The sequence below is a fragment of the Adiantum capillus-veneris genome, chromosome 11, assembly GCF_014529385.1.
Source record: "Adiantum capillus-veneris isolate H3 chromosome 11, ASM1452938v2, whole genome shotgun sequence".
Classification (NCBI taxonomy): Eukaryota; Viridiplantae; Streptophyta; class Polypodiopsida; order Polypodiales; family Pteridaceae; genus Adiantum; species Adiantum capillus-veneris.
Window position 1 is genome coordinate 56,730,904 of NC_140941.1, and position 72,089 is coordinate 56,802,992.

General features: G+C 44.9%; 2 protein-coding genes across 4 annotated transcripts; one reads left to right on the top strand and one right to left on the bottom strand.

Annotated features, from left to right (window-relative positions):
• Positions 1 to 9,975: 9,975 nt before the first annotated feature.
• Positions 9,976 to 57,962, bottom strand: LOC147447279 (putative chloride channel-like protein CLC-g). 3 transcript variants are annotated; one of them, XM_086523129.1, is made up of 8 exons: positions 57,791 to 57,960; positions 57,273 to 57,623; positions 56,734 to 56,934; positions 56,481 to 56,658; positions 56,114 to 56,376; positions 30,413 to 30,685; positions 29,188 to 30,286; positions 9,976 to 10,306 (listed from the first exon to the last, which is right to left on the bottom strand). In XM_086523129.1, the coding sequence occupies exons 2-8, from the start codon at positions 57,521 to 57,523 to the stop codon at positions 10,187 to 10,189; spliced, it is 2,385 nt and encodes a 794-aa protein (XP_086379255.1). In that variant the 5' UTR covers positions 57,524 to 57,623; positions 57,791 to 57,960; the 3' UTR covers positions 9,976 to 10,186. The 3 variants fall into 3 exon arrangements, with proteins under 3 accessions (XP_086379255.1, XP_086379253.1, XP_086379254.1); XM_086523127.1 differs by having other exon boundaries at positions 56,481 to 56,934; positions 57,791 to 57,962; XM_086523128.1 differs by lacking the exon at positions 57,791 to 57,960 and having other exon boundaries at positions 56,481 to 56,934; positions 57,273 to 57,784.
• Positions 37,011 to 37,751, top strand: LOC147447280 (uncharacterized). The gene has a single exon (XM_086524435.1). The coding sequence runs from the start codon at positions 37,011 to 37,013 to the stop codon at positions 37,749 to 37,751; it is 741 nt and encodes a 246-aa protein (XP_086380561.1).
• Positions 57,963 to 72,089: the final 14,127 nt, after the last annotated feature.

Consider the following 72,089-nt stretch of genomic DNA (forward strand, 5'->3'; position numbering starts at 1 on the left):
GTGAAAATAAATGTAAATAAATGTGAAAAACTAAATACAAAGTATTAAATAAACTTCTTAGGAGCATTCTGGGTGTTTGGTTAGAATGCTTCCAATCCTTTGTTGTAGTCTCCTCCGATGAAGTGTGCTTCTGAATCTCGGTCATGGTCGTCTCGATTTCCTAAGCTCAATCGCCTTGTCAATGCGGGTGCCTTTGGTATGAATGTGGGTACTCCTTCGTGCTGGCTGCTGGCCTCTTGCTTCTCCTTCCACTCCTGCTTCTCTCGATCCGAAGAAATCTGTGATCTACCTCTGAGGCTCGAGTGCTCTTTGTCTTCTCATTAGATTATCCCTGTGCCGATGTAGTTCCAGTAGGTACAAGCCTGCATCTTTGATCTTGGTATTGCATGACTCTATCTAGAGGTCCAAAGCCTTTTTTAAATAGGCAATGGAAACGCCCACGTATCTCATAGTATATGGTGCAATGGCATATGTAGTGTAATTCTGTCTCCGGCTCCATTTCGCATAACTTGCAAATTCTGCTCTCAGGTGGGATTCCCCTGAATCTGCCAAATTCAATTTCCAGCTGGTGTGAGGATGTACGAATCTGACCAATAGCACATCTCAAACCATGAGACGGGTGGGTATCCATGTAGCTCGGGCGAATCACAAATCCATCTTCAGATAGTTGTAGGAAGTTTTCTTTGTAGTCGGCAATCTTCGTGCCCAATTCTTGTGTAGGGTCTACCCATGTCCTCTTAGTGTCCAACTATATAAGATCCTGACGGATGATTTTATTAATCTCCGTTCGTGTAATTGCCAGTGATGGAGCCACAAACCATGTATAAAGGACACTGATCTGGTAAGAGCTTCAATTTCTATCGGAGGGGCAGCTAGTTCCGCTCGGGTAATCGCGTGTGGTACGGAGGCCTTGGCTCTAATCATTCGGGAAATCATAGATACTAAAGGTCTCTCCATTGACTTCCAATTATCCTGATCCACATATGGTCCCCAAATCTGGACCCCATAAAGCATAGCTGAAGCCACCACAGTATCAAAGAGCCAAAGTTTTGTTCGTGGTTCCTAAAACTGCATTTGTGAACACATCCTCTCCAACCCTCCCAAGGCCGCAAAGGCTCTAGACAATCTAGCATCCGCCGCTTTCTTAAGAGTAAACTTCAGTCCTGCAAATACCACACCAAGGTATGTGTATGCATCTGTGTACTCTACTATATCCTGGCCATATGCAAATGTAGGTGCCGATCTCCTAAGCCACTGCGGTGTGGTGTTAAACACCATAACTTTGGTTTTACCCAAGTTTACCGACACGACAGTCCACTACCCTCCACGAATTTATGTAATGCATCTAGCTGCCTCTGTATTCCATCATGTGAGCTATCAATACAATATCATCTGCATACATCAACGAAGGGATCCATGACCCTGCAAGTTGAGCACCTTTGTCACCCTCTCTATCAATGTAATCTGATACCTCATCTATGTACATACCAAATAAAGTAGGGGACAGTGGGCATCCCTGCTTTACTCCAACGGTGGAATGAACAATGTCGGAATCCCCTTCTGGAGTACGTACATAACCAGTTACCAGTTACTGACCCGTATAAGGCCATGATCCCCCAAATAATCTCTTTGGGGACCCCTACCTCTTGCATCCTGCGCATCAATCTGGCCCTTGGTACTGTATCAAAAGCTTTCCGAAAATCCACAAAGCAACAATACATCCTTCTCCCGCTTGCTCTTCCTTCCTCAATAATGGCTCTGAGCGTAAGAATATGATCTAAAGTGGAATAACCCCTCCTGAATCCAGCTTGTCTTGTTGCCCGTATGCCCTCATTTGCTGCCCATCTACTCAGTTTTTGTTCAAGAATGGACGCGTACAGTCGGGTTAATGTGTGACCTACAATAATGGTACGGTAGTTCCCGGGTATCATAGGATCTCCTGACTTGAAAATAGGTACGATAGTAAACAGACGAGCAAGGACTTCTGAAAGTCGATCCCTCGCATGGATAGTAGTTCCCGGGTATCATAGGATCTCCTGACTTGAAAATAGGTACGATAGTAAACAGACGAGCAAGGACTTCTGAAAGTAGATCCCTGGCATGGATCAGATGTTCTGCTACTAAACCATCATGATCATATGCTCTTCTTGTCTTCATCTTATCAATGGCTTTTTTCACCATTTCCGTAGTAAAGAAAGTACTAGTAGCAGGGCATGGCTCTAGCGGATCTGGTAATGGAGGCTGTCCAGATACCATATATAATGATGTTACATATTGACCCCAAATCTCAGGAGAAGTAATCGTCGGAGGCGGTGAGTGCTCGTGAAATAAACGCCAAGCCTCATGTGAGTCCTGACTCAAGAAGAGCTGATATAAATCCTTCTCCAGTTTGGCTAAAAATGCCCTTTTCTTGCGACGTACTATACGCCAAAGAGCAATTCGAGACTGCTTATATGTGATGATCCCGAGTGCCAGCTCTTTCTGGACCTGGGTTCTCGTCTCTCTGCATTCCTCGTCATACCAACTGTTTTCAGGCATGTTCCCAGATCCTCTCTTCTGATCAGGTTGAGTATGTGGGTATGGACCTGGGTTCTCGTCTCTCTGCATTCCTCGTCATAGCAACTGTTTTGAGGCATGTTCCCAGATCCTCTCTTCTAATCAGGTTGAGTATGTGGGTATGCCTCTTGTGCTGCTCCATGTAGTATCTCTGTTAACTGAGAAGTAATCTTCTCTACAGTATGTACTAGCTCGGCTGCCCACATCCTATCATAGATCTTTTCCACATAGACTGAATCAGTCTCTGGCGTGAAAGTACATCTTGTGTGTGTCTTCTTCCTTTGTACTTGAGAGGCATGGTATTGGAAGGAGATTGATAAGGTCAAGAGAGCATGATCCCTGCAATCCCAACCGGTCTGGGTCCCACCTTAAAGTCCTCGATACTAGAAATAAAGCTTGGTGAAGTCATGACATAATCCACTGTACTGGCCCCATGCCTGTGCGGGAAGCATGTGAATCCCCCAGATAAAGGGAAATTCTCTAGACCATTAAGTATGGCCAAACCATGTATAGTTGCTATCTCCATGAGATGTCTCCCATATTCAGTGTGTTCTTTATCCTGTGAGGTTCTAGTAAGCCCCCTCTGTGATAAATCCACTTCTCTGAGCATTTCCTCAGAAGTATCATAGAATATTGCTTGAGAGTTGGCCGTTTTGGCATTAAAGTCTCCTAAGAGAACGATGTCTCCATCTCTAGAGAACTCCCATATGTCATTATTCAATATGGAGAAAGAGGACTGTCCTTTAGGTGAGGAGTAGACTGATGTACTTGAGGGAAGTAGCATATAGCAATATATAGAAATCTACCTGTCTCGGCTCTCATTCTCACCCACATATACCTTGCTTGCTCATCTTTCTTGATAATTTGAAGTAGTGGTTTCAGCTCCTCTTTAAATAAGACTGCTACTCCTCCTGAACCCCGGCTACCCCGTAGAGATCTCTTGTCTGGTCAACTAGCTGTTTCCCATAAATAACCCTTCACATGTGGCATAAGCTGTCCCGGTATCTGGTGTGTCTCTGAATAGAAAACTATGTCTCTGTCTCTAAAGCTGTCTTCAAAGGCACCTACATCTAGCCTATATGATCCATTACAATTCCATGCCGCTATCCGGAGCGTCGCCCCATAGGTCTCGCACCGTCATGATGAGCGCTTTTTCAGAACCACTACTTTCCCTCCTCTATAAAAGGCGATTTTTCCCTTTTCTCTTGATGCCCTGATCTCTAGCACCAACTCTTGCATGTGTGCCACTTGTGCCAATGTAAGGTCATCTCCCCAGGAAAATACCCGTTTTCTTAAGAGTTGGCCTCTTCTTTAGAAATTCTTTCTTTATTTCTATATTCGGGAAGCGGAGAATAAGTGCCCTATCCTTTACGTTTCCCTTTTCATCGATTCCTTTCTTGCCCACTCTCCATGCACTTGTGTGAGTAGGCTCTGTGATGCCCATGCGTTGTAGCAGTTCCTTCACTTCTTCGTCTACATTCTCTTTGTCTTTGACTTTGTGACCCGCACATGCAGAGCCCGATTCTTCCTTTTTTGCTCTTCCTCAATGGTCATATTAATAATGGTGGAGGTAGGTGTGGTCTCGGGCATCTGGGCATTCCCTTTCTTCGCATCCTCAATCCATTTCTCTGCTTCATCAACCTTTTCTTGTGTCTTAAAAAGACGTTCCGCCCATGAAGATGCCGTTTTCGATTTCTGTTCATCTCCTTCCCGTAGAGCTTTCATCTGATCCTTCATGTCCTTGAGCTCCTTCAGCACCGAAGGTTGGTCGTCTCCCTTCTCCTTAGTTGCAGATTTGCAAGCCGCAAGTTCTCCTTTTAGCTCCTCCATTATTGCATCTTTTTCCCCCATGTGCTTTTCCATATTTGTTCTCCATGCTTCAAAACTTGCTACTGCCTCATCGAGTTTCTTTTGCATAACGCATTCTGTTACATTTACTTTCGGTTTTGATTAGGTTTCGTAGTTCCGTTTTCAAGATCTGAATTTCCTCATTCTGTATCCCCCGGATCTCTCTCCTTAGTTCTCTCATCATGTCTCCATACATGGAGTTCCTGTAGCTCTCACCGCTCGCGTGCATTTCCTTCCTGATGTCATCCCTCATATAGTTTAGCTCTAATTTGAGCATCACCTGGACCTTCTCCATCATTAGCTCATCATGTATCCTGGAGGTTTTCCCAACTCGTAAGGATCCTGGTGATAGTACAGTATCTCTGTTTCTCAGATTAAATGTAGCTGTTGTTTTTTTTGGGGTGGTGTAGCTATCTTCACCCGGCCCTTCCCCTTCGGTAGGCGGATCCATCGAACTTGAGCCACAAATGTGGGGCAGAGGGTACCAGGGTGAGAGACCGAGAATAGGGCAAACTTAAAAGTTTAACTTAAAACTTAAAAGTCTTTAAACTTTAACGTAGGAGGTATGAGGCTCCTCTACGCGTAGATAAATGCAAAAGAAGGGAGGTGCCGGGGCGCGCGGGCAGGACTTTCTACGCGTAGAGGAACTTGCAGATTTGCTCCTGCTCGCCTTCTGACCTGCACTAACTTCAGACCTGCGTGGTTTTCATCGCTTGCGTGCCACTGAAACCTTCGCGAGCTGGCTGTCCAGAGCATTCTACGCACGCTCTTCGCCATCAGCGCTGTACAGAGAGTTGAGGGTCACTACGCAGGGGCAAAACCACAGCGCTGAGGGCTTTCTGCTGCAAGAAAATCGCGCAAAGCTCATGCAGGTCAAGAAGCTCAATTCGCGCAGGCAGGAGAGGTCGTGCAGGCAGGTCAGGTCACGTAGCTCAGTTCGTGCAGGCAGGAGAGGTCAGTTCGCGCGGCGCATAGGGGAGGTCAGGTCGAGTAGCGCGTATATATATATATATATATATATATATATATATATATATATATATATATATATATATATATATATAGAGAGAGAGAGAGAGAGAGAGAGAGAGAGAGAGAGAGAGAGATGAAATGAAATGTTATATTAACGTTTTCAAAAGGCCAGAGTGACCTATGAGACCAAACTGATACAAAAGTGGTGAATCTGTTACAATGTTTGAAAAGTGTGAAAGTGTGAAAATAAATGCGAAAAACTAAATACAAAGTATTAGATAAACTTCTTAGGAGCATTATGGGTGTCTGGCTAAAATGCTTCTAATCCTTTATTGTAGTCTCCTCCAATGAAGTGTGCTTCTGCATCTCGGTCGTGGTCGTCTCGATTTCCTAAGCTCAATCGCCCTGTCAATGAGGGTGCCTTTAGTATGAATGTGGGTACTCCTTTGTGCTCGCTGCTGGCCTCCTGCTTCTCCTTCCATTCCTGCTTCTCTCGATCCAAAGAAATCTGTGATCTGCCTCTGAGGCTGTAGTCCTCTTTGTCTTCTCATTAGATTATCCCTGTGCCGATGTAGTTCCAATAGGTACAGGCCTAAGCACCTTTGATCTTGGTATTGCATGACTCTATCTAGAGGTCCAAAGCCTTCTTTAAATAGGCAATGGAAACGCCCACGTATCTCATAGTATACGGTGCAATGGCATATGTAGTGTAATTCTGTCTCCGGCTCCATTCCGCATAACTTGCAAATTCTGCTCTCAGGTGGGATTCCCCTAAATCTGTCAAATTCAATTTCCAGCTGGTGTGAGGATGTATGAATCTGACCAATAGCACATCTCAAACCATGAGACAGGTGGGTATCCATGTAGCTCGGGCGAATCACAAAACCATCTTCAGATAGCTGTAGGAAGTTTTCTTTGTAGTCGGCCATCTTCGTGCCCAATTCTTGTGTAGGGTCTACCCATGTCCTCTTAGTGTCCAACTGTATAAGATCCTGGAGGATGATTTTATTAATCTCCGTTCGTGTGATTGCCAGTGATGGAGCCTCAAGAGAGTATGGAAGGGGGGTAATCTTTCCATACTGAACCCGTGTCTCTGAAACCACGAGGACAGTTGCGCATACCAGCATGATGTATCTCCTTTCATTGCTAATTGTCGAGAGGATTCGAGGGCCAGTCTAGTATATCAGCAATTATTTGTATCCCATAAACCATGTATAAAGGACACTGATCTGGTAAGAGCTTCAATTTCTATCAGAGGGGCAGCTAGTTCCGCTCGGGTAATCGCGTGTGGTACGGAGGCCTTGGCTAGACATCTCATGGAAATGGCAACTACACATGGTTTGGCCATACTTAATGGTCTAGAGAATTTCCCTTTATCTGGGGGATTCACATGCTTCCCGCACAGGCATGGGGCCAATACAGTGGATTATGTCATGACTTCACCAAGCTTTATTTCTAGTATAGAGGACTTTAAGGTGGGACCCAGACCTGTTGGGATTGCAGTGGATCATGCTCTCTTGACCTTATCAATCTCCTTCCAATATAATGCCTCTCAAGTACAAAGGAAGAAGACACACACAAGATATACTTTCACGCCAGAGACTGATTCAGTCTATGTGGAAAAGATCTATGATAGGATGTGGGCAGCCGAGCCAGTATATACTGTAGAGGAGATTACTTCTCAGCTAACAGAGATACTACATGGAGCAGCACAAGAGGCATACCCACATACTCAGCCTGATCAAAAGAGAGGATCTGGGAACATGCCTCAAAACAGTTGGTACGACGAGGAATGCAGAGAGATGAGAACCGAGGTCCAGAAAGAGCTTACACTTGGGATCATCACATATAAGCAGTCTCGGATTGCTCTTCAGCGTATAGTACGTCGCTAGAAAAGGGCATTTTTAGCCAAACTGGAGAAGGATTTATATCAGCTCTTCTTGAGTCAAGACTCACATGAGGCCTTGCGTTTTTTTCACGAGCACTCATCGCCTCCGACAATTACTTCTCCTGAGATTTGGGGTCAATATGTAACATCATTATATACGGTATGTGGACAGCCTCCATTACCAGATCCGCTAGAGCCATGCCCTGCTACCAGTACTTTCTTTACTACGGAAATGGTGGAAAAAGCCATTGATAAGATGAAGACAAGAAGAGCATATGATCAGGAGGGTTTAGTAGCAGAAAATCTGATCCATGCAAGGGATCTACTTTCAGAAGTCCTTGCTCGTCTGTTTAATCGGGTCATGTGTGAAGGATTACCTGAATGTTGGAAATTATCTACTATCGTACCTATTTTCAAGTCAGGGGATCCTATGATACCCGGGAACTACCGTACCATTATGGTGGGTCACACATTGACCCGACTGTACGCATCCATTCTGGAACAAAAATTGAGTAGATGGGCAGAGAATGAGGGCATAAGGGCAACAGGGCAAGCTGGATTCAGGAGGGGTTATTCCACTTTAGATCATATTCTTACCCTCAGAGCCATTATTGAGGAAGGAAGAGCAAGCGGGAGAAGGATGTATTGTTTCTTTGTGGATTTTCAGAAAGCTTTTGATACAATACCAAGGGCCAGATTGATGCGCAGAATGCAAGAGTTAGGGGTCTCCAAAGAGATTATCTGGGGGATCATGGCCTTAAATGGGTTAGTAACTGGTTATGTACGTACTCTTGAAGGGGATTCCGACATTGTTCATTCCACCGTTTGAGTAAAGCAGGGATGCCCACTGTCCCCTACTTTATTTGGTATGTATATAGATGAGGTATCAAATTACATTGATAGAGAGGGTGATAGAGGTGCTCAACTTGCAGGGTCATGGATCCCTCTGTTGTTGTATGCAGATGATATTGTATTGATAGCAAAATCACCAGATGGAACGCAGAGGCAGTTAGATGCATTACATAAATTCGTTGAGGACAGCGGACTGTCGGTAAATTTGGGTAAAACCAAAGTTATGGTGTTTAACACCACATGGCAGTGGGTTAGGAGATCGGCACCTACATTTGCATATGGCCAAGATACAATACAGTACACAGATGCATACACATACCCTGGTGTGGTATTTACAGGACCAAAGTTTACTCTTAAGAAAGCAGTGGATGCTAGATTGTCCAGAGCCTCTGCGGCCTTGGGAGGGTTGGAGAGGATGTGTTCACAAGTGCAGTTTCAGGCACCACGAACAAAACTTTGGCTCTTTGATACTGTGGTGGCTTCAGCTATGCATTATAGGGTCCAGATTTGGGGACCATCTGAGGAACGGGATAATTGGAAGTCAATGGAGAGACCTTTGGTATCTATGATTTCTCGAATGATTAGAGCCATATTCAGTGTGTTCTTTATCCTGTGAGTTTCTAGTAAGCCCCTCCTGTGATAAATCCACTTCTTTGAGCATTTCCTCAGAAGTATCATAGAATACTGCTTGAGAGTTGGCCGTTCTGGCATTAAAGTCTCCTCAGAGAACGATGTCTCCATCTCTAGAGAACTCCCATATGTCATTATTCAATATGGAGAAAGGGGACTGCCCTTTAGGTGAGGAGTAGACTGATGTACTTGGAGGGAAGTTGCATATAGCGATATATAGAAATCTACCCGTCTCGGCTCTCATTCTCACCCACATATACCTTGCTTGTTCATCTTTCCTGATAATTTGAAGTAGTGGTTTCAGCTCCTCTTTAAATAAGACTGCTACTCCTCCTGAACCCCGGCTACCTCGCAGAGATCTCTTGTCTGGTCGACCCGCTGTGTCCCATAAATACCCCTTCACATGTGGCATAAGCTGTCCCAGTATCTGGTGTGTCTCTGAGTAGAAAACTATGTCTCTGTCCCTAAAGCTGTCTTCAAAGGCACCTACATCTAGCCTATATGATCCATTACAATTCCATGCCGCTATCCGGAGCGGCGCCCCATAGGTCTCGCACCGTCATGATGAGCGCTTTTCCAGAACCACTACTTTCCCTCCTCTATAAAAGGCGATTTTCCCCTTTTCTCTTGCTGCCCTGATCTCTGGCATCAACTCTTGCATGTGTGCCACTTGTGCCAATGTAAGGTCATCTCCCAGGAAAATACCGGTTTTCTTAAGAGTTGGCCTCTTCTTTAGAAACTCTTTCCTTATTTCGATATTCGGGAAGCGGAGAATAAGTGCCCTATCCTTTACGTTTCCCTTCTCGTCGATTCCTTTCTTGCCCACTCTCCATGCACTTGTGTGAGTAGGCTCTGTGATGCCCATGCGTTGTAGCAGTTCGCTCACTTCTTCATCTACATTCTCTTTGTCTTTGACTCTTGTGACCCGCACATGTAGAGCCCGATTCTTCCTTTTCTGCTCTTCCTCAATGGTCATATTAATAATGGTGGAGGTATGTGTAGTCTCAGGCACCTACGAGAGAGAGTAAAATCTACGAGTTTCAATGGTACAAGGGCGCTTGAAAATCGTACGAAGAGCAACTAGAAGCTGAGATGTCAAAAAGCCCCTTCTCACATCAGAGGAAAACACTGCTAAGAATGACATATGTAGACTCAAATATACATCGCAATACATGGGAATAAAAAGAATTCACACCAAACACAAATAAAGACAATTTACAACAAGCTCATAAAGAGAATCCCTGTCATGCTAATTAACTGTGAATTCACAGTGTTATTCAAAAATTATAGTAGTTGAGATCAGGAACATTAAGAAAATGGTTGCTTTCTCAACAAAGGATATACTCACAAGTGGCTAGTCAATGAATTTTGGTAATGACCAAAAATAGCAAAAAAGGTAAGGAATCAAGGACAGTGATATACACAAAAAAAAGCTGCAAGTTATAGGGAGGACTGTATTTGCAATCGGTTCCACTTGTTAGCCTTCAAATGAGGATACAACCCAAGCACATGCTCGGGCATGAAGTCATGTCTAGTCAATATCCCCAAAATTGGAGCTACCTGCAAAAATGAGCAAGACAAATCTCTCTCTCTCTCTCTCTCTCTCTCTCTCTCTCTCTCTCCAGTACTCTATCTCTATCGCTTCCTTTCCTTTTAACTCAATTTTTAACTCTCTCTCTCTCTCTCTCTCTCTCTCTCTCTCTCTCTCTCTCTCTCTCTCTCTCTCTCTCTCTCTCTCTCTCCAGTACTCTATCTCTATCGCTTCCTTTCCTTTTAACTCAATTTTTAACTCTATCGCATGTTCTCTCTCTCTCTCTCTCTCTCTCTCTCTCTCTCTCTCTCTCTCTCTCTCTCTCTCTCTCTCTCTCTCTCTCTCTCTCTCTCTCTCTCTCTCTCTCTATCTATCGCTTCCTTTCCTTTTAACTCAATTTTTAACTCTATCGCACGTTCTCTCTCTCTCTCTCTCTCTCTCTCTCTCTCTCTCTCTCTCTCTCTCTCTCTCTCTCTCTCTCTCTCTCTCTCTCTCTCTCTCTCGTCCGTAGTCTATCGCTGCCCCTCGCTTGCCATACCTCCTCACGCTCCCATACTCGCCCAGCTACCGCACCCGCTGCTAGTGTGGGTGCACGCGGCCTCTCAATCATGAGAAAGCTGAATAGCAAGGATGACCCGGTGGAGGATGCCATCCAAAAATGCAAAGAAGAACTGAGCGAGTCCATCTGCAAGATCAACCGCCACCTCTTAGGTACTATTAACGGCCTCGACGCACGTGTGGCAGCACAGGAAATCACGATACGTACACTCGAAGATCGCGTGAAGGCCCAAGATGAGGAAATCGCACTACTCAAGAAAGAGCTTGCAGAGGTGCGATCGTAGAATGTCCTCGAAAAGGGAGAACTTCAACCCTCTGTCATTGAAGAGCTTAACACAATCAAGGAACAAGTACGGGCCATCAAAGAAGGTGGGGAGCAACAAAAAGAAATGACGACCTCATGGGTAGATGTCATCACAAAGACCCAACAGAAAGCAGAAAAGGCCGAAAAATGGATCGAGATTGTCAAGAAAGGGAAAGGCAAGGAAATAACTCCCACCCCCACACCAACCATCATCAACCTGACACTCGAAGAGGAGCAAAGGAGACGTGTGCGGGCCTTACACGTAAGGGTATGTGGCCTCAGAGACCAAGATAATGTAGACAAAGAGGTGAAAGAACTCATGACCTTGGTGGGGGTCAACGAGCAGACGCATACAAGGGCTTGGAGAGTGGGCACTAAGAAAAGTGGGAGCAACGGAGAAACCTCGAAGGAAAGGGCACTCATTCTCCGCTTCCCCTCCATGGAAGCGAAGAAAGATTTCTTGAAGAAGAGAGCGACTCTAAAGAAGACGGGCATCTTTCTTGGAGATGACTTCACCCTCTCGCAGATTGCTCATATGCAAGAAGTAATGCCGGAAATAAGAGCCGCAAGGGAAAAGGGGAAGATTGCCTTTTACAGGGATGGAAAGGTGGTGATATTGGAGCGACGCCCTGCATGACGGTGTGAGACCTATGGGACCACACTAAAGATGGCAACCTGGAATTGTAACGGGTCACTCTGCCTTGATGTAGGGCCCTTTGAGTAGCTTTATGGGGAGAGACATCATTTTCTACTCTGAGACGCATCAAGCACCGGGACAATCCATGCCACATGTGAGCAGATATAGATGGGAGACAGCCTACAGGCAAGAGACCAGATCGGAGCATCGAGGACGGGGTTCAGGGGGAGTGGCAGTTCTATTCAGGGAGGAACTGCAACCAATGATATATATAGCACGCAAGGATGAACAGGCTAGGTACATGTGGGTGAGGCTCAGGGCAGAGACGGGCAGATACCTCTACATTGCTATTTGTTACTTTCCTCCTAGTACGTCAGTATATGCATCACCTAGAGAACAATCCCCCTTTGCTATTTTGGATAATGCCATATGGGAGTTTTCCAAGGATGGGGACATTATCATACTAGGGGATTTCAATGCTAGGACTGGCCACCACCAGACAATATTCTATGATACTTTCGAAGAGATGCTCAGGGAGCTGGACGTCACAGAGATGGGTCTATCCAGACTATCACAAGATGAGGAATACACTGAGTACGGTAGATACTTGATAGATATGGGAACCGCACACAGATTGGCCATTGTGAATGGCCTACAAAGATTTTCGACAGCTGGAGGTTTTACTTGCTTTCCACACCGACATGGTGCGAGCACAATGGATTATGTTATGGCCCAGCCAAGTCTCATCCCATTCTTTCAGGATTTCATGGTGGGCACTAGGCCAGTTGGAATAGCAGTTGATCATGCTATCGTGTCTTTCACCCTGACCTTTCAGTTCAGCACAGCTCCATTAGGTGGGGTCCCCATACACACTCGGTATACCTTCATGAGGGAGACGGATTCTGTGTATATGGATGAGATATACAGGCAGCTATGCACCCAGGAGCCAGGATGGCCACTAGATGAACTCACTCAGATTTTGACAGAGACGCTCCATGATGCATCATCAGAGGCATACCCCCACAGCCAGCCCACACGGAGACGATCTGGGAACATGCCCCAGAACAGTTGGTATGATGACGAGTGCAAAGAGACAAAGATCAAACTACAGAGGGAAGTGCTCACGGGTATTACCACACATCGACAGTCACGGATTATCTTTCGCCGCCTAGTGCGACAAAAGAAAAGGGCCTATCTATCTCAGCTAGAGCGGGATCTATATCAGCTATTTATAAGTCAGGACTCAGGCGAAGCATGGAGGCTATTCCACGAGCATTCACCACCACCCGCGGTCACCTCCACTGAGACATGGGGGGAATATGCCACATCTCTCTACACAGCATCAGGGAAACCACCTCTGCCGGACCCACTAGAGACATGCCTAGAGACATGTTCTTTCTTTACTGCGGAGAGGGTAAGGAAAGCCATTGACAGGATGAAGACAAGGAGAGCGCATGATCATGATGGTCTGGTAGCAGAGCACTTCATCCATGCCAGGGATATGCTTGCTGAGCTCCTAGCTATGATGTTTAATCGAGCCATGTATGAAGGCTTCCCGGAGACCTGGAGTATGTCTACGATTGTGCCTATTTTCAAGTCCGTAGATCCCATGATTCCCGCGAATTATCGCACCATCATGGTTGGCCACACATTAGCTAGGTTGTATGCATCCGTCCTTGAGCACGAGCTGAGTAGATGGGCAGAGCGAGAGGGAATAAGAGCACCAGGGCAAGCAGGTTTCAGGAGAGGTTTCTCCACTCTTGACCTGATTCTGACACTCACAGCTATTATTGAGGAGGGTAGACACCATGGCAAGAGAATCTATTGTAGCTTTGTGGATTTCCGCAAAGCTTTTGACACAATGCCGAGAGCCAGACTTCTACACAAACTACAGGACATAAGTGTGCCTGCAGAGCTGATATGGGGTATTCTAGCTCTATACAGGACAGTGATGGGATGGGTACACACCACTGAGGGAATGTCTGACATGGTCCACTCCGCTATCGGATTAAAGCAGGGATGCCCACTATCCCCGACTCTTTTTGGGATGTATGTGGATGAGTTTTCAGACTATGTAGAGCGGCAGGGAGACAGGGGGGCTCAGCTAGCAGGGACATGGATTCCACTGTTACTATATGCTGATGATATTGTGCTGATTTCAGACTCCCAGAGGGGATGCAGCGTCATTTGGATGCTCTGCATACATTTGCTCGTGACAGTGGATTGTCGGTCAATCTGGGAAAAACCAAGGTTATGGTGTTCAACACCACACCACAGTGGGTCAAGAGGTCGGCACCCACATTTATGTATGGCCAGGAGACTGTGGAGTACACAGATGCATATACCTATCTTGGGGTAGTATTCAGTGGACCGGTGTTTTCAATAAGGAGAGCATCAGAGACTAGACTGACGAGAGCATATGCAGCTTTGGGAGGACTGGAGAGGATGTGTTCGCAGGTTCAGTTTCAGGAACCGCGAACAAAGCTATGGCTCTTTGACACTCTAGTGACTCCAGCTATGCTCTATGGAGTTCAGGTATGGGGACCCTCAGTAGACCACCATGGGAGATCTGGTAATACAGATGGATGGAGATGTATGGAGAGGCCTCTGGTCTCTATGATCGCTCGGATGATCCGGGCTAAGGCCTCAGTACCACATGAGATTATCCGAGCCGAGCTAGCTGCCCCCCCCCTCGTGGTGGAGGCACTGACGAGATCGGTGTCCTTTATACACGGTTTATGGGATCTCCCCAGAGACAGATACGCTCGGCTTGCCCTTGAGTCATCTCGACAACTAGCTCTACAAGGCGATACAACATGTTGGTATGGACAAATGGCATCATGGTTCCAGTCGCATGGTCTCAATATGGATAGATTACCTCCGCTTCAATACTCCTTGGATGCACCCTCCTTGTCTCTCACATGGATAGAGATCACCAGGTTCATACGTCAGGATCTGATTCAACTAAATACCAGGAGCACATGGATACAACCGACACAGGAGTTGGGCACGAAGATGGCCTTCTACAGAGAGCATCTTCTCTCCAACTCACGGAGGACGGATTTGTGACTAGGCCACCATACATGGATACACACTTATCTCATGGAATAAGATGCGCTATTGGACAGATACGCACATCCTCACATCAGCTCCAGATCAAGACTGGCCGATTCCGAGGGGTGCCGACAGGAGCCGGGATATGTCACCTATGTAACTTAGAGCCAGAGACAGAACTGCACTACACATGCCACTACCCGGCATACTATGAGATACGCGGACGCTTCCACTGCTTGTTTAGAGAAGGGTTCGGACCTTTTTCTAGAGTCATGAGATACAAGGATCAAAAGTGTCTCGGATTGTTCCTGCTAGAGCTACGCAGACTTAGGGAGAGCTTGCTGAGGACATCAGGGGAAAGACAGTCTCAGAGACGAATCACAGAGTTCTTTACACCAGACAGAGGAGAGCAAACGGAGCAGTCATTACAGCCTACTCATACTAGAGGTACACAGCTTGACAGAGCCACTGACCTTGGCAGATCCAGACGTCCACGACCTCGGGGGATCTCCCACTACACGACAAAGGTTGCAACAGAAGATACAGATCACTCTAGCTCAACATGCAAGACGCCCAACCAGAGTTCTGACCATGGAGGAAGTCGATGAGATCCGACAGCGACCGATGAGAGATTTCATCTGAACCCACAAACCCCTCCTCCGCCCCCCCCCCCCCCCCCCCCTTCTTATTCCCTTTCTCCTTGGTGCCTTAGTGTTTTGTAACCTAGTAATTTCCGTACTCAGACATGGTATCAGATTCACCAATTGTAACTTTTTGGTCTCATAGGTCATTTTGGCCTTTTGAAGACGTTAATATAACATTTCATTTCATCTCTCTCTCTCTCTCTCTCTCTCTCTCTCTCTCTCTCTCTCTCTCTCTCTCTCTCTCTCTCTCTCTCTCTCTCTCAATCAATCAATCAATCAATCAAGGACTGAGCGGGCTGAGGGCGGGCTGAGCGCGCAGCTCTCTCTGAGGGCGTGAAGGACTGCTGAGGGCGTCAAGGACTGCTGAGGGCGGGCTGCTCTTTGCGCGCGTGAAGGACTTCTGCTGCCCCTGCTCTTTGCGCACGTGACGGACACCATGGCGGGCTGCTGATGCCCCTCGCGAGAAGGATACCATGGCGGGCTGTTGATGCCGCCCTGAGGCTCGCGCTGCATGTCTGTTCCCCGCAGTCCTACGTGTAGCACATCAAGCTGTTCTACGCGTAGCAAGGCCAAGAATCGCCCCAGTTGTTCTACGCGTAGGAAGTCAAGAGCCCCTACGTCTAAGTTTATTTCAATTTTTAAGCCCTAAGGTAAATTTTAAGTCTAAAAGAGATTTTAAGCCTTCTCTTTGCGTCCAATTTAAAGCGATTTAAGGCCTTAAGGTAAACTGGTTAAGTTTGCCATACTCTCAATCCCTCACCCTAGTATCCTAGTACCCTATCCCAGATTTGGGGCTCAGGTTCGATGGACCCGCCTACCGAAGGGGAAGGGCCGGGTGTAGATAGATACACCACCCCAAAAAAAAAACAACTGCTACTTTCAAACGGAGAAAAGGAGATACTGTACTATCACCAGGATCTTTACGCGTTGGGAAAACCTCCAGGATACATGATGAGCTATTGATGGAGAAGGTCCAGGTGATGCTCAAATCAGAGCTAAACTATATGAGGGATGACATCAGGAAGGAAATGCACGCAAACGCCGAGAGCTACAGGAACTCCATGTATGGAGACATGATGAGAGAACTAAGAAGAGAGATCCGGGGGATACAGAATGAGGAAATTAAGATCGTGAAAACGGAATTACGAAACCTAATCAAGGCCGAAGTAAATGTAACAGAATGCGTTATGCAAAAGAAACTCGATGAGGCAGTAGCAAGTTTTGAAGCATGGAGAACAAATATGGAAAAGCACATGGAGGAAAAAGATGCAATAATCGAGGAGCTAAAAGGAGAACTTGCGGCTTGCAAATCTGCAACTAAGGAGAAGGGAGACGACCAACCTTCGGTGTTGAAGGAGCTCGAGGACATGAAGGATCAAATGAAAGCTCTACGGGAAGGAGATGAACAGAAATCGAAAACGGCATCTTCATGGGCGGAACGTCTTGTTAAGACACAAGAAAAGGTTGATGAAGCAGAGAAATGGATTGAGGATGCGAAGAAAGGGAAGGCCCAGATGCCTGAGACCACACCTACTTCCACCATTATTAATATGACCATTGAGGAAGAGCAGAAAAGGAAGACTCGGGCTCTGCATGTGCGGGTCACAGGAGTCAAGGACAAAGAGAATGTAGATGAAGAGGTGAGGGAACTGCTACAACGCATGGGCATCACAGAGCCTACTCACACAAGTGCATGGAGAGTGGGCAAGAAAGGAGTCGATGAGAAGGGAAACATAAAGGATAGGGCACTTATTCTCCGATTCCCGAATATAGAAATAAGGAAAGAATTTCTAAAGAAGAGGACAACTCTTAAGAAAACCGGGATTTTCTTGGGAGATGGCCTTACATTGGCACAAGTGGCACACATGCAAGAGTTGATGCCAGAGATCAGGGCAGCAAGAGAAAAGGGGAAAATCGCCTTTTATAGAGGAGGGAAAGTAGTGGTTCTGTAAAAGCGCGCATCATGACGGTGCGAGACCTATGGAGCGACGCTCCGCATAGCGGCATGGAATTGTAATGGATCATATAGGCTAGATGTAGGTGCCTTTGAAGACAGCTTTAGGGACAGACATAGTTTTCTATTCAGAGACACACCAGATACCGGGACAGCTTATGCCACATGTGAAGGGGTATTTATGGGAAACAGCGGGTCGACCAGACAAGAGATCTCTACGAGGTAGCCGGGGTTCAGGAGGAGTAGCAGTCTTATTTAAAGAGGAGCTGAAACCACTACTACAGATTATCAGGAAAGATGAACAAGCAAGGTATATGTGGGTGAGAATGAGAGCCGAGACAGGTAGATTTCTATATATCGCTATATGCTACTTCCCTCCAAGTACATCAGTCTACTCCTCACCTAAAGGACAGTCCCCTTTCTCCATATTGAATAATGACATATGGGAGTTCTCTAGAGATGGAGACATCATTCTCTTAGGGGACTTTAATGCCAGAACGGCCAACTCTCAAGCAGTATTCTATGATACTTCTGAGGAAATGCTCAGAGAAGTGGATTTATCACAGGAGGGGCTTACTAGAAACTCACAGGATAAAGAACACACTGAATATGGGAGACATCTCATGGAGATGGCAACTACACATGGTTTGGCCATACTTAATGGTCTAGAGAATTTCCCTTTATCTGGGGGATTCGCATGCTTCCCGCACAGGCATGGGGCCAGCACAGTAGATTATGTCATGACTTCACCAAGCTTTATTTCTAGTATCGAGGACATTAAGGTGGGACCCACACCGGTTGGGATTGCAGTGGATCATGCTCTCTTGACCCTATCAATCTCCTTCCAATACAATGCCTCTCAAGTACAAAGGAAGAAGATGCACACAAGATATACTTTCACACCAGAGACTGATTCAGTCTATGTGGAACAGATCTATAGTAGGATGTGGGCAGCCGAGCCAGTATATACTGTAGAGGAGATTACTTCTCAGCTAACAGAGATACTACATGGAGCAGCACAAGAGGCATACCCACATACTCAGCCTGATCAAAAGAGAGGATCTGGGAACATGCCTCAAAACAGTTGGTACGACGAGAAATGCAGAGAGACGAGAACCCAGGTCCAGAAAGAGCTTACACTTGGGACCATCATACATCAGCAGTCTCGGATTGCTCTGCGGCGTATAGTACGTTGCAAGAAAAGGGCATTTTTAGCCAAACTGGAGAAGGATTTATATCAGCTCTTCTTGAGTCAGGCCTCACATGAGGCCTGGCGTTTATTTCACGAGCACTCATCACCTCCGACAATTACTTCTCCTGAGATTTGGGGTCAATATGTAACATCATTATATACGGTATGTGGACAGCCTCCATTACCAGATCCGCTAGAGCCATGCCCTGCTACCAGTACTTTCTTTACTACGGAAATGGTGGAAAAAGCCATTGATAAGATGAAGACAAGAAGAGCATATGATCAGGAGGGTTTAGTAGCAGAAAATCTGATCCATGCAAGGGATCTACTTTCAGAAGTCCTTGCTCGTCTGTTTAATCGGGTCATGTGTGAAGGATTACCTGAATGTTGGAAATTATCTACTATCGTACCTATTTTCAAGTCAGGGGATCCTATGATACCCGGGAACTACCGTACCATTATGGTGGGTCACACATTGACCCGACTGTACGCATCCATTTTGGAACAAAAATTGAGTAGATGGGCAGAGAATGAGGGCATAAGGGCAACAGGACAAGCTGGATTCAGAAGGGGTTATTCCACTCTAGATCATATTCTTACGCTCAGAGCCATTACTGAGGAAGGAAGAGCAAGCGGAGAAGGATGTATTGTTGCTTTGTGGATTTTCGGAAAGCTTTTGATACAATACCAAGGGCCAGATTGATGCGCAGAATGCAAGAGTTAGGGGTCCCCAAAGAGATTATCTGGGGGATCATGGCCTTATATGGGTCAGTAACTAGTTATGTACGTACTCGAGAAGGGGATTTCGACATTGTTCATTCCACTGTTAGAGTAAAGTAGGGATGCCAACTGTCCCCTACTCTATTTGGTATGTATATAGATGAGGTATCAGATTACATTGATAGAGAGGGTGACAGAGGTGCTCAACTTGCAGGGTCATGGATCCCTCAGTTGTTGTATGCAGATGATATTGTATTGATAGCAGAATCACCAGATGGAATGCAGAGGCAGTTAGATGCATTACATAAATTCGCGGAGGAAAGCGGACTGTCGGTGAATTTGGGTAAAACCAAAGTTATGGTGTTTAACACCACACCGCAGTGGGTTAGGAGATCGGCACCTACATTTGCATATGGCCAGGATACAGTAGAGTACACAGATGCATACACATACCTTGGTGTGGTATTTGCAGGACCGAAGTTTACTCTTAAGAAAGCAGCGGAGGCTAGATTGTCCAGAGCCTCTGCGGCCTTGGGAGGGTTGGAGAGGATGTGTTCACAAGTGCAATTTCAAGAACCACGAACAAAACTTTGGCTCTTTGATACTGTGGTGGCTTCGGCTATGCTTTATGGGGTCTAGATTTGGGGACCATCTGTGGATCAGGATAATTGGAAGCCAATGGAGAGACCTTTGGTATCTATGATTTCCCGAATGATTAGAGCCAAGGCCTCCGTACCACACGCGATTATCCGAGCGGAACTAGCTGCCCCTCCGATAGAAATTGAAGCTCTTACCAGATCAGTGTCCTTTATACATGGTTTGTGGGATACAAGTAATTGCCGATATACTAGATTGGCCCTCGAATCCTCTCGACAGTTAGCAATGAAAGGGGATACATCATGCTGGTATGCGCAACTGTCTTCGTGGTTTCAGAGACACGGGTTCAATATGGAAAGATTACCCCCCTACCAATACTCTCTTGAGGCTCCATCACTACCCCCCTACCAATACTCTCTTGAGGCTCCATCACTGGCAATCACACGAACGGAGATTAATAAAATCATCCGTCAGGATCTTATACAGTTGGATACTAAGAGGACATGGGTAGACCCTACACGAGAATTGGGCACGAAGATGGCCGACTACAAAGAAAACTTCCTACAGCTATCTGAAGATGGATTTGTGATTCGCCCGAGCTACATGGATACCCACCTGTCTCATGGTTTGAGATGTGCTATTGGTTAGATTCGTACATCCTCGCACCAGCTGGAAATTGAATTTGGCAGATTCAGGGGAATCCCACCTGAGAGCAGAATTTGCAAGTTATGCGGAATGGAGCCGGAGACAGAATTACACTACATATGCCATTGCACCGTATACTATGAGATACGTGGGCGTTTCCATTGCCTATTTAAAGAAGGATTTGGACCTCTAGATAGAGTCATGCAATACCAAGATCAAAGATGCTTAGGCTTGTACCTACTGGAAATACATCGGCACAGGGATAATCTAATGAGAAGACAAAGAGCACTACAGCCTCAGAGGCAAATCACAGATTTCTTCGGATCGAGAGAAGCAGGAGTGGAAGGAGAAGCAAGAGACCAGCAGCCAGCACACAGTACCCACATCCATACCAAAGGCACCCTCATTGACAGGGCGACTGAGCTTAGGAAATCGAGACGACCACGATCGAGATGCAGAAGCACACTTTACCGAAGGAGACTACAACAAAGAATTAGAAGCATTCTAGCCAGACACCCAGAATGCTCCTAAGAAGTTTATTTAATACTTTGTATTTATTTTTTCACATTTATTTTCACACTTTCACACTTTTCACACTTAGTACTTTAGTACTAAGGTACCCAGACTTTGTAACAGATTCACCACTTTTGTATCAGTTTGGTCTCATAGGTCATTCTGGCCTTTTTGAAGACGTTAATATAACATTTCATTTCATTTCTCTCTCTCTCTCTCTCTCTCTCTCATGTCATCCCCAACCTCACCTATGGCAACAAGCAAACTCAAATATATGCTTCACTCCAAACGAATTTCCATCATTGAATTGGAAATGAAAGCATGGAGAAAAGAGATGGAAGATTGGAGGAACGCGAAGACCGTTTTCCTCCGAGAAAATGAAGAAAAGGAGAAGAGGTGGAAGGACGAGAAGGATCATCTTCTCAACAAGATCGCCACGTTGGAGAATAGCATTTTGGACCTCCACAAAGAAGTGTTGGAAACACGGTCAAAAAATGGGCTTGAAGAGGGGGAATTTCAGCCCTCTTTGAGGGAAGAAATTGACAACATCAATGAGGAGAAGAAGTCATGGGCCGCGGTCATATCCGAAACGCAAAAGAAAGTAGAGGAGGCCGAAAAATGGATTGAGGTTGCCAAGAAAGGGAAAGGTAAGGAAGCTCCTTGTACACCCACTCTTATCAACATGACCCTCGAAGAGGAACAAAGAAGGAGGGTAACCGGCCTCAAGGACATAAACAATGTGGAAAAAGAGGTCACAAGCCTCACATCAATGATGGGGGTGGAGAAGCCTTCACACACAAAGGCATGGAGAGTGGGCAAGAAGAGTGAGGGCCCCGGAGAATCTTCAAAGGAAAGAGCTCTCATACTACGCTTCCCTTCATTGGAAGAGAAGAAGGAATTCTTGAGGAAGAGACCTACTCTCAAGAAGACAGGTATTTTCTTAGGCGATGACCTCACTCTCTCACAACTTGCGCATATGAGAGAAGTAATGCCCGAGATTCAAGCGGCAAGGGAGAAGGGGAAGATGGCCTTTTACAGAGATGGTCGGGTGGTGATTGTAGAGCGGCGCTCTACATGACGGTGCGAGACCTATGGGACCACATTGAGGATGGCGACTTGGAATTGTAATGGGTCTATGAGGTTGGATGTTGGTGCCTTTGAGGACAGTTTCAGAGACAAGGACATTGTTTTCTTTTCAGAGACTCACCAGGCCCCTGGCCAACTGTTGCCACATGTGGTGGGATACAAATGGGAGACAGCCCACAGAACAGTCACGAGATTTGAGCATGGGAGTAGAGGTTCAGGAGAAGTAGCGGTGTTGTTTAGGGAGGAGCTACAGCCACTACTACATATTGTACGGAGAGATGATCAGGCTAGATACATGTGGGTGAGGCTGAGAGCTGACACAGGTCGATTTCTATATATTGCTATATGTTACTTCCCCCCCAGTACGTCAGTATATGCTGTATCCAAAGGGCAGTCGCCTTTCTCAATTCTAGATGATGATATATGGGAGTTTTCTAGGGATGGTGATATCATCCTCCTAGGAGACTTCAATGCTCGAACGGGCAACTGTCAGACAGTCTTCTACGACACTTCAGATGAGATGCTTAGAGAGTTGGATGTGGGTGAGCTGGGGTTTGACAGATGCTCACATGACAGAGAGCAGACTGAGTATGGGAGATACCTCACGGAGATGACGACTACACATGGGCTAGCCATACTTAATGGCTTACAGCGGTTTCCTGGAGCAGCAGGCTTCACATGCTTTCCACACAAACATGGGGCCAATACAGTGGACTATGTTATGACACAACCGAGCTTTATTCCTTGTATTCAGGATTTCACAGTGGGAGCCAGACCAGTGGGCGTAGCAGTGGATCATGCTCTCTTCACACTGTCCGTATCTTTTCAGTTTAGTACAGCCCAGAAATCAGGAGGCAGGTCACACACCCGTTATACATTTACACCAGAGACTGACTCAGTTTATACAGAGGCGATCTGGGATCGTCTATGCACAGTTGCTCCAGGCCTCTCAGTAGAGGAGTGCACTATGTCATAAAATCTAATATCTAACTAACCTAAATGATTTTCTCATATTAAATTGATCACTTAATGTGGGAGAATAAACGGGAACAAGTGTTAAGATATAGGTATGTGCTTTTAGATCTATCTCAACACGGGGCCAATGTAAAGGGGCCCAAAAGGGAGATGGTCTATCAAAGAGCAAGGCTAACCAATGGAGCATAAGACCTTAGGGTTAGCTTCATTGAAGACCTCCAATAAATGTGTGTAAAAGTCCTTTTGACCTTAAGTAAGCTAGGGCTGAGCTTGAGGTGGGAACCCGGCCCAAGCTCGAGGTGCTTGCCCTGCTTGAGGTGCTTGTCATGCTTGAGGTGTTTTTCATGCTTGAGGTGCTTGATTAAGATGCTTGAGGTGCTTGACTGGCTCCATGCTTGAGGTGCTTGACTTGCTGCATGATTAAAGTACTTGAGGTGCCTTGAGAAGCTTGCCTGAGATGCTTGTGGGAACCCCCCCTAGTTCAAGTGCTTTGTCATGCTTGGTGAGTAAGGTGCTTGATCACCTAAAAGTCAAAAGCATTCCTACAAGAGGGGGGGCGAGCCCTTTTCCTACGGCCTAGAGAGAGAACACCCACTCACACACACAAGGGAAGCCCATCTTGAAGAGGCAGCAAGGACACATGTCAGGCCCCTACCCATGTTACCTTCATGTGTTGCTTGAAGCCTATTGGCTAGGCTTCAAAGGGGTCCAATGATAAATTACATGAATTATCTAATTGTTTTAGCATTTATCAAGTCCTCTCTCTCAAAGGGGAAAGGGGGACACTTGTCCCAAGGCTACCCATGTTGCTTGTAATGGCTCCTGCTTGTGATTGGCTAGGCCTGGAGGGGTCCAATGAGCTTCAGGCATGAGCTACAAGGGGGGGTCGACCCAAGCAAGCTAGGGGGGTGCCTAGGGGGTATACTCACCCACACACACACACAAGCACTCTCATTGTGTGATATGCAAAGTGCAAGAGCTCCCTCTCCAAGCAAGTAGAGGTTGAGAGCCTACACCAACACTCTTGGCTATGGAGTGCAAATCCAACCAAGAGCCATGCTTCAATGCTTAAGCTTGCCATCTCCTTCTTCTTCATTACTATGCTATTATGTATGCTAGCAACAAGAGTATGATAAGTGAGGAACTAATTCTTTCTCCTACGAAATGTTTCTTCTTCCTCTTCCCTACCCTCATTCCCTGCTAGCTCTCTCCACCTTCGAAGGTGTTTGAGGTCTTGGGACTAAGGCTTGGGATAGTTAAAGCTTTCTTCAAGTTTATGTTATGTTTGTGGTGCATGAAGCCTTCCATCTTCATGGCATCACCTAGGTCACAAGGAACACAAAGACTGTATTGTAACAAGTCTCTCTTTATGGGAGAAATCATAATACAAATGCCTATTGGAGGGGGGACCGGCTCCACATAAATCCGGTCCTCAATTGTTGTCATGTTCTCTAAACTCTCTCTCTTGCAAAAGTATTGTCTATGCCAAGTTAACTAATTGCTATGATTATGTTGCTATCTTCAATTATGTATACCCGCTATGCTCACAAAATCATTTCTTGAAAGTACTCTCATTAAATTCCGCTATTCTCAAATTGAATAGGCAAATTCCATTACACACTACTTTACTGACTGAGACACTACATGATGCAGCATCAGAGGCATACCCACACACTCAACCGGATCGGAGGCGACATTCTGGGAGCATGCCCCAGAATAGTTGGTATGATGAGGAGTGCAGAGAGATGAGAGCCCAGCTTCAGAGGGATCTTCATTTAGGAGTCATCACCTACAGACAGTCGCGGATTGCTTTCCGACGCCTTGTGCGAAAGAAGAAACGAGCTTACCTGGCCCAGATGGAGCGAGACTTGTATCAGTTGTTCTTGAGTAGAGACTCAGGCGAGGCATGGCGACTCTTCCATGAGCACTCCCCTCCCCCAGTGATTACTTCTCCTGATGTGTGGGGCCAGTATGCGACATCGTTATATACGGTTCCTGGGCAGGATCCCCTTCCAGATCCTACAGAGCCATGTCCACCTACGAGCACCTTCTTTACCACTGAGATGGTAAAGAGAGCCATTGACAGGATGAGGACCAGGAGGGCTTACGATCATGACGGTCTAGTAGCGGAGCACTTTATACATGCTAGGGATATGCTGATGGAGGTTCTTGCAGTGTTGTTCAATCGTGCCATGTGTGAGGGATTACCTGAGACTTGGAGGTTGTCTACTATTGTGCCTATATTCAAGGCAGGTGATCCTACAGAGCCTGGAAATTACCGCACCATTATGGTTGGACACACACTGGCACGATTGTATGCATCCATTATTGAGCAGCAGTTGAGTAACTGGGCAGAGGGTGAGGGTGTACGGGCAAAGGGACAGGCAGGTTTCAGGAGGGGTTTCTCCACTCTTGACCATATTCTGACACTCAGAGCTATCATTGAGGAGGGCAAGTCACATGGGAGACGGATTCATTGTAGCTTTGTGGATTTCCGCAAAGCATTTGACATGGTACCGAGAGCTCGACTGATGCGCAGACTGCAGGAGATGGGGGTGCCCACAGTGTTGATTTGGGGGATTATGGCTTTATACAGATCAGTGATGGGACATGTACGCACCCCAGAGGGGATATCTGACTTAGTTCACTCCACTATCGGGGTGAAACAGGGTTGCCCATTGTCTCCTACTCTATTTGGTATGTATGTTGATGAGGTGTCTGATTACATTGACAGAGAGGGTGATAGAGGTGCCCACCTGGCAGGGACGTGGATCCCATTGTTGTTATATGCTGATGATATTGTCTTGATCTCTGACTCACCAGAGGGTATGCAGCGACAGTTGGATGCATTACACAGTTTTGCAGAGGATAGTGGATTGTCTGTAAACCTTGGTAAAACCAAGGTCATGGTGTTTAACACCACACCGCAGTGGATCAGGAGATCGGCACCGACCTTCACGTATGGTCAAGAGATTGTGGAGTATACAGATGCATACACTTACCTTGGGATAGTCTTCACTGGGCCGAGGTTTTCTTTGGGGAGAGCAGCAGAGACTAGACTGACCAGAGCTTATGCGGCCTTGGGAGGCTTGGAGAGGATGTGTTCGCAGGTTCAGTTCCAGGAACCTCGGACAAAGTTATGGCTCTTTGATACTTTAGTAGCCTCAGCTATGATGTATGGGGTACAGGTATGGGGACCTTCTGTAGGCCAGGATGGTTGGAGACGTATGGAGAGGCCCTTGGTATCTATGATCTCCCGATTGATTAGAGCCAAGGCCTCCGTACCTCACGCGATCATTTGAGCAGAGCTAGCTGCCCCCCCTATGGAGATTGAGGCGCTTACCAGATCAGTGTCCTTTGTGCACAGCCTATGGGATACTACTAGAGACAGATATGCTAGACTGGCCCTTGAGTCTTCCAGACAGTTAGCTCTACAGGGGGACACTTCATGCTGGTATGCACAGATGACTTCATGGTTTCAGACGCATGGCTTCACCATGGACAGGTTGCCCCCTTTCCAGTATTCTCTTCAGGCACCCTCGCTGTCTCTTACACGGGTGGAGATCACTAGACTCATTCGTCAGGACCTGATCCAGCTCGACACCAGGAGGACATGGATAGAGCCGCCTCAGGAGTTGAGCACGAAGATGGCTTTCTAAAGAGAGCATCTTCTCCACCTCACAGGAGATGGGTTTGTGATTCGACCCAGCTACATGGACACACATATGTCTCATGGTTTGCGTTGTGCCATTGGTCAGATATGCACATCCTCACATCAGCTCGAGATTGAGACTGGTAGATTCAGAGGGATACCAGCAGACAGCAGGATATGCCGATTATGCCAGAGAGAGCCAGAGACAGAGTTGCACTACATATGTCATTGCACAATGTTCTATGAGATACGGGGGCGTTTCCACTGCTTATTCAGAGAGGGTTTTGGTCCTCTATCTAGGGTCATGAGTTATGAGGATCAGAGATGTCTTGGACTATATCTACTTGAGTGACACAGGTATAGAGACACTTTACTGGGGAGAGCTAGAGAGAGGCAGTCCCAGAGACACATTACAGATTTCTTTTCACTAGATATGGGACAGCCAGAGGAGCAGCCACCACTGCAGAGCTCGTCCCACACTCATTCGACCACTACTGGCACTCTCATCGACCGAGCATTGGAGCTACAGAGATACAAACGACCGCGACTGAGGAGAGGAGCTACACAGCATCGACGGAGACTACAACAGAAGATTCGAGCCATACTCTCTCAACATCCAGAGTGCAGATGAGGATGGATCCTCACCATTTCTTCCATCTTTGTTTCACACACTGTTACATCCAGTTTACCGGGTAGCTATTGTATCAGCTGCTACACCCACGTAGTTTTAGATTGTAGTAGTAGTAGTAGTATTTTGTTCCACTTCTAGTTCTTTTCTAGTTCTTTTGTACCCAGACATGGTATTAGATTCACTATTTTGTAACTGATTGGTCTCATAGGTCATTTTGGCCTTTTGAAGACGTTAATATAACATTTCATTTCATTTCATTTCTCTCTCTCTCTCTCTCTCTCTCTCTCTCTCTCTCTCTCTCTCTCTCTCTCTCTCTCTCTCTCTCTCTCTCTCTCTCTCTCTCTCTCTCTCTCTCTCTCTCTCTCTCTCTCTCTCTCTCTATAAAACATACATACAGACAACTACATGAAAGGGGTATCCCAGATAAGACAATACACATCCAAACTAGCACAACAGTAATTCTTGTTTCTCAGCCTCTCAGATCTCCTAGCATGTACAATCTGATCCGATACAAGAGGCTGGCAATTCTTCTCTTGCTGTGTCATCAACACAGCATATTTGTGTAGGCTTCCCAAGGCAAGTTTGAGCTTTTATACCATCTTCATGATTGATTGTATCCTATCATTGATATATCCTATGGTTGTATGTGTGTTTTTCCCCATTATGTCTGTATATCTTTCAGGGTTTTTCCCATATTTATGTAAATTGACCTATGGTTGAATTTTATGCAATGCAAAGCGTACAATCCCCACTTTTGCTCCAAAAGATAAAAAACAAAAAAACAAAAATAAATCATATTCTTACATACACAAACATATACACACCACACACACACACACATACACCTCATTCCCCATTCCGCGTTCCCTTTTCTTGTTCCGGTACCCGTTCCATGTGACAGTCATGAGTATGTCGTCGTCAGGAATGGCAATTCTTGCCCGTTCCGTTCCCTGTTGCAATTTCGCATTCCACATGACTATGGGGTGGGTGGCTGTGTGTGTGCGCCCACGTGCATGCACAACAAAGGGAGATAATCTGCACACAACGGAGGGAGATAATCTAACTTATTTTTTGGATCCTCCCTCCATTGATCATTGTTTTCTTGGTTAAAGGAGTCATACCGACACGCTTCTTGTTGAAGTTACTGCAATTTTCCTCCCCCCATTAATCATTGTTTGTTTGAGCCAACGTAGGGACTTGGGAGCTTGTAAGTAAGGGACTTGGGAGCTTGTAAGTAAGGCTGATGTGTGCCTCCACATCTCTTAACGCTAAGTGACATCTACTTTTCCACTCAATGTTAATGAGGTCCTATGGATTGTTTTGTTCTACTGTGTTCCAGCCATGGAGGTATTAAGCTCAAGGGTAACTATTCCACAAGCAAATATCCCATCTGAAATTTGACCAAGTTGAATATACCACTTATGTCAGTATTAAGGTGAGACCGATGAAAAATTCCAACCATCTGTCAAATTTGTTAGCAGAACAAAAATCTAGTACCCTGTTGTTGCTGTACTTCTTAGCGTTTGACTAAACTACATCCACCCTGATGTTAACGGGGTCCCATTCTCTCCAGCTACGAATCCACTCCTTTCATATCATCTATCATCTAAGTCCTACAAAAAACTTTTCTGGACCTACCCTAGCCAGCCAACTTGCTAGGCCTTAATCAATAGCACAATTTAAACAGAGAGAAGTGAATAGAATCCATTTAACTCGACTTATGAACCACTGCAATTTTTTTTACGCACCTCTGGAGTCGTTGGTACTACACATAAATGTCGCAAAGCAAGTTGCCGAAACATGGAGAATGCTTTAGCCAGAGACATGCTTTCAACCACAGTATACGGTGAAGCATTTGTGTAAGGATGAAGATCAACAAACTTGTTCAACTGCTCAGGCTGCAGCTCTATATCCTCAATCTTTATCCCCTTTCCAGACCCTGGCTTTGCAAAATCAACTGAGCAAAATTGAGCTTCTGAAAAATCTCCCTTTTTCAAAAGGACAAGCAAATGTGATCTCAGTATAAGGCCATGTAGCTTTGGAACTTCTGAGGAGTGATCTATAACTGGGAATCCATTATGATCTGTTAGCTTCAAAACCTCCACAATATTTCCAACCCTTTCTGTTGCTGACAATGTTACTGGTGGACTTGAACACACATCCATGACTGTCAAGTGCTTCATATAAGGTTCAGGTTTTTCTACAAGGAACGGCAGACCCTTTATATGCAGTATCTGATCATATACACTGTGATTAAATAGATCTCCGATGGTTTTGGATATAAGCAGTACAAGCATCGTGGGTGGCAACATAAGAAGATTGTTTGTCAGCTCAAGAAGAATCACGCACACAGACACTGTCATTCTCATTGACCCTCCTAAGAGTGAGGCAGCACCTAAATAGGCATAGACACCTTCATCTAGGGTCTCCAGCTGGCCGAAGGATGTCATGAACTTACCAACAAGACGACCATATGCGGCCCCAATTATAATAACAGGTATGAACAAACCAGATGGAATAGCCGTACCATAAGTGATCAAAGCAAGAAAAAAGCTAGAGCACAACAATATTGTTAAAGAGCTGTAACGATAGAGGCCTGCTGTGTTTGTACTGAACAAATTTCTTATAACATTGTCATTCGTGTTAAGGAGAAGACTGGCAAGATCATTATAATGACCAGATTGGCAAGTGAACTGCTTGTACTTCCCAGACAAACCAGTGGATGGGCACTCATCACTCTCAGTAGGACAAGCTGTGCATGTCCCCAGCCATGGAAGCCCAAACATTAACAGAGATGTAATAAAAGCCACAAGAACTGCTTGCAAAAGTTTCGCAAACAAGCCGTGTCTGCAAAATCAAATAGTACACCATAGCATCTCAGCATCTACCTTATGTGGTTTTTAGCAAAAAAAAAGTTAGCCCCTTTGTTTCAGAACAGAAGTATAGAAGACAGTTAAAAATAAACACACTTACCTTGCATGCCAGCTGGCATAAGTTCTAAGTATCTTCCCACTTAGAAAGGTGAAAAAACTTCCAAGACAGCCTCCAACAACACCCAATATCACCACTGGTATCAATTCTGACAAACCAGTGGTGGTTGACACCACACCCATGTCAAACATGATCGAGCCACCCGTTCCAAACACACCGCAGCTGCTACTGTCACAATTGCTAACAGCTACACGAAGGGCAATCGCAACGGTGGCAGAAGTAAAAAAAGCCCTCCAGAGTAGCGAGCTTCGCCACCTGCCAGGCACAAAAAGTAAATGATCAGCACAAAGTCACATGATTAAGCCCTTCCTGGAAAATATGTCACACACAAGCATTCCACTCACAATTGAGCAGTAGTTTCATGATCACATATCTTTAAAATTAAACTCTTTTTTAGGATAAAACTATAGTATGATAACCAAAGATACGGAACAGGAATGGAGGGCCCAGAACAGGGAAGAAAGAGGAGCACCAGGAAAACAAAGTTTTGTTAAGAAGCTGGGCTCCAATGGCCAAAAGGCCTAAAATGGTTAGGCGAGGAAGGGAAGATACTCAAGAGGAGGTTCAAAAGCGATAAGCAGCTCAAAAAGGGTTGGATATCAACCAAAAAAACCCTGTTTAGCCACTAAACAGGCCTCTAACCAACAGAGCGAAAAGCAATCTGAAACAGGGCCTCCAAGCAGAACGGCATTACAGTAGCTACCACTACCAGAACAGGCATACCCTGTTTCTATGGCTGAAACTACTAACCATTGTAACCTGTGAGCTTTTAAAGGCCTTCAAGAAGCAACAACAAATCCAGCCATGTCTGGACCTCTAACATTGTTGATACTGCTCAATAGCTCAATTTGAGTAAAATATGTATCAAAGCTCAGATATACTCCACAAAGCTCTTGTTTGAGCCAAAGATTTTATTTCAATACAGCAGAAGATATTTGGATTATGAAAACCCGAGGATCAAAGAGCACGGACCCAAAACTTGGCCCTGCATGCAGCCAAAACTTTTGTCGCCAACTTTGAGAAAGATAGCAGTTTGAGCTTAACTTCATGCATTCTGTGATTTTCACTTACAATGAGTTTCATAGTCACTTTAGAAATGAAACGAAATGAATGAATTTAAGCCAAAAGGTCTAAAAGACCTATGCGACCAAAAAACATCTTTTTTTACCAAAACATTACACCATAAATGTCCAATAAAAAAGACGAAGGTTAAAAAACCATATATACTGGAAACAACTAAGTGAACAGATAGAGTCAACCAATGGCATATCCCCCAGAGCCTAACCTCCTGAGTGGCCATTAATATAAGTGTCGTTATCTGAACGATCTGCATCATGGTATCAATCTCCTCCTCTCTAGTGGGAGCTGCGCTACAACAAAATCATCCATCTCTCTGATAATAAAATGGGCACCAGCATATATAATGCTCTTTGATTGTCACTCCAAATTGCATAGTTGGCGTATCCGCTGTTCCAAAGTGTATCGAGTATATCTATTATCTGCAGAACTAATAGAGGTATGAAGCTGCCCACATCGATCTCGTGCAAGGTGTGAATCCATGTATCTCGAACGCAAAATAAATCCATCCCAAGAAATGTGAAGAAAATGCTCTTCGAAAAAGGCCATTTTCTTCCCCAATTCTTGAGTCGTCAGTCATGTACTCTCTATATAATATATTAATCTAAATGAGATCCTGCCTGATAATCCCAGTGATCTCTGAATGTGCCAATGCAAGTGCTGGTGCATTCAAGGTGTACTAGAAGGGCAACAAAAACCAAGCTGACATCTCTGTGCATACCAACACATTGAGTCTTCTCCAATTGCTAGCTGCCAAGATGACTCTAGGGCCAATCTAGCATAACAATTATCTGTAAGCTCCCACAAGCCATGTATGTAAGATATTGATCTAGCAAGTGCCTCAACTACGATTGTAGCCTCCCAGTTCAGCTCTAATGACCTCACGTGGCTCTACAGCCCTACACGGGTGACGGGATCATCCTGAAGATCATAGTGACTGGTTGTCTCTCCATCGCTCTCCATTAATCATGCATCCGCCCAAACCAGCTGCAATACATTAGACTAGGTCCCTAGACATGTAACCCATACAATAACGTGGCTGTAACAAATGTATCAAACAACCATCGCTTGGAGCAGGGCCCTGAAATTGAACCAATGAATACAAATGCTCCAAGCCTGCACCTCTCTCAAGAGAAGGGGATTGTAAAAACAGAACCCAGATATGTGTAGGGCTGGAACTCAACATACTCCACCACTTCCTAACCATATATAAAATACTGATGTTCATACCCTCATCCACTGCTGTAGTGTTTACCACGTCTTGACAAGGTTCAAAGACAAATCTCTAGTACATAGCTCCATAATGGATCCAGTTGTCTCTGCAGCCCCTCCAGCAAGTCAGCGATGAGAACAGTATAATCCGCATAAAGTAACAAGGGTTTCAAAGTGCCTGATAATTGTACACCTCTATCTTCCTCTCCATCAATATAGTCTCATACCTCAATGATATACATAAGAAAATACACAAGAGTAGGAGCTTTCTTACCAAAGATGATACCGATGCCAGTGCCCTCACCCGTTGTGTAGTGGTGTTAAAACATCATCACCTCGGTCTTGTTAAGGTTCACAGACAAATCTCTATCTTGTAAATAGCTCCGTATTGCATCCAATTGTCACTCTAGCCCTGAAGGGGATCGGGGAGCACCACAAACGAAGAGTGAGAGAGAGAAGGAGACACACAACACGATGTGGGTGGGGAGACTGTGAAGTGGCAGCTCCCCCTATACAGTATACTCACTATAAGTATAGGGTAACAGTGGGCGGGCGCCCATGACCTGGGCAACCGGTCAAGGCACATAGGCCTTAACCCCAACAACCTCCCACTTAAAGGCCAATGTGCCTTTAAGCAAGATCTAGTAGTGTACAACTAATAGAAGGTGAGATATTCTCTCAACCTATGCCCACTGACTCTCGATGAGCTAGTGCATCCGGCTCTACTGATAGACAAACATCCCGCTGCTGCGGAAGCCACATAGAGCTAGCTCCAAGCTCTGCAAATAGTCTACAAGAGCTCATGCACTCCTGCAAGTATCGGTCCAATACCTGCAAACCTCCCCTATGCTCTATGCCGAGATCAGTCATCGAACAACTAATCAACCCTGCTGCAAATGCTCCCACTGCAGCTGCTATGTCGGGCCTCGAGATCAGCATCTCGTACATGAGGACACCGAACGTTGATGCAACCCTGGCAACCTCTGCCACCTCCAACTCAGAACTCAACTCATGGCAATCCTGTCCCCTATCATAGAGACCATGGCACTCTGACTCCGAGCTCTGGAGTGACTCCTTGTGCCCACCACATATCACATGTGTACCAAGAGTATCCATCTGTCCTGAATCTGTATCAAGCTTTGGCATAAGCATATCAAGAAATGACTCCACAATAGCCGACATCTCAGCATCCATGTGAGTCATCTCTGTCATCACCTCTGATGACTCATCCTGCTGTGACTCACTAGAGCTATCCCGCTCTACCTGTGCATCCGTAGACGCAACCTGCACAACAAGGTCACTGCTCTGCACTCCATGCAAAGCATCCTGCAACCCACAAGCAAAAGAGACTCGCCTGCTCTCTCGCTGTCTACCTGGCTGCATGATCACAGAGACAGCACCGTCTCTCGCGTGATCCACATGCAATGGGTAACCTGTACCACTCCTGGCACCTCTCGCAATCACTAGTGAACCCAAATGCATCACAAAATCTTGCTCTCGTAGCGAAATCTGACATCCACAATCTCTAAGCTGACCAATCGAGATCAAACTCACTGTCAAATTTGGTACATAGCGCACATGTCGTAACAAGTAAGATGCACCACTCGGTAATGACAGTCTCACATCTCCTGCACCTGCTATCGCATGCACCGATCCATCGGTCAAACGTACACTGCCAAGCATCCCGCTAGAATAGCTACAAAACCATGCACGATGCGGCGTGACATGAAACATAGCATCTGCGTCTAGCAACCACTGCGAAGGGAGTGCACTATCCACATGTATAGCATCTCGTGCATAGCTCGAGGTAAAAGTGACATCCCCGTCACTAGTATACTCCGACACTACATGTGCCTCAACTGTCAAAGCAACTGAGTCCATGGCATCACTACATACATCTTTGAGACTGCCATGTCTCCTACGATGTCGCATACGACGAAAACAACGCCGTCTAACGTGTCCAGCATGACCACAATACCAACATGTCACCTGTTGGAGTGCTCGTGAATGTACATGTCTCACACGAGTCGGTGATGACTCAGATCTATCATACATATCATGTAATCTGTGCCAAAGTGCTCTCGAAGTAGTCTCATACATACCAAGAGCATATACAGATTCCGCAAGGTGCAAAGAGAGTGTAGATAGCAGAGTAACAGGGAACGGGCGGAACGGACCCCTCCCGTTCCCGGAACACGTTCCCGGCCAACTTGGGTCCCCGAAACGGAAACGGCAACGGAACGACGTTCCGTTCCTAGGTGTAACCGGAACAGCTGGGCGGAACGGGCAAGGAACGGACGAACCGGAACGAGAACGCGTGAGCGGAACGGAACGGGAACGGCAGATTTCAAATTTTGAAAAAAATGACCGTTTTTTTTTAAAAACAAGGGGCGTTTAGGGACTGTTTTTGAACGTTTGAGGGAGGGGTAGACTCTAACTCCTATATAATGCCTCAAGGGCAAGGTTGAGAGCTCATAGCCTCATCCTTCCCTCAAGGCTCAAGCTCTCTACGTCGGCTCTAGCCTCTTCCAAGTTCCTCAAGCCTCAAGGCTCAACCTTCAAGGCTTCAAGCTCTCTCTCCTTCTCCCTTGGGCCTCAAGGCTCAAGTGAAAGCTCACTCTCCCTCTCTCCATCTATCCCTTTTCCTCTCTCTCTCTCGGCTCGCCTCTCCATAATACATATCTCCCTCATCTCTCTCTCCCTATCACTCCATCTCTCCCTCTCCCTCTCCCTATCTCTCCCGAGTCCCTCTCCCTTTCTCTCTCAAGCTCCCTCCCTCTCTCGAGTCTCACATGGCGCAAGCTTCCGCATCAAGTGAACGTGTGCCCTTGGGTGCGAAGAAGGAGGAAGTATCATGGTGGGACGAAGTGCATTCCCGAGTGTTGGGAAAGTCCGGTGGTGCCCGTGCATGGAAGTGCAAACTATGCGGCTTCGAGAGGCAATCCGGCACAACCAAAGTCCGCGCTCACCTCCTTAAGCTAGAGGGACAACAAGTGGCAATATGCAAGGAGGTCAACGAGCATTTGTTGAAGGTCTTACAAGCCAAGGATGCCGCCATCAAAGCCAACAAGGAAGAGAAGGATGCGGCCAAGCCGAAGCGCCCCGCAATCGACCCCAATGATTTGCTCTTTCCCTCTTCTACACCTTCTTCATCCATCGGTGGTAATAGTAATGCGGCGACGGTGGAGACGGGGGCGACATCATTTCGATCGCCATTCTCAACCCCTAATACTACGCCGGTCTCCACTCCCAAGCCGCACCAACGCACTCTACATGCCACTTGGGATCCGAAAAGGAAGGAGGATGTGGATGCAAGTGTTGCACGCTTCTTCTATCATGACCACATTCCCTTCATAAAGGCTCGGTAAGACATTCCTCCATTTTTGGATTTAGATATATTGACCAGTTTATTAATTTAACTTTGAATCCTAATACCTATGTGTTACCTCTTATGTGTAGGTCGGAGTACTTCAAGACTATGTGCACAAGGATAGGAGAGTATGGGGCACGATATGTGCCACCCTCTTCCGAGGCCCTCCGCACTACTCTACTCGATAGAGAGAAGGCCATTGTGGAGACGGCAACCCTTAACATGAAGAGGCAATGGACCAAGTATGAAGTGACCCTCATTGCGGATGGATGGAGCGACACCAGGAGGAGATCCATTCATGGCATTGTTGCCTATTCCAAAGGGGAAATGTATTTTGCCCACTCCCATGATGCTACAGAAAGAGGAAAATCAGCCGATGTCCTTGCAGGAGAGTGGGCCTCCGCCATAGAGACCATTGGGTCCGAACTTGTGATAGGGCTAGTCACTGATGGGGAGGCATTGAACAGGGCAGCCGGGGCTATTTTAGAAGGCACATACCCCCACATCACGGTGTCCTTTTGTATGGCGCATTGCCTTAACAACCTCCTGAAGGATTTCGGCAAACTACCTTGGATAGAGCCTCTCTTTGCCTCTACAGCCAAAGTGGTTTCTTTTGTCAACAACCACAACGTCCTTCGAGCAGAGTTCTTGAAGCGGTCGGGGGGGGGGGGGAAAGTTATTCTCAAGTATTGTGAGACCCGCTTTGCCTACAACTTTCTTATGGTAGGCCGATTTGTGGAGTGTCAGAGTGCAGTGCGGCAGCTCTTCATCAGTACAGATTTTGCTGAGACTTCCCATGCACGTACAGCAGCAGGGATCATTTGTACAGAGAAGGTAGAGGATCCAAAGTTCTGGGAGTCTCTCAAGACTCTTGACAAAATGGTAAAACCAGTGATTCACTTGCTTAGAGTGATAGATGGTATGCAACCTTGTGTTGGCAAGGTTTATGAAGCAATGGATCGCATGGTGGAGGCGCTTGGAGATCTTGAGAAGGACCCAAATAGGCTTGAAGAAATCAAAGACCTATGCAGCAGCAGGTGGAACTCCTATAGTTCACCTCTTCATGGTGCAGCTTTTGTGTTGGATCCAGAGTTCCAAGGTGCAGGACAGGAGCATGATTCAGAGGTAAATACACATTGGAACACTATTTTGAAGAGGCTTCACCCTGATAGAGACATGCAGCGCAAAATCAAGGATCAGCTTGCATTTTACAGGGATATGCGAGGATCATTTGGGACTGCCGATGCCCAAATTGATCGCACCAAGATTTCCTCGGTCTTGTGGTGGCAAGAAAATGGTTCAGATGGTCCCGATCTTCAGCGACTTGCTATCCGCATTCTCAGCCAAGCGGTTAGCTCCTCTTGCTTGGAGCAATTGTGGAGTGTTTACAGCCACATTGCATCTAGAAAGAGGAACCGACTTGGAGTGGAGAAAGCAAATGACCTTGTTTTTGTCAGTGCAAACTTACGAATGCTTTGCAAGTCAGCATCTAAAGTGACAGACCCTTTTCTACAGTGGGAGATGGAGGCAGACGCAAAGGTGCTTGGAGAGGCGGCAGCATCTACACATGAGGATGAGCCTATGCAGGAGGATTGGGATGATATTCATGAGATCCAGGACACCACTACAGATTGGGAGGCAGGAGGCTCTTCTCAAGCATGACTCATGAGTCATGACTGATTGCTCCTTATATCTTTTTGTAGCGCCTTGGCTGGCCTTGTAAGCCATCGTCATGATCTATCTAGTATCATTGTTTTGCTCCAAGCTTTTGTGTGGAGTCTGGACTCTTTTAATTTTAAGTTAAGTTAATGTCCTTTCTATGAAGAATCAAGATGCTTCTGTGTCATGTGAATGGTGGATTCGTGTCATGAGTCATGACCGCACCTTAAGACTTAAGCATCATTGCAAAGCATGCCTAAATAGGATTCTACTTGGAGTAATGAGTGTGTGTGGCTCTCTACTACCATATAGGTTGAATCCACCCTAATTTAAGCATAATTCGAGTTTACCGTTCCGGCCCCCGTTCCCGTTCCGCTTTTTCGGGGGGGCCCCGTTCCGGAAACGTTCCGGAGGCCCCCGTTCCCGTTCCCCGTTCCCGTTCCGGGTAACTTTGGTAGATAGTGCCATCTCCTCTAGCTCTTGCCACTGATCGTCAGACATGTTTGAAGGTCTACCTGCATCACCACTCGATGGTCGATGCAACCCTCGCTGTGTCAATGCATCAAGCATACACTCTCTCCATGCCGCAAAGTCTGACCCATCAAACAAGCGCATCTGTGAGAGGTCACAATCTGATCGATCACCTGTCTCTGCCATGAGCACAATGTAGCAAACTAGAAAGCAAAACCACCTCACCAACAACACCTGGAAACTGTCTACCAATATGGCCAGAAACACAATGTAAAACATGTGAGACACACTCCAAAATAGAGCTCCCGCAATGTCAACCAAATCAGCCCTAAGCTGGCTCGAATCGCATCAACAAAAGTCTGCAAATATGGCTCAAAACCTGATGCAAAGTTGCACCAATAACCGTGCAAAACCTTGCACAAAATCACAAGTCAATATGACTCAATCGCGTATAAATATCTGACAAAATTTTGGCAGAGTCTCCTTTGTAACTGGAGCAAAATCTCAACACTAAACCTCAAAGAGACAATAATATATGCCGCAATGGCCAATCCGGGAATAAACTCGACCGGAATCACCTCACAAAGTCATACATATGAGCATACCCGCTCTTGCCGGAGTACCACTCAACGGCACCTCAAATGACATACATGTGAGTGATGATTGCTGCCAAAATACCTTTCAATCGATGACCAAATGTCTGCCAGATAACTATAGCAACATTTCGCAAAACCTTGCAAGATCTATCACTATGCGCAATGCGAAATACGGCACACAAGGGCATACACAAGTGACTCCAAACTCCAACCAAATGATGACTGAAAATCACCTGTCAAAGTGAGAGTAAACTCAACCACTAAACTGTCAAAGAGCAACCTACGGATACGTAGAAGCTATGGCGAGAACCTGGATAAAATCCAACAGAGTTTCTTCTATAAATTGAGCCAAATCTCAAATAATCTCAGCCACAAACAAATACACAAATCCATATATGGCATACATAAACCGCCAAGACCATGGCAACATAGCTCACTCTCGCATGAGTGGCTCTCTGGACAAATGCATATCCAAAAACTTGTGTACACCTATGAATTTGCTGGTTGCTACAGAAAATACTCCGTGTGTGTGAGATATACCAAAAACAGTGTTTTTGGGACCCGAAAGTGCACAAATAAACCTGCTGCTGTACCTGCTGTAATTCAAAGCAGAATTTCAGCAAAATACATCACCATTGCGTCCGGAGCGTGCCAAAACCCTGACCTAGACTCCTGGATCATGTAAATCTGACTCTGTATGACGGAGCTACGCAAAAAACTGCGTTTTAGAGCCCGAAAATGGCAAAAACGAGCTGCACACAGTCTTGAACCTGCTCCTGCTCCACTCTGCGTGATGCAATGTCCTCTCAATGCAAGCTCCAACGCAAGAGCTCTGCCACAACAGCATCCAAGCACTCGAATGTCAAGCTCTCCTCCGCCGAGCACTTCTCTAAGGAGCTCCACTGAGCTCAAAAGCTCCTCTCACCAAGGAAGCCGCAATCGCCTCCTCGACCAAGCTTGACCACACCAAGCTCCTAAGCTCCAAAGACAATGCTCCTCAAGCTAAAATCGCTCTCCGTGAAACTCCGCGATCGAACTCCACTGTCGAGAGCGAGCGAGCTATCGCCTCGAAGCTCTCAAAGCCGTCGTGCTCTCCGCGGTCACCATAGCTCTGATACCAATTGAAGGGGATCGGGGAGCACCACAGACGAAGAGTGAGAGAGAGAAGGAGACACACAACACGATGTGGGTGGGGAGACTGTGAAGTGGCAGCTCCCCCTATACAGTATACTCACTATAAGTATAGGGTAACAGTGGGCGGGCGCCCATGACCTGGGCGACCAGTCAAGGCACATAGGCCTTAACCCCAACAAGCCCCTCTGCTGAGAACTTTGAGAGCATCATCATCCACATCAGGTAACAACAATTTCCTAGTGCCTGAACCTCTTATCTTTCCCTCTATCACTGTGTTTTGTTGCCTCTATAATAGGCATAGAAAAACACAAAAAGAGTAGGAAAGAGTGGACATACTTGCTTCATTCCAGAAGTGGAATAAACTATCTTTGATAGGCCCTCTTTGAGTGCACACTCTACAAGGCACTGCTCTGACAGGCGGTGAAGAACCAAAAAGACTGTAAAACAATCTATTACTTTAGACAGCAATTGCAAGAGGCTAGAAAGGTGTAGTTCACCTCTGAGATGCGTCGGCCCCTAAAGGAGGCGCCCATAGTGGTGTGTTGCTTCCCTGACCAATTCTTTGTGAGTTACAATTACACGTAGGACACACTTAAATTGCTAAAATGCGCCGCAATTTGCACCAACAGCCTGACACGTGGCAGTTATACGGATAGCAGATGTACGGACCCGCTTTTTGCGCTGACATTGCTGACATGGCATTCCGTGCAGATTTGCGCAATTTACGCTGGCTGATTTATTAGCAGCTTTTGGGACAATTGTTTTTGAGTTTAGAGATTTTTGGGGCGTTGCTTCCCTTGTACTTATAAATAAGTGGGCTAGGCCTCACTTCTCAGAGCATCTGGACGCAAAGTCAGAGTGAGCGCCTGCCTACTCTCTTGTACTTTGAACACAGATTAAGATAAAAAGAAATACCGAAAGGGGCGCCAATCTTTGGGGCCAATACCTCTGGGCACGGAACTACGCTGGGCCGTGTCATCTTTGTGAACTGTTTTGAAGTGAATCTCTGTTGTGTTGCGGTAGAATCTTGACTTGGGGTGTCCAAGTTTGTTACGGTGGTATTAGTGCACGGCCGATTTCTCTTCTACTGGAAAATCCGACCCTTTTCTCGCGGCACTTATGGATTCCAACAAGAAAAGTCAACTTCTTCTGCATCTGCGAATGCGAGAGGAGATCACGAAGAAGATTCTCATGAGCAATCAGAGGAAGAGTACTGCCCACCTCGGCCTACTCAGTTCGAGATTGACGAGATGAAACGCTGACAATTGGTTGATGAGGCAACAAAGCAGATGATTAAAATTGCAAAGAATCCGAAATTTGCAAAATTTTTGTCTCAGCAATCCATCACAGAAGTGCACACCCAGTGGCAGAAAGCCACAGAACCACCCATCAAACCGGCAATCAAGAAACCTCCTTCTCTGAGAATGTTTACAGAGCAAGAATTACAAGAGGTAGTTCAAACACAGATCAACCGTCTTTTGGACGCAAACAAAAAATCCAAAAAGCACGATAAAAAGCACAAGAAAGGGACCGACTTCCCGGGTTATTTGGGTCGTCAATCTTCTTTTGCAACGGCAAGAAAGAAAAAGAAGCGTGTACGATTTGAAGGACTATCCACTTCTTCTTCTTCTTCTTCTAACAATTCTTCTAGCTCTTCCGACTCGAGCGAAGAAGACAAAGTCAAAACGCGAAGCAAAAAAGAAAGCTTGGGAAAGGGCAAGAAAAAGGCAAAGAAGCCTAGATTTCGTCCAATTTTTGTCAGTTCTACAGAGGAGTCATCCTCGGACAGTTCGGACTCCGACGATCACATGTTTTATGCAAAGAAGAAGCATTTTTACAGAGCCAACCAATATGACTTTCTCGAAGATAAAAGCAAGAAAGTAAAAGAATTCAAAGAAGGTGGACAGTCGATTAAGTTTGACTCCTTTTCTAGGTTCAGAGATGCTCCAAGGGCTTTGACCTTCATTCAGCAGTTTGACATAGCTTTCTCTTTTGGGCATTACTCAGCACTCCAAGATTAGCAGGGCCACATCTTCATTCAGCAGTTTGACATAGCTTTCTCTTTTGGGTATTACTCAGAGCACTCCAAGATTAGCAGGGTCACATCTTTCTTCAAGGGAAATGCTCGAACATGGTGGTCCACTCTTCTTCTGAGGCAGGAAGCTCTAGTTAAATGGTTGAAATTCAAAAGGCTCTTTATTTCTTCTTGGCTGACTTAGGAATACGAACGAGATATACGAACCTCTTGGAATCATCTTCGGATGACCAAGGGAGATTCTTTGGATGCTTATTACGAGAGAATCTGGAACTCTTTCTACCAACCTCTTCATTTAAGAAGGTCTCGTTTAAAGAACAGATTGAGCGGTTTTGTTGTTGTGGACTTCCTACAGAGATCCGAGACTACTGCTTGGAACAAAAGTCAAATTCTATTCAAGAATTGGTTAGTCATGCGAAACGGGGTTTTGCGATCCAACAGACTTCTAACAAATGAAAGTAGAAAGAGAAAGAGTTCCCAAGAAAAGAAAGACAAGGATACACGACCCTGGCTCACTCTTCAAGAGAGGGCGAGTTACATCAAAGAAGGGAAGTGTTTTGGATGCGGGAAACATGGGCACGTCTCCGCGAAGTGCCCTAAAAAGGCATAGCAAGAACAGAATGAAGACCAGCTAGAGAGTTCGACAGCAGCTGAGGAACATGGCAGAAAAGGCAAGATGAAAGCAGGACTGGTTCCAGATTGCATGGGTATGCTTGATGAAAGTACAGAACTTTGCCGGGCTTGGGGCAAAGTGAAAGATCAAGAAGCCCTGATTTTCTTTGATAGAGAAGTCAAGGCCAACTTCATTTCACCTGAATTGGCGGCGCAGATCGAGATTACACCCGATCAGATGGGACCACCAACAGAGGCAGTTCTACATAGCCATTACACATGTCATTGGCAAACTTCAATTGCATTGTCAAGGGTATTTGGGGCACGAGGACTTTTACATAATACCCTTGGAAGGTTGTGACGTCCTCCTTGGAGTCCCTTGGTACCATAAGAACAATATTGTGGTCGATTATAGGGCGAAGAAAGCAGCATTGACAAATGAAAAGGGCCGGAAAATTGTACTTGATGTGAAACTGAAGGGCGAGTCTGTCCCTATTGTATCGCCTTCAGCCATTTCCAAACTAATGAAATCCAGTCTGTTTGTTTACTCCATCTATTTGAAAGAGTTAAATGATGAACACAGAACGAATATGTCTGAACTTGATAAAGAATGCCAAGATTTTCTCCACATATGCCGATTGCTTTTCTGAGGGCCTACGAGGCGAGTTGCCACCATCTCATCATGAGGATTATACCATTGATCAGATACCTGGAAGCACTCCACCAAACCAACCACCTTATCGTGTGAACCGAGCCCAGAATGAAGAGATTATGAACCAAGTCAAAGACCTCTTGGAAAAGAGTCTTATCCAGCCGAGTACTTCACCCTACTGCTCTCCGATGTTGTTGGTTTTATAGAAAGACGGATCTTGGAGAATGTGCATTGATTATAGAGCTCTCAATAAAATCACCATCAAGAACAGATTTCCGATTCCAAGGATCGATGGTATTCTTGACATATTACAGGGATCCTCTTGTTTCAGCAGGATCAATTTGAAAAGCAGATATCATCAGATCCGAATCGCATCGGGAGATGTCTATTACAAGACAGCTTTTCGGACGAGCGTCAGTTTATATGAATTTTTGGTGATGCCTTTTGGCCTTACCAATGCTCCAACGACTTTCAACTGAATGATGGATAGGATTTTCAGAGAGTACAGATCTTTTGTTGGCACTTTCTTTGATGACATTATGGTCTTCTCCAAGGATGAGGCAGGACATAGAAACCATCTGCTACAGGTCTTTCAAGCATTGCGAGATCACAAGTTAATAATCAATGCCAAGAAGAGTGAATTTTTCTTACCAGAGATACACTTTCTAGGACACATCATCTCAGCAACAAGAGTACAGATGGGTCCGGCCAAGATTGACATGATACGTGATTGACCCGATTTGAAGAATGTTCATGAAGTTAGAAGCTTCTTTTTTCTACCGGCAGTTCATTAGAAAATTTGTAGAGGTCGCTTTCCCTTTGCATATTCTGACACAGAAAGGAATCCCTTTCTCGTGGGGACCCACAGAGGTGACTGCCTTTCAGACTTTAAAAGAGAAATTGACTATGGGACCAGGGACCAATTTTGACTTTGCCGGATTTGCAAAAGTCATTCGAAGTATATTGTGATGCTTGTGGTCGTAGTCTGGGTGCAGTCTTAATACAAGAAGGCCATGTCATTGCCTATGAGAGCCGATTGTTTTCAAGGCCGAAATTGACAGCACAGATTCACAAATTTATGAGAAAGAGATTTTGGCGGTTATCCATGCTCTTACTCAGTGGCGACATTACCTACTCCGAGCCAATTTTACGGTCTTCACTGATCATCAAAGTTTACACTACTTCTTATCACAAAGCAGCTTTCGGAAAAGCAAATGCGGTGGGCTAACATCTTGTCACAGTTTCACTTCCAAATTGTCGATGTACAAGGTCAGAAGAACTTGGTGGCAGATGCTTTGTCCCGGAAGCCGTTAGTCTTGGCTATTTCCGCGATTCATCATAGAAGCTTCGAGGATCTGGTCGATCAATACGGGATATTCCATACGGGATGGCTACTAGATGAAGAAAACGATGTTGTGCGTTACACAGCCGTTGAGGGAAAAGGTTCTAACTGAATGCCATTGTCCACCGTTTACGGGTCACCGCGGCATTGACACCACCTTGAAAGGTGTGGAACGTCACTTCTATTGGCCGAGACTCAAGAAGGATGTGGACGACTTTGTACGCAATTGCTTGGTATGCCAGAAGGTCAAGTTTGACATGCATAAAGCATAGGGATTGTTACAGCCATTCCCACCCAGCCCCTGAGAAAGTATTGCTATGGATTTCATTTTTGATCTCCCGAAGACACAGAGTGGGCACAATGCTATCTGAACTGTTATTGATAGATTTAGCAAGCAAGCTCATTTCATTCAAGTGAAGAAAACAGTCAAGCCGGACCATTTAGCGAGATTGTTCATTGCCCAGATACTCAAATTACATGGCATGCCTGTAACAATAGTCTCTGACAGAGATCCCCGATCCACAAGTTTGTTTTGGAAGGCTATTATCCACATACAAAATAAGGATCAGCCAGCTACCATCCTTAGCCTTCTTTGTATATAGACAGTGGTCGAACTCACTACGTTTGTAGCCTTGAGAAAGCATAAACTTGTGGAATTTATGGTACCATGCCCTCGGTGAATGTTTTAAGCCATAAAGACTCTTTAACAACTGGCATACCCAATCTTCCTTGCCTTTCTCAACAAACCCTTCTGGCTGCTGCATGTAAATTTCCACATCTAAATCACCATGCAAGAACGCTCTCTTGACATCCATTTGGTGCAACACCAAATCTAATGTGGCAACCAATGCAAGAAAGCATCTCAATGTAGTCATCTTGACCACCGGAGAGAAGACTTCCTCAAAGTCAATGCCTTGTTCTTGCTTAAAGCCCTTGGCAACAAGCCTTGCTTTGTACTTTGGCTGATTGGGAGAACATTGGCACACGGTTGCAGTTCTCGTCATCTTTCCATCCGCAGACAGATGGGCAATCTGAGATTGCAAATCCGGTCGTACTGGATTTATTGAAGTCTTACATTTCTGATCAGAAGACTCAATGGGAAAAATTCTTGCCCTTGGTGGACTTTGCCTACAATAACACGATCCACAATTCGACGCGAAAGGCTCCATTTGAGATGATTGAAGGTGCTACGAAGGTTCCACCCTTCCTTAGCACAAAAGATAAGATTTTTGAAGCCGACCAATACACGAGGGACTTGGGCACTGCTTTTGCCAAGTTCCGGGAGGCTTTAGCGAAATCTCGGGAAAGACACAAGAAGGCAGTAGATCCACACCGTCGCGATTTGAAATTAAAGGAAGATGAGGGGGTGTTCTTACGCTTTAAGAAGGCACGCATAAGAAAGAAAAAGGGAAAGGAGCGGCTTTTTCCAAAGCTTAGCATGAGATACTATGGACCTTTCCAGATAAAAGAAAAGATAAATGATGTCTCCTTTAGACTGAAGCTGCCCGATTCACAATGCTTTTCATGTGAATCTCTTGAAGCCTTTTAAAGGCAATGTGTCCGATGGGGAGCCAAATGAGCAACCCGAAGTGGGGGAAAGCGAGGACATCCTCGTTCCAAAACAGATATTGGCACATAAAGAGAGGAAGATTAAAGGTAAAGTGATTAGGCGGTTCTTGGTTAAATTCAAGAACTATCCTCATTGGATGCAAAGTAGATGGAGGAGAAGGACCTAGTAGATACTCCTCACATTTTGGAGCTTCACCTTGAAGCATTCGGTTCACTCCACTCCTTTGTCAGCGGATTACCCCAATTTTGATATAGAGTCACTGATGTCCCTTTGGGTTTCAGGGATACTGCTGGGCTGACAGTATCCTACCAGAAAAAGAGAGAGAAAAATCGTTGGCTGGTTTATACTGCTTTATTTAACCATAGGCTGCCCACTTATTAAGTGGGCGGCCGGTCACCTTTAAAAATGGTATGAATCTGTCCAAAAACTCAATAAAACCTTATAAGTTAAAAACAATGCTTTCACAGCACTTTCTAGGCGTCCCTGGATGCAATCACATGCACAGTTGCAATGCAGACATAGACTTCCTCGCGGGAAAGCATCTGCTTTTCCGAAAAGCAATTTCGCTTCCTTAGAAAGCATCTGTTTTTCCTCAAAGTTTTCTCTGAACCCATCTTCATTTAAGTGCTTGCTTTTCCTTGTGCACAATTCCAACTCACTTCGGAATTTCCTCTCAACTATGGATATCCCCTTTCCGATGCACCCGTCACCCACATTGTGGCGCATCAACAATACCCATCACCTAGTGACTTCCTACCGAACTTATGGAACAATCTATAAGTCTCGCTCCTTTTGAGCAAGGTATGCTCGCTTCTTCCGTCGCACAAGGCACCCGAAAGCAATCCGAGACTGTCTGTAAGTGATGATTCCTAAAAGAAAATCCCTCTAAAGTTGGGCTCTCATCTCTCTACACTCGTCATCATACGAACTATTCTGGGGCATGCTCCCAGAATGTCGTCTCTTGCCCGGCTGAATGTGAGGGTATGCCACTGATGCAGCACCATGCAGTGTCTCAGTCAGTAGAGTGGTGCACTCCTCCACCGAGAGGCCTGTACCAATTGTGCCTTCCCATAGACGGTCCCAGATCTCCTCTGTATAAACGGAATCACTCTCTGGTGTAAATGTATAACTAGTGTGTGACCTACCTCTTGATGTCTAGGTTGTACTATACTGAAATGAAACGAACAGTGTCAAGAGAGCGTGATCCACTGCTACGCCCACAGGTCTAGCTCCCACTGTGAAATCCTGAATGCAAGAGACAAAGCTCGGCTGTGTCATAACTAGTCCATTGTACTGGGCCCATGTCTGTGTGGAAAGCATGTGAAACCGGCTGCTCCAGGAAATCGCTATAAGCCATTGAGTATGGCTAAACCATGTGCAATCGTCATCTCCATGAGGTATCTCCCATACTCCTTCTGCTCTATGGCATGTGAGGGTCTGCCAAGCCCCAACTCACCCACATCCGGTTCTCTAAGCATCTCATCTGAAGTGTGGTAGAAGACTGTCTGAGAGTTGCCCGTTCGGGCATTGAAGTCCCCTAGGAGAATGATATCACCATCCCTAGAAAACTCCCATATGTCATCATCTAGTACACAGAAAGACGACTGCCCTAAGCAGCATGAACTTATGTACTGAGAGGAAAATAACATATGGCAATGTATAGAAATCAACATGTGTCAGCTATCGATCTCACCCACATGTATCTAGCATGCTCATCTCTCCGTACAATATGTATATGTAGTAGTGGTTGTAGCTTCTCTCTAAATAGCACTATTACTCCTCTTGAACCTCTACTCCCATGCTCAAATCTTGTAGCTGTCATGTGGGCCGTCTCCCATCTATATCCCACCACATGTGGCATCACCTGTCCAAGGGCCGGTCGAGTCTCTAAGAAGAATACAATGTCCCTGTCCCTGAAATTGTCCTCAAATGCACCAACGTCCAACCTCATAGACCCATTACAATTCCAAGTAGCAATCTTCACTGTGGTCCCATAGGTCTCGTACCGTTATGCAACGCACCACTCTACAACCCACCACCCCACCATCTCTGTAGAAGGCTATCTTTCCCTTCTCCCTTGCCACTCTAATCTCTGGCATTACCTCTCTCATATGTGCGAGTTGTGAGAGAGTAAGGTCATCACCGAGAAAAATACCTGTCTTCTTGAGAGTAGGCTTCTTCCTCAAGAATTCCTTCTCTTCAAAGGAGGGGAAGCGTAGTAAGAGAGCTCTCTCCTTTGAAGACTCTCCTAGGCCATCACTTTTCTTGCCTCCTCTCCATGCCTTTGTGTGCAAAGGCTTCTCCCCCCCCCATCATGGATGTGAGGCTTGTGACCTCTTTCTCCACATTGTTTATGTTCTTGAGGCCGGTCGCTCTCACATGTGGAGCCCGCATCCGCCTTCTTTGTTCCTCTTCGAGGGTCATGTTGATAAGCATCGGTGTACAAGGAGCTTCCTTACCTTTCCCTTTCTTGGCGACCTCAATCCATTTTTTGGCCTCTTCCGCCTTCTTTTGTGTCTTTGTTATCATATCCGCCCATGAAGACTTCTTCGCCCCATTCAGTTTCTCTTCCTCTTTGATCATCCTTACCTGTTCCTTGATTACCTTGATTTCCTCTATCACAGAGGTCTGAAATTCACCTTCCTCTAGTCCACTGCTTGCTCTGTCAACAAGCTCCCATTTGAGGGCTGAGACTTCTTCTTTGAGTGTCTGTGAGTCTCCCTTAAGTGCTTGTACCTCTGCGTTTAGGTTCTCTTTCTCCTTCTTCCATTGTGCGCCTTCGCTGAAGGCCATCTGAAGGAGGTTTGCCTTCTCCTTCCACCATCCTTCCATCTCTCTTTCCTTCATTTCCCTTTCCATTTGTGTCATCTGCTTATTCGCGAGCATGAAGGTGGCCTTTGCTCGCGGATTGCAAGTAGGTGAAACATTCATGGCTTCCGTGTCATGTGAAGGCTGAGCAGGGGAGATGGTTTCCATTTTCTGTGAGGGTGAAGCACTACCCAGCAAGACCATGGACAAGACCATGGACACGTAGGCAGCGGGCAGCCCGCTGGTCCTTGCGAGGGTGGCTCTAGCAGCCCCCAGCCTACGAGGGAGGCGGCGTGAGCAATCCCCCAGCTCACTATGTCATAGGAGAGCAGCGTGGGAAAAAAGAAAGAGCGCAGAGGCAGCAGTCCGCAATGGAGCAAGGGTAGCAACCCGCAGGTAGAGAGAGAGAGAGAGAGAGAGAGAGAGAGAGAGAGAGAGAGATGAAATGTCATATTAAACGTCTTCAAAAGGCCAAAATGACCTATGAGACCCAACTGATACAATCCTTGTGGATCTAATCCAATGTCTCGTTACAAAAAAATAAAAAATAAAATGAAGTAGAGTAAAAGACTAAACAAAAAGACTAAGATCGTCAAACTGAAATCATCATCATCCATGCCCGAGGATGCCCGGCATCGGGCGTTGTCCGAGAAAGTATTGCACCGGTCGTTGAAGAGCTTCGTCAATGTCCGCCTATGTAAATAGTCATACTGGACGTCTCCCCTATCGTGCTAGAATAGTCCTGATTCTCTGATGGAGCTTCCGTCGATGTCGTGGTCGCCCCCGTAGACATGGGCGTCTAGCTCTCCTAAGCTCAGTGGCTCTCTCCACTACTATACCTTGGTAGAAGTGGGCTCCAAAGTCTGTTATAAAGCATGCTCATCTGGCTGTTGAGTCCTTGCTCTCAAGAAGTCAATGATCTCCCTCTGTGAATGTCTCCCATTGCCTAGTCTCCTCAAGAGACTCTCCCTGTGTCTCCCCAGCTCTAGCAAAAACAATCCGAGGCATCTCTGATCCTGATATCTCATGACTCTAGCCAACGGTCCAAAGCCCTCTCTGAATAGAGAGTGAAAGCGGCCTCGTTTACCGGACAATGACAAATGTGATGTAGCTTTGTCTCTGGCTCTATATGACACAACTGGCATATCTTGGCTTTTGCTCGTAGTCTCCTAAATCTGTCAGTCTCAATCTCTAGCTGATGCGATGATTTGCGCATTTGACCAATAGCACATCTTATCCCATAGGATAAATGAGTGTCGAAAGCCATCTTCGTGCCCAACTCTTGTACCGGTTGTATCATGTGCTTCTGGTATCTAGTTGAATAAAATCCTGATGTATAAAGTCTAGTGATCTCTGTCCGTGTGAGAGAAAGGGAAGGTACATCCAAGGAGTACTGGAATGGAGGCAATCTATCCATGTTGAAACCATGTGACTGAAACCATGATGTCATCTGCCCATATCAACATGTTATGTCCCCTTGTAGCGCTAGCTGTCGGAATGATTGAAGGGCTAGCCGAGCATATATGTCTCTGGGGAGGTCCCATAAATTATGCATGAAGGAAACTGATCTAGTAAGGGCCTCAACTACGAGAGGGGAGGCAGCTAACTTAACTCGAATAATCTCATGTGGCACTGAGTCCTTAGCTCGAATCATCCGACAGATCATACAGACTAGAGGCCTCTCCATACATCTCCATCCATCAGTGCTACCAGCTCTTCCGTGGTGGTCCACAGAGCGCCCCCAAATTAGAGAGAGAGAGAGAGAGAGAGAGAGAGAGAGAGAGAAATGAAACGAAATAAAATGTTATATTAACGTCTTCAAAAGGCCTATGAGACCAGAAAGTTACAATGTGGTGGATCTGAGACAAAGTCAGAGTGACAAAATAAATATAACAAAACAAAAATACTATGGCATCCTAAGCTGCTCGATGTGAACTAAGCAAAGTACGCAGCTAGCTAGGATAGCTAAATAGCTAAATCAAAGGAGATCCAGCATCGGTCGCTGGCGGATCTCATCAATCTCCTCCATGGTCAGTAGTCTGACCGGGCGTCATGCATGTCTGGCCAAAGTGATCCGAATCTTCTGATGTAGCCTCCGTCGATGTTGTGTAGTCCTTCGCAGTCATGGGCGTCTGGATCTCCCCAGCTCAATCGCTCGTCGGTCGACCAGTGTGCCTCTCGTGCGACACGAATGTGAGCTCTGCTGTGGGAGTAGCTCCTCCGACTATCCAGTGTCTGCTCTAAAGAAATCTATGATCCGTTTCTGAGACTGGCTAGCCTCTCCTCTCATCAGGCTATCTCTCTGTCTACGCAGCTCGAGCAGGAACAAACCCAGGCATCTCTGATCCTCATACCCCATGATTCAGGAGAGTGGTCCAAAACCCTCTCTAAACAAGCAATGGAAGCGGACTCGTATCTCGTAGTAGACGGGGCAACGGCATGTGTAGTGCAATTCTGTCTCAGGCTCCATGTCACACGACGGGGGGGGGGGGGGAGAGAGAGAGAGAGAGAGAGAGAGAGAGAGAGAGAGAGAGAGAGAGAGAGGCGCTTTCCTTTCTATTCTTTCCTTGTGTTGGCGACCTAATGGTAGCCCTGCTGGCCTCCCTTGTCCTTGGCACGTCAATCTAGATCTTTGGAATTCTCTGATCTACATGTTGATTCCCTTTATGTTCTTTTCTTGTGCCTTGAGACTTGTTGGTAGCCTCGCTGGCCTCCCCAGTCCAGTAGCACTTCTATCTCAATCATGGAGTTCTCTGATGAAGCATCAATTGATTCCACTACTTCGTCAGGACCCTCAGATGTGTATCATCTGATTCTCTTTCTTTTGCCGAAATCTGCTTAAGAACTTGCATTTGGTTCCCTTGGTTCGTCGGAACCCTCACGTGCACTATCATCTGCTTCCTTTGCTTCTCCAAAATCCTCTGATGAACTTTCATTCGGATCCCTTGGTTCTTTCTCTTCACTAGAAGACTCTTGCCCGCTTGAGGTGAGCACTAGCCTATCCGTAGGATAAGTCAAAGAGCCGACATGCATTCCAAAACCTTGCTTGGCATGTCTCATAAGTCTCTGAATAGAATCAGACTTTTGTTGCAAACAATACTTATGGCAAACCGCAGCAAAAGTGCTCAATCTAGTCCCTCAAAGTGATCCTCCGAAACAAGGTCACTGGCAAATAGGTATCCCAAAACCTCTTGCAATACTCATCCAATGTGTCTTTTTTGGTCATTCTCAAATGATGCGACGCCGTGATGACATCTTCTTCATATTCTTTGGTTATCCAAGTTGAAGTGAATATTCTCTTAAATAATACCCACTTCGTAGGTGCTTCTGCGTAACAACCGAGTAAATCACCATGTCTATGCATTTCCTTTCAAGTAAGATGCCCCCCTTCGCAGCTTTAAGTGTTCCAAAAGCCGACCTCTTGAGAAGACGACGTCAAACTGTTGTATAAACTCAAGGGCTCAATGGGTGTTGTGATAGCCTGAAAATGTGTCAAACCTAAATGCTTGACCCCCTTCTGTCACAAATTGCTGATGTGTCAAGCCACTCAAGACCCAGCGGGTGGGGGGTCCCAGACCCAACTCTAGCCGACTTGCAAATCTCGACCGAGGAGCCTAAACCCCAAGAAGAAGAAGCAAAAGAAGTTTTAGCAACTTGCTAAGTCTCGCCAAGTGGGGGCAAACGCTTAAAACGAAGTATTTACCAACTTACAAGACCTCGTCCGATGGGGCCTTGGTGACACAAGACACTTAAAATCAAGCAGGACCAGCACACACACTAAATCTCATGTAAAACATGCTGATGTGGCAGTTGTATGGAGGTCTGCGATTTGCGATGATGACATAGCAAGTTGTACAGACTTCCACAATTGTGTTCGTAGGTGATGACATGGCAGGTTGTACGGACAGCCCTCTACGCAAGCTTTTGGAGACCAGATGCTTTTAAAACTTGATGCTTTTGGATAGGCCCTGGGCCATTAAATATGTTGCCATGGGCTCATTCTTTGGCATGCTCCCGCGTGGAGGTCCACAGGATGGAGTACTGACGTTGTACTGAGTTGAAACAATAGGAAGAAATACTGAAAGGGGCGCCAAGGTTTGGGGCCAGAGCTCTCTTGGGGTGGAACTCCGCCACTCCCCGTCTCGTGTCTCGTGCATCTCTTCAGTTCACTGTTATATGAAGTGCTAAAAGTTGTTCAGTCTGGTCTTTTCCGTTGACACGCAGTGCCTTCCTTGAACTCCTTTGTCTTCTTATGCATTTTCTCACTGTCAGAAGAAGACAAGCTCTCCTTCTCTAAACTACCATGTCTCCCATGCCTTCTAAACTTTTTGAAATATCTGTTTTTCTTACTTTCCTTGCTTTTTCTCTGCTTCTTCTGCCTTTTCTCATCCTCTTTGGAACTAGAGGACAACGAACTGTAGGAACTCTTTGAAGATGAAGAAAAATCTTGGCCATCCTCAAAACGAACACACTTCTTCGATCTGCTTGCCACCTCGAAAGTCGACTTCTAACCCAAAAAACCGGAAAAATCCTCCGGTTCATCTTCCTCTCAAGAGCTTTGTCCAGCTGTATTTGTGAGAACAATTTTCACTTTTATGCACGCTGCTTTTCTTTCAACATCCTTCCCCACTTGAGAGGAGAATCATGGCCTCTAGCCATCTCGACTGAATCTCATCACTCTAGCCATCTCGACTGAATCTCATCAAGCGGGTGATTCTATAGAAGCTTCACATATTTCGGATTTTGGGAGTACTTAATCAATCTTTTTACAAACGTGAAGTTGATAATTGTACTCCGTTCTTTCAAAATTCCCTGTCGGAAATTCGCCTAAATCTTTGTTAGTTTCTTCGATTCCTGCACTAAGTTTGAACTTTTCTTCACCTCCTCGCACAAGGGTGTGCTCTGTCACATTCTCCGCGAGCGGCGAGAACCCATGTGTGCTTCAGAAGGGATCGGATCCTCCGTAGAAGAAGATCGGATCCTCCGTAGAAAAAGAATCTTTCTAAGCTCTAATACCGTTGTTACAAGCTTGGACACTCCAAGCGAGAAATCAATAGCAACACACGAACAGAAAAACTAAACTTAGAGAGAGAGAGAGAGAGAGAGAGAGACGGCACAGTAGAGTTCCGAACCAAGACACACTAGCCCCAAAGATTGACGCCCCTTCTGGTATTTCTTTATCGTTATGATCGCAAAGTACAACTCCCCAAGGGTCCAACTCTCTCCAAGACTCTGCGTCCAAATGCTCTCCAAAGAAGTGGCCCAGTTGATGTCTCTCCCACTAAGCTTTCAAACCAATTTCTTGGTTGTGACTCATGAAAAGCACCACGTAAAACTGCCAAAATCTGCCAGCAGCGCAACTTGCGAAAATCTGTACAGCCTGATGCATCAGCATGTCAATGCATTTTACGAAAATCAGGCCCAGCATTAAAGCATCTGATAATTGATTTTAGGCCCCTTAACCGGTGTTCCATAAGTTGGTAGAGGTTAGGACTAAAATCCCTAACGCCTTCCCTCTGATTTAGGCCTCTCGGCCACACTTTCTGGGTTCATTTCTTTGCGGTTGCAATTTCTTTCCACTCGGTCATTTCTCTTCCAGTTGGGCACGCCACATCATTACTTTGTGACATCGATCCTGCACAAAACCTGTGTAAGAAGCAGGGATGAGGTTGGGCATAAAAGATCTCAAAGGCATACCAATCATCCGCGCGACGATCTTATACACGTAAGACATGAGAGTGATTGGCTTCCACTATCGGATGGACAATTGTCACAAACTGCTGACGTGTCAAGTCACTGAAGAACGGAGCCACCGGCCGAGGGGCCTACACTTTAAGTGAAGAAGCAGAAGCAGCAGATGTACGGACTTTCGCAATTCACGCTGGCCTACTGACGTGGCAGATTTCCGGATTTCGCGTTGGACAGCTGACGTGGCAAACTGTACAGATTTTCACGTCTCACGCTGAGAGTGAGGACGTGGCACCCTATTCGGATATCCGTGATTTACGCTAGGCAGTTTTTCAGCGCAAGCTTTTGGGCTAGTAGCTTTTGAGTTTAAGGCTTTTCATGTAAATTGCTTTTGGGCCTAGGGCCTTTAAATATGAGGCTAGGGCTCATTCTCTGGCACTCTTCTAGGAGAAGGTGCAGAGCGTGGAGTACCGGCTTGTACTGTGTTGATGCAATATAAAGAAATATCGAAAGGGGCACCAAGGTTTGGAGCCAATACTCTCTGGGGTGGAATTCCGCCACTCCGTGTTGCGTGTCGTCTCTCTCTTTCAGTTCAGTTCTTATTGAAGTGCTAAAAGTCTGTTCAGTCTGTTCTTTTCTATTGGCATGTGGTGCCCGTCTTGTGACAATAATGCATCTCTGACTTTCGATATAAGAGAATCTTGAACACATAGTAGTAGGCATCTCAAAAATGTGCTATGAGCCAAAAAGCATAACAACTTAACAAGGCTAAGCACATCCCAAAACTATAAGACAAATTATGGAATCAACATGTCCTCTCCAAGACGAGAGGCACATCAAGAGGCATCTCTTGCAAAGTGGAAGGGGCCAGTAAAGAGTAACACACAACCTCCATAACCATAGGCTGAACATGAGACCAAACTTCCAAAATATCATCAAACAACTGATCTGCAGTAAACAAATGCTCGAAGCTATGTCAAGGTCCTCGTTAGGATCTCTGTGGAACTTGTCGGCGGAATCTCGTAAGGCCCTAATAGAAGTCCCAAGGGGACACTCCCCAAAACATGCAAAGAAATCCTTATTCATCCTATTCGCTTTGGATACTTATGGCTTTTCAGACATGGACTAAAACCTCCTCAACCCTAAGAAACCCTAGAAATGCATTTCAATTCACATTTTGCAACTGCATGGCTACCATGGTTGCTTCTAGCCATAAATGATGTCAAGCTCAAACACAAGGGTGGTGAAGAGTATTGTCCAGAGTGCAAGGCCGATGCAGATGTGCATCATAAGCCTATTTGGCCTTTCATTATCTTAATCATTCTATCCTTTCTGGGTACGCAAATCATATTAAAGCATAAAATCAATCGATTAAAAGAAGGCGCATATTTTATGTTTCAAAGGGCTTAGTCAAAATATAGATATCCTTTAGTTAAGACTCAATAGGATGTCAGTACCAAGATGCAGCTTCTTCCAAAGCGAACAAAACTCCTCCAACAGGGGCACGAAAAGCAGCAGCAACTCCCGCAGCAGCACCACATGTGACAAGGTCTCGACGATCTCTGTCATTCTTGAAGTATCGAAGCCATCGCCATGTTAAACGATACCGGCTAGATCCTCCTTGGCTTAAAAGTGATGCAATGCAAGATCCTATGTGAACTAAAGGCCCTTCTTTACCAACAGAAAGGCCACCTGCTACAGCACCAATGCTTCCAAAGACCTGCAGTTCAACAAAGTTCATGTAAAAAATTGTCGCAATGGGTTAGTCTTATGTAAAACAGACCACAATGGGTGTCTCCCATTCGCATGAATTGTTAGCATTACCTTCACAAGAAGTGTCCTCGGTGAAAGAATATTAGGGGCATCAATTCCATTTAAGTAGGCCTTAACCTCAGGTATTCCGGACCCTGCTGCTGCAGGGCCAACAATTGCACAAAGGACGGCAGCAGAAAATACAAGCAACATATTGCTTCCCGCAAGAATTGAGAATGCTATCAAATACCTGCAGCATTGAAGAGCATCATGAATTGCATGAAAACGCTCAGCCACTATGAGCGAATGAATTCCACAACCATACCTGCTCTTATTTAAGAAGCTTGTTGTTTGTGAAAGTTTGTAGCCAGCTATGTATTCAACAGCCATGTTGATGCAATATCCCACCATTCCTGTACATAAGCCCACGAGGCATGCCATTGTCCACTTGAGAATAATGTACTGCAAAATCTGCACTTTTGTTCTTGATCTCCAGTCTTGCTTAAAAACATCATTCTCCACAATCCTGAATAAAAAAGGTGGATGAGGAAATAGTAATTTTTGTGATACAGAGTCTCTTTGAAATTCAGCTTATGTCTGATGAAATTTCATGCCTTCAAGACGAAGTGTGGTATAGGAAGCTACAACAAGCAAGTGCGCTGTGCCACAAGAAGAATTGCATATGTTCTCTGTATGAATGTGTCGCAAAATCCCTTGAATGGGTATGTGATAACCGATTACCGAACAGGAAAACTGAAGTAGAATTCCTTTGAGAATCGGCATGCTAGTTTTTATTTCACATTAAATCAAGCAAATCCTTGATCAGACAAGAAACTAAGAAAAAACTACATCCAAGAAGATTACTCGTAATCAAGGCTTTCGATGTGGGAGCTCTTAACACCGATAATAGCTGTCTGTGAAGTTGCATTGGGAAAGGAGCTGCCCATTCTTTTGAGGACCATGCTTTCAGTCCTTTCAGGAAGTAAGGGTTCTGCACATCCATTCTCCAGGTCAGCGTTGGCAGTAGACTGGCCTTGCTCGTCGACCATGGAGTCATCATAGCTGTGCACATCGTACTGGTCCATGTCTCCAATGGTCGTATCATTGTGATCCATCCTCAAGAGAGTTTTCTGGGGACTCTACTGGTATGGCATCAGCGATTGAAGCTAACTAAATGCCAGATTGGAAGAGCCGTACAGAAAGAAAGCGAAGTCACTGCATACAAAGAGCAGACATCTGAGGGTTCTACTGATACCGCAAGAGCAATTGAAGGTTACGGCATGGCAGATAGAGAGATCCACAAAGAAAGCGAGAGGAGTGACTGCATCAGATAGCAAACGACATGAAAAGATTGACGGATTTCAATAGGCGAGAAAGCTTACCTAGATTGGCGCTACTGCATGCAGAGGAACCCGAGACGAGAGAGAGAGAGAGAGAGAGAGAGAGAGAGAGAGGATAGAAAAGCATGCAAAGCAGGATGGGGCACTTGAGTCGCAGTGGAGCACGGCAAGCGCCGAGAGCGAGAGAGGGCGGGGGGGCGGGGGGGGTCGGGGGGTAAGCGCGCGCAGTGTGTGAGACGGGAAGAGAGAAGAGAGAGCGTTGGCGCGACTTGATTTGAAATCTCTAATAATGGAAGAGGCCCCGAACGAACTCATATAAAAACTTTTTGGGAGGCTACCTAGGCCTAGCCCCTTTTGAAGTTTGCGTTATCCTGTAGGCTATCCATGCTTAACAAGTAATCGGCAGATATTTGCACACCTCAAAACCCACAGAGTTTTTAATTGAAGATCATGTGCTCACGGACAAGGTATCAATTATCCATCTTACTTATTATTAGTATATGACCTGCGCGTTGTTGCGGCCAAGAAAAGCATGGCAATTGGATCTTGATCGGTCTCTTTCTCTCTCATACATACACACACACACAATGAAAACGTACTCTTTGAAATCACTATAGAAAAATAACAATGCATATGTACGTCTTCTCTCTATCTTTTTATCTCTCTAGAAAAGCATAATAATTGGATCTCTTTCTCTCTCTCTCTCTCTCTCTCTCTCTCTCTCTCTCTCACACACACACACACGAATAGTAGTCCTCGGAATCAGAAGTAGGTCTTTGATATCTCTTTTATCACTTTCTTTCCTCCATTTCTCAATTCTTTTAAGTTGTAGATTTGCTTCATAGCTCTCTCTCTCTCTCTCTCTCTCTCTCTCTCTCTCTCTCTCTTCACATGGAGTGCTTTAGGCCGATCGTTTGCGATCAACTCATTTTTCACACGACTTCTAACAAATTTGAGTTGTCCATATCTCCCCACTCATTCATCAATGATAATGTACCACATTTCTACCAACTTGCTACTATTGCACCATGCTATCAAAACCATGGCTTGCCAGTATGTCGCTACAATCTTTTGTTGGACTTCATTAAAGGGTATCTACAAAGATGCCGTGTTTGAGAAATGGTTGAAAAGAAGAAGGGGAGTGGGAGATTTTTTTGGGAGTGCAAAGGCCGCACGACAGGTGCTAGAGAAAGAACGTGAGCTGGCGCAAACTCTCTCTCTCTCGTTTGTCTACGGTCGACAATACACTACAGGCGCGAGGCTCTCTCTCTCTCTCTCTCTCTCTCTCTCTCTCTCTCTCTCTCTCTCTCTCTCTCTCTCTCTCTCTCTCTCTCTCTCTCTCTCTCGTTTGTGTACTGGCGATGACACAGGTCAATGCCGAACTTCTTAACGTCCATACGCGCCCAGACAAATAGGGAGAGCGTCAAGGAGGTGAGGCCCATGGTGCGAGCAATGGTGCTCACAGAGACATGCAGGGACAAGCGGGTGACACATTTTACACGGATATTGGCCGCCTGTCTTGGCCAATTGGATAATTTTTTTGAGGTTTCTTTCAGGGCGATGACAGAGGTGGACCTGGATGGGTCGGGGGAGGGGGGCGCATGCACCGTGCATGGGTTGATGAGACTAGCATAGTACACGAGACGGCAGGGCAACCTTTGCATTGGTCTTGGAGAGGCCATGGATGATGGGAGGAACATGTCTGCAGAAGGAGTGACACTCGAGCTGCAGTGCTAGGACAAAGAGGAATGCTCAAGTGGTAGGGGTGCACAGAAGACAACACCAAGGGCAAACCAAGAGTGACGGTAGCGAAGCAGGCCAACAAATCTCTGCAGCCGAGCATGGGAACTAGTGCGAATCGCTGCTAAGGTCGTGCAATTACTTTGGCCGAAGGAATACCCTGCTTTAATTAATTAATGAATGGTGCATTCGACCCAATATACGGGCTTCTCATGACTCTCACTTGGTTGGAGGTAGACAGGTTTTGATGCTTCGTAGTCATTTTGGCGGGCTACCAAGTTGCCAAGGAAATGCTCTCTCTCTCCCTCTCTCTCTCTCTCTCTCTCTCTCTCTCTCTCTCATACACACACACACTGTAACAGTGACACGCACGCACACATAGAGTGTGTACACACACATGCAAACTATCAGGTGCACAATTTTGGCTACTACAATCTGTATGTTGTTAAAAAAGATTGGATTTGCATATTCTCTCTCTCTCTCTCTCTCTCTCTCTCTCTCTCTCTCTCTCTCTCTCACACACACACACACACACACACACACACACACACAGATTGACAACAACTTGTTAGACTCACAAATTTGACTATTGCAAGTCGTTGGGAAAGGATGGAGTTGCAATCTGAACTACTTTTTGTAATTTTTTAAGGCTGGGACTCAACATCTTAATATCGGCATTGATCCAACGGGCCATGCAAATCAACCAAAAATGCGACATGTGGAGGCCCTCTCCTTCCTCTAATTTTTTGAGGTCCATTATAAAGAGTATAGATAATGGACTATTGAGTGATAGTAGAAAACTCTTCTGTACCCAAGTGCTCGAGAAAAACCTAGGTTTAGTGCAATCCCACCTACAAATTTCTCAACTATATCTTATACACCTTGGAGGCCCCTGCCATGTGACATAAGGAAAGGGCTTTGGCGGGGGGGGGTGTGGAGACCAAGGCAAAGAAAGAGAGAGAATGGATTGGGTGCCAAGGAAAGGGGCATCTCTCTCTCTCTCTCTCTCTCTCTCTCTCTCTCTCTCTGACGGGCCACACACTTGTAAAATGTAATTTGAAGATTAGGACACCCACAACATTGCAAAAAAAACATAGGTATAGTGTAATTCCACCTACAAATTTCAAGATTTACCTCTAATTTTTTTAAATTTTTGTTTTAAGCAGCACTCACTCAACGATATTGAATTAGAAACATAAAAAATACAACATCGCAATGCTCTAACTGAGCCATGGATGCAAAAAGAATGACACTTATCACATTAACTTTTAAATTGAAAGACCACCTCTAAAGTTCAAAGAAACTACAAAGTTCAGAAAACCTGATTCAAAGTTTAGAGAATCTTCAAAGTGCAAAGAAGTTTAGTGCAAAAACCTTTAAATTTTATGGTAAATTTGCTTGTATTTTTTTTTAATGGGCAAAATCATAGTATTGACAAATGCTCGAAAAAAACTAGATCTAGTGTAATCTCACCTACAGATTTAGAAAATTATCTCTATACGTACAAAGTATTAAAATTTTGAGTGTAAAAGCCTTCAAATATAATAAAATTACCCTTGAAATTTCTCATACCTAAGTTTTTCATGTTTTTGGGAAAAAACATTGCGCCTCAACTCCATTTAGTGTAACCCCTTTTACAAATATTTATGATTTGCTTCAAAAATTCTAATTTACCTTTAAGCGGTTGAAAAAATCTAAGCTATGTGTAATCCCACCTACAAATTTTGAGATTTACTTTTAAATTCTAAGTCAACCCGAAGGAAACCACAAAGCTTACTAAAATGTAGCGTAAAAACCTTCAAAATAATCGAAGAGTTGTTGGAGCTGCCTCCCATTGTCCGCCTTTGCCATGTGTTGAGGTCCGCTCTTGCCTTGGGTATGCATGCTTTCTGCCTTGGATTCATTGGATCAAACTTTTTTTATTACGTCGATTTTCGATTCTATAGATGTCAATTGTCAATTATCAATTCTTGATTGCAAATTTCATCGATTGTTGATGTAAGACCAATGTTTATTCTCCCTTCCCTCTGACTCTAGTTCCGGTGTGAGAGCCCTCTCTCTCTCTCTCTCTCTCTCTCTCTCTCTCTCTCATACACACACACACACAAACACACAGAGCATGATTCGCATGGGCCATTCTCTATTTCTCAGCACACTCGTCCACACATAAAAGTATAGAATGGTTCTCTCTCTCTCTCTCTCTCTCTCTCTCTCTCTCTCTCTCTCACTCACACACACACACGCATGTGCGCACGCACGAACATGTACACACACAATGTGTCTAAGACATCCACAACAAATTATTAGACTCCCATGGATGAATTGTCGAGCTCATTGCACTTCATTAATGCAATGCAAATGTGGAAGACCTCCGCAACGCTCCGACACCACAACAAATGGCACTCCAACTCTATCTCTCATACACACACCTACAATGGGTCTCTCTCTCTCTCTCTCTCACACACACACACAAACACTAACACGAATGTGCTAAGATCGAAGATCATTTACCGCATGGAAAATTTATTGTTAAAGCATGTTGAGAGAGGTTCATTGTGCAAAGAGGTTAATTGGGCGACACGTAGAGGAGAGTTCTTCATAGCCTTCAAAATGCAAAGTAGAGGTACTCTTCAAATGGCTTTCAAAAAGAAAGTAGTGAGTGTTCACCCTTGACATTTGAGGACACAAGTGAAACTCCATGGCCTTCCGAAGCAGTGTAAAAAATATAAATATAGATAGAGTACTACTTTTTTTTACTTTGAATTACCAAGACTAAGTTCTAATCTTTTGACTTTACATTGCCAACAATAAATCAGAAAGTCTTTTCATTTTTTACCATCTAAGTAAACTCTTCACTTTTGCATTTCAAATGAAATATTTCCAAAGGTTTTCTTTGAAATGAACCAAAGTGTGACACATGGAGGCTCTCTCCTTTCTTCAAAAATTTTAAACTACATTATAAAGAGTATAGATTCTCTGAAGCTATTAAAATGTAGATATTATATATACACACACACACTAGTACAGTCAGTCGCCTTCGGCAGCCTCTTTCTCTTTCTCTCTCCCTTTTTATCGCGTGCAGAGTGGTTTCTCTTAGTTTTGGATTTTAGCCTTCATGTTGCAAATTTTGACACTTGTAAAAGGCTCCCCCTTCAGCCATATTATGTTAGTTTACATATAGGGATAGGGTGACAAGGAAGATTTAGATAAATTAACCAAGCCACCACAAGCCAAGAGCTTTCTCTCTCTCACACACACACACACCTTTTGAGTTCATATTTTTGGCTTTCTAAAAGAAACCCTTTTTTTTTCCACAACAAAACAGAGATATTTATATTACCATGAGAGCCAAGGCAAATATACAAAGAGTCCAACACATCTGAGTACTGTCTGACAGAAACTATCGCATACTTTTGAGTGTGACTGGTTCGAGCCCTAACTTGATCATACAAAAGGATAGACCATCCATCAAACACCTAGGGAATGCCAAACCCATATAAATCAGTGATCATTTTTTGGAGCTTATCCATAAACTCAGAAGCCTTAGTGTTGGGCTGGGTTAGGGGGACTTTCGTAGTTTTCAGTGCATGATGGAGACTTACCTTTCATTTCACATCTTGTCTTTACTTTTCTTGCATTCTATTGTTTTAGAATGCTGAAGTGAAGTTCACCTTACATAATTTTACATACACACACATATGTTTTTTTTGCATTCTATTGGTTTAGAATGCTAAAGTGAAGCTTCACCTTGCATAATTCTAATAAATTCTACACACACATATATATTAATTAGTACTTTTTATTTCACCTTTCATTTCACAACTTCACATGGCTTTACATTTCTTGCATTTTATAGCTCCTACTCGGTCCAAGCGCCTCATTAAGGGGAATCTCTCGAGATCCCACATTCCTCTCTCTCCTCTCTCTTCGATCTCTCCTCTCTCTTCCCCGCTGACTTCGCCATCGCTTCCCTCTGCGCCCCCCGTGCCAGGCTAGCTTGCACTCGAAACGGAAACGGCGCCAGACAAATCAGAGGAGGATGATAATCTCCCACCCAGGGCCTGCCTTGCGAAGCTCCTGCATATACCCTCCTGGCATATGTTGTCGCAGCAACAAACCAAAGAAACATAGCGTGCCTGTGCATAAACGGGAGAGAGAAAACGAACGGATTCGGCCCTCGTCTGCACATGCTGCTCCAGCCTAATCCAATCGACGCACTGCGGCATTGAAACCCCAATCGGCATCAAAAAAATCTACTACTCTCTCTCACACACACACACACACAAAGACATGCACACAGACAGCATGGGCATCAAACAATCTCTCTCTCTCTCTCTCTCTCTCTCCTCCACCTGTCCCGCAAGCTCTTCACATCCACGTTTCCCTTTCTTTTTCATCCTTCACCCAAGAGGGCATCTCACGAGATACCCTCTTATTAGACCTGCTTGAAAATTGGGGACACCTACTAGCTTGATTCCAATTAGTGTTAACATTAAAGAAAGTCTCTTTTATTAAGCGGATGTTGATTGAGTTTCCTCTCACAATGGAAAAAACCGGAGAAACTTTGAGATTTGCAAAATGTTTGTATGACTTTCTCACATATTTCATCCGTTTTTTTTTTCATTTGCCATGGTTTGCAGCTAGCTAGTCTCGATTTTCAATCGGCTCAAGACTAAGCTGATGCAATCCTTTCCCAAACACTAATACCAATTTAAACAATTTTATCAGTTTCTTATTGTTTATGAAAGCCGTCATGACCCTTTCAATTGTTTGTCTCAGATTTGAGCAAAAGACCATCCTCTTACCCACCCTCCCCTTTAAGTGCCATCGCGTCCCAAAGCATGGGATCAATGGTTTCAATTGAAAAGCGGGATGACGATCGATCTAGATCATTGATCGATCAAATCTAAACTCGGGATTAAACTCGGGATCCTGAGTTTAGATTTCAAAAAACTAATCTCGAGAGGTCAGTCACATGGATCTATGGAGATCTAATCTCGGGACGCCTCGCTTCCCCAACCAGGTCTTAAACCCTCACCATCAGCTTGAGGGGCACATGCCCGCGTGCGCCTCGTTGAAATAGATGTGATTTCACATCAAAGTTTGAAGGTAAACTCGGGATCTCAACATAAAAACTAAACTCGGGATCCCGAGTTTAGTTTTGTGGACCCCACTATAAAAACTAAACTTAGGATCCCGAGTTTAGTTTTTACCCGCCGACGGTCGAGATCTGCACGCGCCTTTGATTTTGCACAAGAGCCATTGATCCCATGGTTGGGACCCCGTGGCACTTAAAGCTACGGCTTACCCGCCTTTCTATTCGGCAGGACAATGTTGAGCAAACAAAATCTCGAGCAAGTGCAACATGTGTATGATGTGTGACACTTTAAAACATTTTATAATGGACTTTGACCTATGACAAGAACGCCAGAAAAGGAGAGACGAGAGAGATAGTGAGAGTATCCGCTCGATCAGGCTTGAACCATTGATGATTGGTTAGCTGAAGAGATCGAAATGAGCACAAATAGGTAGAGAGCAATCAACGTAATAGACGTTTTGTGAGGCGAGCTCCAAACATTGGACAGTTAAGGAAGGAGCATCCCGATTTTGGAGTCAACACACTATACTACTCTAATCACTGACCACTAATTAACCAAAAGTGGAGATGGTGCAAGCATTTGTCCATGTATAGCATACTTGGTCATCCTCCCTACCAACGATTTGCCAATTATAAGACATAAGAAGAAGTAGGGAGGGAAGAAAATTATCTAGCACCATAGTTGATCAAGATATTTGAATTTCCCATCAATGTAAGCATTGCACTCACTCTCTTTATGTAGGTAATTAACTTGAGAGAGAGAGAGAGAGAGAGAGAGAGATATCAATTCATGGCAATAGCAACCCAATGGAAGAAGAGAGTACTTCCAAGGAGCTTGGAGGCCAAGACAAGTAGCTCAAAGTAGAGGAGCCATTTTCGGTGTTGAAATTGCAAACATTGGTTCTCTCTACACAAAGGGTCATTTTGCAAGAGGATCAGCTCATTAGGTAGCTAGTTTGAAGATCTTTTAATTTAAACGACATTGACGCAATCCATAATGATAGTGTTTACGACGTGCATGACAAAGAAATGCAAATCCCTATTGGTAGGGGAGAAAAAAACTTTCTTTAAAGATCCTTCTATATCTTATATGCAAGGCCATAGAAAAGAGAGGAGATCAACAAAATCCACCCACAACAATGTAGAATTCGAACTCAGATGCCTCCGTGCGAACGACTTCACAACTATTGGGATAAACCAATTGTGCGAACGTCCACATTGCTAAAAAATTCTCCGCTGCAAATTGAAAAAAAAACATACCAACGTCTACCTCGTATTGCTCACCTCTGAGCTCCCACTTGTGTGCATCAAGCTGGTCCCACATGCGTTGCAGAACCTACTCCCAACTGTCCTATCATCTCTTGCTTGCCCTCGCATCTTCCAGCCTCCATCTGTGCGCATCAAGCTGGCCCCACATGCTGCCAACTGCCATGTCATCTCGCACCTACTCTGCCCAACTTGCCCTACCACGTGCCACCTCCTTGCCTTTCCTCCTTTCAATCACCAAGGGATCTAGCAAGATTCCCCTCAATAAGAAAGTTTGGCACACCTATTTTACTATATATAATTGAAATTTTATTAAAGTTACATGTTAGATTACTAAATCTACCACTAATTGTGATTTATATTTTATAGAGTTAATATATTTAAAGATTTGATAGAAATGGATGATATTTTCTTTTGGTCAAACTAACAATTGTGAGTGAATATATTAAAATCGAGAAAGATACAAAGAGATCCCAAGTGCATACCACACCTTGTAAACCTCATGTGCACCATGCATAGATCTCTGTTGTTGTCTCATACGCCTGAAACAACAGCGCCTAATGTGCCATGTGTGACCACAATGCCAACATCATACGCATCGACAAGAACGAGATCGTCGTCTCTCAATGTCACACATGTCTGCAACAATAAGTGTATGGAAAAAAACTATGGCGAGAAAACCTGGGAGAAATCTGGTTGAGCCACCCTTGTAAACTGAGCAAAACCTCAAGTATAATCTCAACCATAAGCCATGTCAAACTGCCAACAAAATGGGAGGTAACTCGACCACTACACAATCATGACCAATCCATCCAAACCGATGCTCACATATGCATAAAACAACTCCACAATCTGCTATCTGCAAACATAAACTCAGACAAATTTAGAGAACAAACTAGTTAAAAAAGCATCCCACAAAAAAAAAACTGCCTACAAATAAAATAAAATTGTGAAACGTGTGACTGTCTATCTGTAGCCCCACACATTAAAAAAAAAGGTGTTTTCTTGCCCCCTTCTCTCTCGCGTATTGTCATCCTCGTGGTCCCCCCCTTATACGCCAATTGCCTCCCTTGTCAACTTGTCAATACTTCCAAGCTACCTTGGCTACCTATGCACTGTTTGCCTCATGCTACAACTAACAAGCCATTGCCTTTTCGTTTTTGAACACAAAGAAGAAATATATATATATATATTTTTTTTTTATTTTTTTTTTAATTTTTAATAGCAAAACTCACAATTGTGAGTGAATTATATTTATCAACCCAAATAATTACAAGGTCTTATCATGCTCGTGTTGAGCCATGACGTCATCCAGGGACCATAATTACATCGACTATCAGTCTTGTAAAAACCAATTTTCCATGTTCTTTGAACCCACTTACATATTTTCCCTGCGAGGCCTTTGATAGTTGGGCAATCCATGAAGAGGTGAGCTAGACCTTCACTAGCCAACCTGCACCCCAAGCATCGATTCGACCCAATCCCTCTTTCCTGAATCTTCACCCCCATCGGTAGAGCACCCCAAATTACCTTCCACAAAAATACCTTCATGTGCTGCGGAACCTTTGGCTTCCAGATGTTCTCCATTACTTGCTCCCACCTTTCCTCCAGCCATTGTTTTTTCCATATCTTGTTAAAGGGGCTAGACCAATTCTTCTTATACATCATTGTCTGGTAAATGTCTTTAGGATGGGATTTCCATAAGAGACAGCTTCCGAGCCATTTCCAAGCATTCCAGTCAAACTCCGAAACACAGATACGCATCACTATATTGTCAAGCTCTTTCCTCACTTTGTGGACCAGCAAGACCTCCAAGCTATTCAGTTGGCACTGGGTAACCAGAAGGTCAATGGTTTTCCAACTCTTGTTGTCACTGTCCTAGAAGTGCCCCAGTCGATTCATACCCTTATTATTCAGCTTCCTGGCTATCTCTATCCAATAGGGAATTTGTGGTGGATCTACAACTTTGGAAAGCCAGGGGACCAATGCAAAATGGAGTTCTTGAAGTATCTGGTTTTTTCCCTCCACTTTAAAACTTTTGCTGCTCTATTGCATTTTCTTACCAATTTTCATGCGCTGCCCCCCAGTCTTAGGGTAGTTCACGTCGAGGCTAACAACTTGTCACGAACTTCCACCCCTCTCCACTTTCCACCTTTCGAGGCAAGTTTAGCTGCATCTATCATATCTTTGATCATGATAGCCCAAACTTGATCCTGTTTAGCCACCTATAAAATATTCAAATTAAAAGCCTAAAGAAACAAAGTGAAGGTTGACATTGGCAATCTAAGACACTAAAATGTAAGAGAAGTCAAGTTATGTAAGGATGTAAGCTTGTGAAATGAGATGACCCATCGAGAAACTATAAAAAGGAAAAAAAATTCAATCCGTCACATGGACAGGTATGTCCCATATGGAAGGTTTGAATCGATCCCATGAAAAGGTTGGTCAAAGTAGTGTTTGGGAAAGTCTTTTCCCTTAAGCGCTGTCACAAGAAGTTTTGGACAAATTCTCACAATAATTCCCATATTGTGACTTACCTCAACATCATGCGCTTTTGTGAGGGAGGCACTGCATACCTAGCTAGGTACGATTGGGGACAGGGGACCGTCGGTTCGATGGGGGGGCAGGTGGTCCCCTGCCCCAATCGTACCTAGTTAGGTATGTATGCGGTGCCTCTCGAGCAGAAGCTCATGATGTTAATCATTGTATGAAAAACACGGGAAAAGACTCCATTTTCCTACATGAGAAAATTTCTAAATCTTCTTGTGTGTATTTCCTCTCCTTGTGAAGATGCAAATAGGAAAAACTAGTAGAAATTTTGAAATTCGCAAGATTTTTGCACTATTTACTTGTAAATTTTATTGATTTTTCTTTCCTTTATCCTAGTTTGTGACCGGCTAATCTTGATTTTCAGACGGCTCAATGCTAAGTGAGACGCCTTTCCCGAATATTGTAATGTAGTGTAAGAAATAATAAATTTCAAATGTACATCTAGCTCTCCTCTCCGCTGAAGCTTGTTTCAAAAAACCAACAAAATTTGATTTTCAAAATGACAGCTCAAACTATAAAACGAAAACCTCTAAGAATACAGGTTATTGAAGAACACTTTTCATCAGCAAATTCACAAGAAGTTTTGGACAAATCTCACAATAATTCCCACATTGTGACTTACCTCAACATCATGAGCTTCTGTGAGGGAGGCACTGCATACCTAGCTAGGTACGATTGGGGGCAGGGGACCGCCGGCCCGGTGGGGGGGCCGGCGGTCCCCTGCCCCCAATCGTACCTAGCTAGGTATGCAGTGCCTCCCGAGCAGAAGGTCATGATGTTATTCATTATATGAAAAACACTCGAAAAGACTCCGTTTTCCTACATGAGAAAATTTCTAAATCTTCTTGTGAAAACATCCCTTTATGAAATTAACAAGGGAGATTCCATTTGGAAAATCAGCAAGGTTTAAAATTTTGAAAAATCAATGTAAGAACTTGGTACCTTTCTCTCTTTCACTTCACTTTAAAAGCTTTAGTGTTGTGCATTTTGGATTGGTTCAGCATTCATCCTTCATGAGTTATGAATCGAGTTGTGGGTTCGAATACAACGAAGCAACCTTGATGGCGTGTACGGACGTCGACTTGTATCACCACGCACGAGAAAGTACATTTTGCTACAGAAAAAATGCACATTGCACATTGTACCATGTGCATAATGACAAAGAGAGAGGAAGAATAATTGAAATACACTATGTCGGTTTTGTGTGTGTGTGTTTTTTTGTTTTTCTAGAGAGAGAGAATAGGAAGGTTTTTAAGTGCATGCAAGACTCAAGTGATATGTTGAATTCTCTCTCTATCTCTTTCTCTCTCTTACACACCCCCACACACACACTCTAAAACACAAAGAGCTTGCACATGACAAGGAAAAGCAAGAGATTGTTGCCTATACCATTTTGTAGTTCATGCTCAAAGATACACATGATGAAAAAATTGGCTTTTTGGGTAGCATTTTTTTTTTTTTGGCTAAATTGGAAAAGGACCAGCTAGATTTCAAAATGCCAATAAAAAAACCAAGAATTTCAATCGAATCTTTCTTTTTGTCCACATAATATGTCGGTTTGTCCACTAGGTTCTTGGGTGAAAAACCAACATTTTCTTTTGTGAAGTAGAGAAATTTTGCAACCAAATTCATTTTCTATAGGTAAAGGAAATATGGTTTTGGTGACTATGTGGGCAATCCATGGCAGTAAGTGACACGGGGGTGCACATGGGGGTCGGCGACGCTAACCATATTACTCGTCCGCGTGCATGTGAAAGGAATGCCATTTTACAAGGTGTTATAAATGATCTGGCTTAAAACTAAACCCGGAGAGGATCCATGTCCGAGTTTAATTCTTGATCGGGTTTAGTTTTAACAAACCATCTACAATGCAGATCGCCTTGATGACTGCACGTGGAGTTCCCATCCATTGATCTCCCCCTCCCCCCCCCCCCCCCCCCCTCTTCCCTTTTTCAGATGCTCCGTGTCACTTAGTCATGAGGGCGAGGTTTGAGGAATGGAAATGGTCAAATGGCAATGGCATTGGCCAAGAAGAGTTGAGTGTGAGTCCAGTTTCATACACGTGCACGCATGAGAAGTTTCTCATTTCAATGCCACATCGATTGACACAATCCAGGTTTGGGTTCCCCACTTTATTGGGATTCCTTTTTGTCAACCACGTCTTCTCTTTTGCATGAGGCTAAGGTTTGTGCTAACCTACGCGTATTTTCTATTCAGAAAGACACATTTTCCTATTCACCTCCCTATCCATTTTTGGGAAACCTTACATGAAGAAATATTTTTCCATGGAGTGCTCATGGAAAACACACGTTTAGTGGTATGTTACCATTGGCAAAAATCTCCATACCTCAACTACTTTTCAAACTTGTCCTAATTGTTCCATAAAACCTTTAAAAAATTATATATTTAGGCAAAAGAAAAGATTGGGATAGGCCTTTTCCTCGATGGTTCCAAAAACCTTTTTTCTAAAACATGTATTTAGATAGCTTAAAAAAAAAAAAAGCAAAACTCACAATTGTGAGTGGATTATATTGAGCAGCCCAAAAAATTACAAGGTTTTGCCATGCTCATGCTAAGCCATGACAACATCCACGGATCATAATTACATCGGCTACTAGTGCAGCCACCCCTACTACCCCACCTCCATATCCTTGATACCCAAGGTCCATACTCTTGACATTATGAGATCTTTTAATTACCGATGGCCAAGATTTTCCCCCATCCCAGGCATTCCATCAGCTGACAATAGGGCACAAGTAGTCCTAGACCAATCCTCCGAGTCATGCTTGCGTCCGAGTGCCCATATTAGCACTTTGCTTTCCTGTATAATTTCTGTGAAGCTTGCTACCTCAAATCCTCCTTCAAAAACACGGCGGTTCCTTGATTGCAATGCATTATGCAAGAAGAAGTATTTGATGATTTGAGTGCTGACGAGGAGTGTAGGACTACCTGAATTTTTACCTCCAAGGCATAGGTCAGTCTTGAAGAAGCTAATTTTCCATGTTCTCTGGACCCACTTGCATACTTTCCTTGCGAGGCCTTTTATCGCTGGGCAGTCCATGAATAGGTGGGCCAGATCTTCACTAGCTAATCTGCACCCCAAGCATCGATTTGACCCAATCCCTCTCTCCTGAATCTTCACCCCTGTCGGTAGAGCGCCCCAGATAACCTTCCATAAGAACACCTTCATGTACTGTGGAACCGTTGGCTTCCATATGTTCTCCATTACATGCTCCCACCTTTCCTCCGGCCATTGCTTTTTCCATATCTTGTTAAGGGGGCTAGACCAATTCTTCTTTTGCATCGTTGTCTGATAAATAATTTTAGTATGGGGTTTCCACAAGAGACTACTTCTGGGCCATTTCCAAGCATTCCAGTCCATCTCTGACTCACAGATTGGCATCACTAGATTGTCAAGTTCTTTCATCACTTTGTGGACAAGCAAGACCTCCAAGCTATTGAGTTGGTACTGGGCAATCATAAGGTCAATGGTTTTCCAACACTTGTTGACACTGTCCCAGAAGTGCTCAAGTCGGATCAGACCCTTATTATTCAGCTTCCTAGCTGTCTCAATCCAATAGGGAGTTTGTGACGGATCTACAACTTTGGAGAGCCAGGGGGACCAATGCAGTATGGAGTTCTTGAAGTTTCTGGCTTCTTCCCCCCACTTTAAGACTCGTGCTACTC

Coding starts and splice junctions, on each gene's coding strand:
- LOC147447280 (XM_086524435.1), top strand. CDS start 37,011: ATGCAACCTTGTGTTGGCAAGGTTTATGAAGCAATGGATCGCATGGTG.
- LOC147447279 (XM_086523127.1), bottom strand. CDS start 57,523: ATGGATCACAATGATACGACCATTGGAGACATGGACCAGTACGATGTG. Junction 56,377..56,480: donor CGAGGACACTTCTTGTGAAG/GTAATGCTAACA, acceptor GTTGAACTGCAG/GTCTTTGGAAGCATTGGTGC. Junction 30,287..30,412: donor TATGCCAGCTGGCATGCAAG/GTAAGTGTGTTT, acceptor TTGATTTTGCAG/ACACGGCTTGTTTGCGAAAC.